The sequence below is a fragment of the Drosophila serrata genome, unplaced genomic scaffold, assembly GCF_035046125.1.
Source record: "Drosophila serrata isolate PLE 108 unplaced genomic scaffold, ASM3504612v1 contig_4, whole genome shotgun sequence".
Lineage (NCBI taxonomy): Eukaryota > Metazoa > Arthropoda > Insecta > Diptera > Drosophilidae > Drosophila > Drosophila serrata.
Window position 1 is genome coordinate 23353 of NW_028256902.1, and position 72089 is coordinate 95441.

The 72089-nt window shown below is 36.7% G+C and overlaps 4 protein-coding genes, 1 long non-coding RNA gene and 2 pseudogenes across 8 annotated transcripts; 4 read left to right on the forward strand and 3 right to left on the reverse strand.

Annotated features, from left to right (window-relative positions):
- Window positions 1–8056: 8056 nt before the first annotated feature.
- LOC147645162 (NADH-ubiquinone oxidoreductase chain 5-like) lies at window positions 8057–10665 on the forward strand (annotated as a pseudogene). Its single transcript, XR_015273524.1, has 2 exons — window positions 8057–10247; window positions 10637–10665. The product of XR_015273524.1 is annotated as an NADH-ubiquinone oxidoreductase chain 5-like (transcript).
- Window positions 10666–16509: 5844 nt separating this feature from the next.
- Window positions 16510–18271, forward strand: LOC147645163 (uncharacterized). Its single transcript, XM_086841024.1, has one exon. It carries the CDS (start codon window positions 16639–16641, stop codon window positions 17557–17559), a length of 921 nt encoding a protein of 306 aa, XP_086697150.1. The 5' UTR covers window positions 16510–16638; the 3' UTR covers window positions 17560–18271.
- A 5371-nt stretch (window positions 18272–23642) lies between these two features.
- On the reverse strand, window positions 23643–30824 carry LOC147645164 (NADH-ubiquinone oxidoreductase chain 1 pseudogene; annotated as a pseudogene). Its single transcript, XR_015273525.1, has 3 exons — window positions 30801–30824; window positions 24712–24939; window positions 23643–23991 (listed from the first exon to the last, which is right to left on the reverse strand). The product of XR_015273525.1 is annotated as an NADH-ubiquinone oxidoreductase chain 1 pseudogene (transcript).
- Window positions 30825–31680: 856 nt separating this feature from the next.
- Window positions 31681–35254, reverse strand: Cndp2 (Cytosolic non-specific dipeptidase 2). 2 transcript variants are annotated; one of them, XM_086841039.1, is made up of 7 exons: window positions 35218–35254; window positions 33852–34017; window positions 32688–33456; window positions 32556–32623; window positions 32227–32491; window positions 31912–32163; window positions 31681–31851 (listed from the first exon to the last, which is right to left on the reverse strand). In XM_086841039.1, exons 2-7 carry the CDS (start codon window positions 33887–33889, stop codon window positions 31807–31809), a joined length of 1437 nt encoding a protein of 478 aa, XP_086697165.1. In that variant the 5' UTR covers window positions 33890–34017; window positions 35218–35254; the 3' UTR covers window positions 31681–31806. The 2 variants fall into 2 exon arrangements, with proteins under 2 accessions (XP_086697165.1, XP_020815094.1); XM_020959435.2 differs by lacking the exon at window positions 35218–35254 and having other exon boundaries at window positions 33852–34106.
- A 2151-nt stretch (window positions 35255–37405) lies between these two features.
- Window positions 37406–53210, forward strand: d4 (double PHD fingers d4). The gene is made up of 3 exons (XM_020959434.2): window positions 37406–38115; window positions 38333–38599; window positions 52072–53210. The coding sequence occupies exons 1-3, from the start codon at window positions 37665–37667 to the stop codon at window positions 52881–52883; spliced, it is 1530 nt and encodes a 509-aa protein (XP_020815093.1). The 5' UTR covers window positions 37406–37664; the 3' UTR covers window positions 52884–53210.
- Window positions 53211–53881: 671 nt separating this feature from the next.
- Window positions 53882–55397, reverse strand: LOC147645165 (uncharacterized). Its single transcript, XR_015273515.1, has 2 exons — window positions 55081–55397; window positions 53882–54980 (listed from the first exon to the last, which is right to left on the reverse strand). It is a non-coding gene; the product is annotated as an uncharacterized LOC147645165 (long non-coding RNA).
- A 1289-nt stretch (window positions 55398–56686) lies between these two features.
- On the forward strand, window positions 56687–57661 carry RNASEK (Ribonuclease kappa). Its single transcript, XM_020959661.2, has 3 exons — window positions 56687–56843; window positions 56955–57074; window positions 57141–57661. The coding sequence occupies exons 1-3, from the start codon at window positions 56775–56777 to the stop codon at window positions 57237–57239; spliced, it is 288 nt and encodes a 95-aa protein (XP_020815320.1). The 5' UTR covers window positions 56687–56774; the 3' UTR covers window positions 57240–57661.
- The last annotated feature ends 14428 nt before the right edge of the window (window positions 57662–72089 follow it).

The window sequence follows — 72089 nt, forward strand, 5'->3', positions numbered from 1 at the left end:
GTATGAATATGTTTACCTTTTTTTGTTAAATTATATTCTTTTAATTTGGGAGGATTATTTTTTTTATGTTGTACTAGATTAGGAGTTTATACTGTTATAGTAGCTGGATGATCTTCTAATTCTAATTATGCATTATTAGGAGGATTACGAGCTGTTGCTCAAACTATTTCTTATGAAGTTAGTTTAGCTTTAATTATATTATCTTTTATTTTTATAATTGGAAGTTATAATATAATTTACTTTTATTATTATCAAGTTTATATTTGATTTTTTATTATTTTATTTCCTATAGCTTTGGTTTGATTAACAATTTCATTAGCTGAAACTAAACGGACTCCTTTTGATTTTGCTGAAGGAGAATCAGAATTAGTTTCTGGATTTAATGTTGAATATAGAGAAGGAGGTTTTGCTTTAATTTTTATAGCTGAATATGCAAGAATTTTATTTATAAGAATGTTATTTTGTGTAATTTTTTAAGGTTGTGATGTATTTAATTTATTATTTTATGTAAAACTAGCTGTACCCTGCCACGTTTCTCTGTGGCATATTATGGTTAAGAGGGCACTTCTGAATACATCAAGGTTCTGGCAAAATCATCTTTCTGGCATAAGGTGAAGAAGGCAGTCAGAGTTGTCGCTGGCGGATTCAGGACTCTTTCTTGCACATTTCTTTCTGTGAAATAGACACGTTGACCATTCTCCAAATGGACTGCCAAGCGAACTAAATCTGGATAGCGTTCATGAAAAAAAAGCAGCCTCGTTGCTGCTTATGTATCTTCTAGCCTGGTATTGAGATATTCCATCGACAACTCGTACTGCATTGTTGTCACCATTTTCTGCCTGAACACCAAAAACTGCCATATCGCTGCCTTTATTCACGTACTTGCAGATATATTTAATCGATTTCACGGAATTGCAATATTCTACGTTGATGTGCGCTTTGTATGATTTTGACAATAGTGGTGAGTATGGAACCACCCAACGATTGTCTACCTCAATATCACCAATTCTCATGTTTAAATTTGCCGAAGTCCCTCCATCTTCAGTTGACCGTCTCCCATACAGAGGATATCCATCGTCCCCTGTTACGGTGTTGGCTGTAAATGCTCGACGATATCGCTTGGAACACTTCCCGTCTACCATGCATGGTGAACATGGGTTGAGGGTACCACATGGGCCATGGATCATGTTCTTGATGACAACTTCATGTAAATCCGTATCAACCTCGGCCCGTGGAATCTCAGCGCATATAACATCGTCGATTTCATCTGGAGTAATTTTGATAAAAATCATACAGCCAAATCAGTATGTGCGCATGCGGCAATTCTCTCTTCTGCCATTCTACTGAATACATCCAGCACCGCACAGATCCAAAAACTCCATGTTTCACAATGAAATCCATCAGTGACTTGAGCTTTTGTCTGAAAACACGGGCTGTGATGTCATGCCTATCCCTATACGATTGTCCAGGAAATAACAGCTGTACTATCTCGTCCCAAGCTGGATTGCATGTGAAGGTGATAAATAAGTCTGGACGGCCGTGGCAACGAACATATGCCATGGCATCTTGAGCATATTCCTGCATGTGGCGTGAACTACCTATGTATGAGGATGGCAAAATCGTGAGCTTTCCAACGTTGGTTGTATTACGGTCATTCATCACAGCATCCCGTAAATGTATATATTCATCCGACCGAAGTTTCGTCTGATTCAATCGGAGGAACACCAAACGTTCTGTTTCAATTTTTGCATACATATCGACAATGTACTGATGAAACAACTGACGACATTTCAATATATGATTGCAATCGGTCCTCCGAACCATTAACCTGTATGAGTAAAAGTTCATCGCGCAGCCGCGTCTCTCGGATGGAGGCCCGTTCTTCGCCAGTCATATTCGTAATCTTACGTCTTTTTGCTTCTGTATTGCGAATACGACGACCCAATCTCGACTTCTTTGGTGGCATGACTTCGTTTCTTACTGAACCTGAACAAAAAAATAAAATTTGTATCTCCAATTTCTTCTTTCAATATGTTTTGAATGTTTGACAGGAAATGCTTTGATTCAGCTGGCTGCCTGTAGAGGGAGCAGCAGTAGGGGCACGGGGAAACGCGAAAAAAAAGTGATATATTCGCAAATGCAGATAAGCTATCAACATCAAAAGTAGACAATAACCGAGCTGGAACCTCAACGCATGTTCTCTAAAAATTTGGGCTTAAACGGTTCAGAACTTTTCAAGTTTCTTCTTTCAAAATGTGTTGAATGTTTGACAGGAAATGCTTTGATTCAGCTGGCTGCCTGTAGAGGGCGCAGCAGTAGGGGCACGGGGAAACGCTAAAAAAAATTGATATATTCGCGACCGCAGATAAGCTATCAACATCAAAAGTAGACAATAACCGAGCTGGAACCTCAACGCATGTTGTGTAAAAATTTGGGCTTAAACGGTTCAGAACTTTTCAAGTCTATGAAGGATGTAGACACGAACAGAGCATTTTTATATATATAGATTGTAATTTTATTATTATTATTAGTTTTAACTTTTAGAAGAATAAGTTTATTTATATTTTATTTATTTTTTTTGAAAGAAGATTAATTCCTACATTATTTTTAATTTTAGGATGGCGTTATCAACCTGAACGTTTACAAGCTTACAAGGAGTATATCTTTTATTTTATACTTTATTAGTTTCTTTACCAATATTAATTGGAATTTTTTATTTAATAAATAAAATTGGTTCTATAAATTTTTATTTAATAAATAATTGTATATTTAATTATGATTTACTATATTTTTGTTTATTATGTGCTTTTTTAGTTAAAATACCTATATTTTTAGTTCATTTATGATTGCCAAAAGCACATGCAGAAGCTCCTGTTTCTGGTTCTATAATTTTAGCTGGAATTATATTAAAATTAGGAGGATATGGATTATTAAGAGTAATTTCATTTTTGCAATTAATAAATTTAAAATATAGATTTGTTTGAATTAGAATTAGATTGGTAGGAGGTGTTTTAGTAAGTTTAGTTTGTTTACGTCAAACTGATTTGAAATCTTTAATTGCTTATTCTTCTGTTGCTCATATAGGAATTATTTTAGCTGGTTTAATAACTATAACTTATTGAGGATTATGTGGTTCTTATAGCTTAATAATTGCTCATGGATTATGTTCATCTGGTTTATTTTGTTTAGCAAATGTTTCTTATACCTGCGATGACTTTATGATGATTTTTATTAAGTTCTACTAATATAGCAGCTCCTCCTTCTTTAAATTTATTAGGAGAGATTTCTTTATTAAATAGAATTGTGTCTTGATCATGAATTTCTATAATTATATTATCTTTATTGTTCGGAGCAGACCGCTAGCGCCTAATTGTGCGCGCATGGGTGTATGGCTGCACCTGCTGCGCTCTTAGCTTTTCTCTTTCGTCATCTATTTATCTATCTCTTCTTCTTCTGTCGCCTTATCTTTATGCTAAGCTACATTGTAAGCGTTTTGATATATATGTTAAAAACTAAGCATTCGATCGGTAGTTGCAGCTCCGACCAGAGAAGTGAACAAAAATAAAATACAGCATATAATCGACCTATTCGTGCGTTCGTAGTTATTGCTCAAGGGTGGCAAATTTGTTGTCTTCCCCATAAACATTTTGGTGACCCCGACGTGATCTTTTGGTTCGGAGCCTGCAACCCGGTGTTCGTTGTTTAATATCGTTTAAACAAATCGCTTTGCTTCGCTGTCGCTTACTGGCATTCGGTCATAAGCACACAAGCAGACTCACATACACACATACCTTGTACATAACAAGCTGAGTGCATATAGCCGTCCGCTGATTTTCGGTTTAATCGCGCTGTTTAACAAAAGCTGTGTTGTGCCAAACATTGTACAGAAAGGTGGATCGCGCTTAAGCGTCGTTAATAGCGCCTATTGAACATATATATACTTATGCATATATAGCATAGACGTGCGTGTGCCAAAACTCCGCTGTTTCGAGGCAGACAATTGCAACAACAACATTGTCGAGGTTTCGGTGCATATCGGTGACGCTGATTAACCTAAATTTGCGCGGTGAAAACTAAACGGGTTCCTATATACCGAAGCGGTCAGACATTTTCCCTTAATTAAATCTTTTCGCGTGAGAAAATAAAGATGGCTAATACGGAAAATTCGGTTCAGCATCAAAATGAGCCGCCAAGTGACGTGGACTTTTACCGAGCCAAGGCCCAATCCCTTTTGCGGCAATTGAGCTCGATGAATTATTTCATAAATCCGGAGACGGTAGATCAGTTTGATGAAGCTGATTTACTGGCGCGACTGGAGTGGATTAATTCATTAAATTTGTCCTTTGATTCCGCACAGACTTCGCTGGAAAAATTGGACTTTTCGGAGATAGCAAGCGACCATCGGATTGAGTTCTCCACGGCGTTCATGGATGTGAAGGCGAAAATAAATCGAGGTTTAGCGGCGCTTCGCAAATCTCAATTGCCGGCTGCAACCGCTGCAAATTCAACTTCCATAGACAATTTTAATCATCCGGATCTTTCTTTCCGATCTAGGAAGCCTCGGTTGCCAATTTTGGAGATAGCTCGGTTCCATGGATCCTACTCTGATTGGCCGGATTTTATTGCAACGTTCAGCACGGTCATCGGAAATGACGAAGAGCTAAGTGATATTGAAAAATTGCAATATCTAAGGTCAAGTTTAGGCGGTGTGGCTCTAGAGACCATACGTTCGCTTGAGCCCTCGAATGCCAATTATACAAAGGCTTTGGACTTACTCAAAAATCGATTTGATAATAAAGTTCTACATTTTCAGGCACACGTACAGGCAATATTTGGGTTAAAAGGTGTCGAGAAGGGATCAGCCAAGGGTCTACGGGAGTTAAGCGATTGCATGAATTCGCATCTGCGAGCAATCCGTACCCTGGCCACTACGCAACAAATCTTGGACGGATTGCTGATTCACATCGTCGCACGGAAGCTCGATCAGAGGACGCGGGAAAAATGGGAAGAGGATTTGTCCATCAACAACCTAGCTACGTGGGATTCTATGGAGTCGTTCTTGCAAAGGAGGTGTAGGATTATGGAAAATTCGGATCAAGCCTTGGTAACGCAAACACCAAGCCGGCAGGTGGGAAAAGCCCTGCATGGGTATAGCTTCATTGCTTCAGTTGGTAGCTCAAATCTTCCCCTATGTACGTTTTGTGATGCGAGGGATCATTATTTGCCAAAATGCTCTCGATTTCTAAATTTGAGCCCGAATCTGCGATTTAGAGAAGCAAAGAAGTTGCACCTGTGCCTCAACTGTTTGCGCAAGGGGCATAGTTTGCAGCAATGCAAGTCAACGCACTGCAGATACTGTCGAATGAAGCACCACTCATTGTTGCATTTTAATCAGGACCCATCTGTACCATCCACCGCCTCATCTCTATCATCCGATCCATTTCCCAACTCTCAGCCAGCATCATCACATTCATCATCGCATTCATCATCGTATTCATCATCCCAACCTAATCACCGTTCATCGAACCCTCCACCAAGCCCCACAGATATTTTGCCTGTTGATTACGTGTTGCTTCCAATCGCGATCATATATTTGAGAAACAAGGCTGGAGAATTTGTGCCTTGCCGAGCATTCTTAGACTCGGCTTCTCAACTAAACTTCATAACGTCTCGTCTAGTGAATCAACTTAATTTGAATTGTAGAAAGTCGCATACCCTAGTCGCTGGGATTGGGGAATCCTCTCTGAATTCCGATACGGCAGTCGACATTGTAGCGCAATCCCAGGATGCAAGCTATCGTGCCTCATTCTCCGCGGTTGTGACTGACAGTATCGCTGATTATCAGCCTCATTTTAACATAAATGCCACATCGTGGAAAATTCCGCAAAATATTTCGCTTGCTGATCCTCATTTTAATCGGTCAGAGCGGATTGATCTTATAATTGGTGCTGGACTCTTCTTCAAAATAATGGCTACGGGACAAATTTATTTGGGTAGCGCGTTGCCAACCCTTCAGAACACCAAACTTGGTTGGATCGTGTCTGGAGGGCTGCCGAGTGCGTCAACTCCTCAGTCTGTCTCAGCTGCCGTCGTCAAGGATCCTAGGAATCATAAATGCTCGACGATATCGCTTGGAACACTTCCCGTCTACCATGCATGGTGAACATGGGTTGAGGGTACCACATGGGCCATGGATCATGTTCTTGATGACAACTTCATGTAAATCCGTATCAACCTCGGCCCGTGGAATCTCAGCGCATATAACATCGTCGATTTCATCTGGAGTAATTTTGATAAAAATCATACAGCCAAATCAGTATGTGCGCATGCGGCAATTCTCTCTTCTGCCATTCTACTGAATACATCCAGCACCGCACAGATCCAAAAACTCCATGTTTCACAATGAAATCCATCAGTGACTTGAGCTTTTGTCTGAAAACACGGGCTGTGATGTCATGCCTATCCCTATACGATTGTCCAGGAAATAACAGCTGTACTATCTCGTCCCAAGCTGGATTGCATGTGAAGGTGATAAATAAGTCTGGACGGCCGTGGCAACGAACATATGCCATGGCATCTTGAGCATATTCCTGCATGTGGCGTGAACTACCTATGTATGAGGATGGCAAAATCGTGAGCTTTCCAACGTTGGTTGTATTACGGTCATTCATCACAGCATTCCGTAAATGTATATATTCATCCGACCGAAGTTTCGTCTGATTCAATCGGAGGAACAGCAAACGTTCTGTTTCAATTTTTGCATACATATCGACAATGTACTGATGAAACAACTGACGACATTTCAATATATGATTGCAATCGGCCCTCCGAACCATTAACCTGTATGAGTAAAAGTTCATCGCGCAGCCGCGTCTCTCGGATGGAGGCCCGTTCTTCGCCAGTCATATTCGTAATCTTACGTCTTTTTGCTTCTGTATTGCGAATACGACGACCCAATCTCGACTTCTTTGGTGGCATGACTTCGTTTCTTACTGAACCTGAACAAAAAAATAAAATTTGTATCTCCAATTTCTTCTTTCAATATGTTTTGAATGTTTGACAGGAAATGCTTTGATTCAGCTGGCTGCCTGTAGAGGGAGCAGCAGTAGGGGCACGGGGAAACGCGAAAAAAAAGTGATATATTCGCAAATGCAGATAAGCTATCAACATCAAAAGTAGACAATAACCGAGCTGGAACCTCAACGCATGTTCTCTAAAAATTTGGGCTTAAACGGTTCAGAACTTTTCAAGTTTCTTCTTTCAAAATGTGTTGAATGTTTGAGAGGAAATGCTTTGATTCAGCTGGCTGCCTGTAGAGGGCGCAGCAGTAGGGGCACGGGGAAACGCTAAAAAAAATTGATATATTCGCGACCGCAGATAAGCTATCAACATCAAAAGTAGACAATAACCGAGCTGGAACCTCAACGCATGTTGTGTAAAAATTTGGGCTTAAACGGTTCAGAACTTTTCAAGTCTATGAAGGATGTAGACACGAACAGAGCATTTTTATTTAATATTGTAATTTTATTATTATTATTAGTTTTAACTTTTAGAAGAATAAGATTATTTATATTTTATTTATTTTTTGAAAGAAGATTAATTCCCACATTATTTTTAATTTTAGGGTGAGGTTATCAACCTGAACGTTTACAAGCTGGAGTATATCTTTTATTTTATACTTTATTAGTTTCTTTACCAATATTAATTGGAATTTTTTATTTAATAAATAAAATTGGTTCTATAAATTTTTATTTAATAAATAATTTTATATTTAATTATGATTTATTATATTTTTGTTTATTATGTGCTTTTTTAGTTAAAATACCTATATTTTTAGTTCATTTATGATTGCCAAAGGCTCATGTAGAAGCTCCTGTTTCTGGGTCTATAATTTTAGCTGGAATTATATTAAAATTAGGAGGTTATGGGTTATTACGAGTAATTTCATTTTTGCAATTAATAAATTTAAAATATAGATTTGTTTGAATTAGAATTAGATTAGTAGGTGGTGTTTTAGTAAGTTTAGTTTGTTTACGACAAACTGATTTGAAATCTTTAATTGCTTACTCTTCTGTTGCTCATATAGGAATTGTTTTAGCTGGTTTAATAACTATAACTTATTGAGGATTATGTGGTTCTTATAGATTAATAATTGCTCATGGATTATGTTCATCTGGTTTATTTTGTTTAGCAAATGTTTCTTATGAACGGTTAGGAAGACGAAGTTTATTAATTAATAAGGGTTTATTAAATTTTATACCTGCAATGACTTTATGATGATTTTTATTAAGTTCTACAAATATAGCAGCTCCTCCTTCTTTAAATTTGTTAGGAGAAATTTCTTTATTAAATAGAATTGTATCTTGATCATGAATTTCTATAATTATATTGTCTTTATTATCATTTTTTAGAGCTGCTTATACCTTATATTTATATTCATTTAGTCAACACGGAAAATTATTTTCTGGAATTTATTCTTTTAGAGGAGGTAAAATTCGTGAATATTTATTAATACTATTACATTGATTACCTTTAAATTTATTAATTTTAAAATCAGATGCTTGTATATTAATATTATATTTAAATAGTTTAATAAAAATACTAATTTGTGGTGTTAGTGATATGAAATAATTCATTTTAGATCGTGAAATATTTATCAATTTGTAGAATTAGATTTGTTAATTTAATTTCTATTAGATTAACATGTTTTTTTTTAAGATTATATTTTTTATTAAATAATATAATTTATTTTATTGAATGAGAAGTTGTTTCATTAAATTCTGTAAGAATTGTAATAACTTTTTTATTTGATTGAATAAGTTTATTATTTATGTCTTTTGTTTTAATAATTGCTTCTTTAGTTATTTTTTATAGAAAAGAATATATAGAAAGAGATGAAAATATTAATCGATTTATTATATTAGTATTAATATTTGTTTTATCAATAATATTATTAATTATTAGACCTAATTTAATTAGAATTTTATTAGGGTGGGATGGATTAGGATTAGTTTCTTATTGTTTAGTTATTTATTTTCAAAATGTTAAATCTTATAATGCTGGAATATTAACTGCTCTATCTAATCGAATTGGAGATGTGGCTTTTTTATTAGCTATTGCTTGAATATTAAATTATGGTAGATGAAATTATATTTTTTATTTAGAAGTTATACAAAATGAATTTGAAATATTAGTAATTGGTAGATTAATAATATTAGCTGCTATAACTAAAAGAGCTCAAATTCCATTTTCATCTTGATTACCTGCTGCTATAGCAGCCCCTACTCCTGTTTCAGCTTTAGTCCATTCTTCAACTTTGGTAACAGCTGGTGTTTATTTATTAATTCGATTTAATATTATTTTAAGAACTTCTTGATTAGGTCAATTATTATTATTATTATCAGGATTAACAATATTTATGGCTGGATTGGGAGCTAATTTTGAATTTGATTTAAAAAAAATTATTGCATTGTCTACTTTAAGTCAATTAGGATTAATAATAAGAATTTTATCTATAGGATTTTATAAATTAGCTATATTTCATCTTTTAACTCATGCTTTATTTAAGGCTTTGTTATTTATATGTGCTGGAGCTATTATTCATAATATAAATAATTCTCAAGATATTCGTTTAATAGGAGGATTAAGAATTCATATACCATTAACTTCAGCTTGTTTTAATGTTTCTAATTTAGCTTTATGTGGAATACCTTTTTTAGCTGGATTTTATTCTAAGGATATAATTTTAGAAGTTGTTATAATTAGAAATATTAATTTATTTTCTTTCTTTTTATATTTTTTTTCTACTGGATTAACTGTAATATATTCTTTTCGGTTAGTTTATTATTCAATAACAGGAGAATTAAATTGTGGAAGTTTAAATATATTAAATGATGAAAGTTGAGTTATATTACGAGGGATATTAGGTTTATTAGTTATAAGAATTATTGGAGGAAGAATATTAAATTGATTAATTTTTCCTATTCCTTATATAATTTGTTTACCTTTATATTTAAAAATGTTAACTTTATTTGTTTGTATTAGTGGTGGTTTATTAGGATATTTAATTTCTATAACAAAAATTTTTACATTAAATAAATCTTTATTAAATTATAATATTTCTATATTTTTAGGTTCAATATGATTTATACCTTATATTAGTACTTATGGAATAATTTTTTATCCATTAAATTATGGTCAATTAGTTGTAAAAAGATTTGACCAAGGATGATCAGAATATTTTGGTGGTCAACATTTATATAGAAAATTAGTTAATTATTCTCAAACTTTATTATTAATACATAATAATAGATTAAAAATTTATTTAATATTGTTTGTATTTTGAATTTTAATTTTATTTAATTTCTTATTATTTTCATATTCAAATAGCTTATATTTAGAGTATGACACTGAAGATGTTATGGAGATTATTTAATCTTTGAATATAGTGAATTATTTTTAGTAATTTATAAAAAAAAAATTTTTTTATTTTTACAATGAAAATGTAAAGTTTTATTTAAACTATATAAATAGAAGTATAAATGGAATTTAACCATTAAAAGAAAAAAGTTAGCAGCTTTTACTTGATCACCATACTTCCTTAATTGAGGTTATAACCTATTTATATCATTAACAGTGATACGCCTCTATTTTGGCTTCAATTAAAGAATAAGGGTAAAATTACCTAAGATTAGGTCGAAACTAATTGCAATTAATCGCTTCATATTCTTTTAATTATAAGGTAGATTGAATATTCAATACTTTTTAAATGCAAATCAAATGTTATAATTAACTACAACCCTATTAATTTGATCAGTTTAATATTCCTTGATTTCATTCATGATATAAACCGATTAATAAAATTAAAATAAAAATAATTGAAGTAATTGTTCAGATAAAAATATTAGAAAATTTTAAAATAATAATTATAGGTAAAATTAAAGCAATTTCTACATCAAAAATTAAAAAAATAATAGTAATTAAAAAAAATCGTAAAGAAAATGGTAATCGAGATGATGATTTTGGGTCAAATCCACATTCAAATGGTGATCTTTTTTCTCGATCAATTAAAGCTTTTTTAGAAAGAATTGAAGCTAAAAATATTACAATTGTTGTAATTATTAAAATTAAAGAACCAATTAAAATAATTGAAAAAATTATTTATACTATTATTAATAGACCTTATGATTGGAAGTCAAATATACTTTTATACTATATAAATAAAAATTAATTAATTATCCACCTCATCAGTAGATTGTAATATATAAAAATAATCAAACTACATCAACAAAATGTCAATATCAAGCTGCTGCTTCAAATCCAAAATGATGATTTTTTGAAAAATGATTATTTAAGTGTCGTAGTAAACAAACTAATAAAAATGTTGTTCCAATTAATACATGAATTCCATGGAATCCTGTTGCTATAAAAAATGTAGATCCATAAACAGAATCTGCAATAGTAAAAGGAGCTTCAATATATTCATAAGCTTGTAAAATAGTAAAATAAATTCCTAAAATTACAGTAAAAAATAAACCTTGTGTAGTTTGAGAATGATTATTTTCTATTAAACTGTGATGAGCTCATGTTACTGTAACTCCTGAAGCTAATAAAATAGCAGTATTTAATAAAGGAATTTGAAATGGATTAAAAGAAATAATTCCTATAGGAGGTCATGAAGCACCTAATTCAATAGCTGGAGAAAGACTTCTATGAAAAAATGCTCAAAAAAATCTTACGAAAAATAAAACTTCTGATAAAATAAATAAAATTATTCCTCAACGTAATCCAATTGTTACTGCATAAGTATGTAATCCTTGGTATGTTCCTTCTCGTGAAACATCTCGTCATCATTGATATACAGTTAAAATTGTAATAATATTACCTAAAAAAAATAATGAAATATCATATTGATGAAATCATTTTACTATACCTGATACAGTTGTTATAGCTCCAATAGCTCCTGTTAATGGTCATGGGCTATAATCGACTAAATGAAAAGGGTGATTTGAGTGTGTAGACATTAGTTTACTTCTCTAGAATATAAAGTTCTTAAAACAGCAAATACATAAGATTGAATTATAGCAACAGCAGACTCTAAAACTAATAAAGCAATTTGTCCTACTAATAAAAATGTTACTAATAAATAAGACATTGATGGCCCTGTATTTCCTAATAATGTTAATAGTAAATGTCCAGCAATTATATTAGCAGTTAATCGAACTGCTAAAGTTCCTGGTCGAATTACATTTCTAATTGTTTCAATACATACTATAAAAGGTATAAGAACAGCAGGTGTTCCTTGGGGAACTAAGTGAGCAAATATATGTTGTGTGTGATTAATTCATCCATATAATATAAAACATAATCAAAGAGGAAGTGCTAATGATAAAGTTAAAGTTAAATGACTTGTTCTTGTAAAAATATATGGAAATAATCCTATAAAATTATTAAATAAAATTAATGAAAATAATGAAATAAAAATAAAAGTAGATCCATTGTGTCCTGATGGACCTAATAAAGTTTTAAATTCTTTATGAAGAGTTAATAAAATTGAATTTCAAAAAATATTATAACGAGAAGGTATTAATCAATAAATTGATGGAATTATTAAAAGACCTAAAAATGTTCTTAATCAATTTAAAGATAATCCAAAAATTGCTGATGGGTCAAATACAGAAAATAAATTTGTTATCATTTTCAATTTATAGAATTTAAATTAATATTTTTTAATTCATTAGATTTAGGTGAAGAAGGTATATAAGAATAATAATTAATTGAACAAAATAAAATAAATGTAATAGAAAAAATAAAAAATAATAATAATCATCTAATAGGGGCTATTTGTGGAATTAAAAAATATTAATATTTTAATAATTTTAGTTTGACATACTAATGTTATTTATTTAACTAATTTTTTTTCATTAGAAGTAAGTGCTAATTTACTATAGTGTGGTTTAAGAGACCAGTACTTGCTTTCAGTCATCTAATGAAGAATTATTATTAGAAATTCATTTAATAAAATAATTTACAGGAACTCTTTCAATTACAATTGGTATAAAACTATGATTAGCTCCACAAATTTCTGAACATTGACCATAAAATAAGCCAGGACGATTAATAAAAAAATTTGTTTGATTTAAACGACCTGGAGTTCCATCAACTTTTACTCCTAAAGCAGGAATTGTTCATGAATGAATAACATCTGCAGCTGTAACTAAAATTCGAATTTGGGAATTTATAGGTAATACAATTCGATTATCTACATCTAAAAGTCGAAATCCATCAGTAGATAATTCATTTGTTGGAATTATATATGAATCAAATTCAATATTATTAAAATCTGAATATTCATAACTTCAATATCATTGATGACCAATTCTTTTTAAAGTTACTGATGGTTCATTAATTTCATCTAATAAATATAATAATCGTAAAGAAGGTAATGCAATAAATAATAAAATAATAGCTGGTAAAATAGTTCAAATTATTTCAATAAGTTGACCGTGTAAAAGAAATCGATTTACATAATTATTAAAAAATAGTATAAATATTAAATATCCTACTAAAACGGTAATTATTACTAAAATTAATAATGCGTGATCATGAAAAAAAATTAATTGTTCTATTAAAGGAGAAGCTCTATCTTGTAAACCTAAATTAGCTCATGTAGACATTTATTTTCTAATAAAAGTAAAATACTTTATATATGGAGCTTAAATCCATTGCACTAATCTGCCATATTAGAAATTAATTTGTTAAAAGTGGTAATTCAGAATAACTATGTTCAGCAGGAGGTGTATTTTGATATCATTCAATTGAAGAATTTAATTGAATTGGATAAATTACTTGTCGTTGTGATACTAAACTTTCTCAAATAATATAAAAAAAGAAAAGAATACCTAATAAAGAAATTGTAGATCCAATAGTTGATACAACATTTCATGTTGTATAAGCATCTGGATAATCTGAATAACGTCGTGGTATACCAGCTAATCCTAAAAAATGTTGAGGGAAAAATGTTAAATTTACTCCAATAAATATAATAATAAATTGACTTTTTAATCATTTTGAATTTATTGTTAATCCAGTAAATAATGGATATCAGTGAATAAATCCTGCTATAATAGCAAATACAGCTCCTATAGATAGAACATAATGAAAATGAGCTACTACATAATATGTATCATGAAGAATGATATCTACAGATGAGTTAGCTAAAACTACTCCTGTTAGTCCTCCTACAGTAAATAAAAATACAAATCCTAAAGCCCATAAAATAGCTGGAGAATAAGATAATTGAGTTCCATGAAGAGTTGCTAATCATCTGAAAATTTTAATTCCAGTTGGTACAGCAATAATTATTGTTGCTGATGTAAAATAAGCACGTGTATCTACGTCTATTCCAACAGTAAATATGTGATGAGCTCAAACAATAAATCCTAATAATCCAATAGCAAGTATTGCGTAAATTATTCCTAAAGATCCAAAAGTTTCCTTTTTACCTGATTCTTGACTAATAATGTGAGAAATTATTCCAAATCCTGGTAAAATTAAAATGTAAACTTCTGGGTGACCAAAAAATCAAAATAAATGTTGATATAAAATTGGATCTCCTCCTCCTGCTGGGTCAAAAAATGAAGTATTTAAATTTCGATCTGTTAATAATATAGTAATAGCTCCAGCTAATACAGGTAATGAAAGTAAAAGTAATAAAGCAGTAATTACAACTGATCATACAAATAAAGGTATTCGATCTAATGTAATTCCTGTAGATCGTATATTAATTACTGTAGTAATAAAATTTACTGCTCCTAAAATTGATGAAATTCCAGCTAAATGTAATGAAAAAATTGCTAAATCAACAGAAGCTCCTCCATGAGCAATTCCTGAAGATAACGGAGGGTAAACTGTTCACCCTGTACCAGCTCCGTTTTCAACCATTCTTCTTACTAATAAAAGTGAAAGGGCAGGTGGTAGTAATCAAAATCTTATATTATTTATTCGAGGAAATGCTATATCTGGGGCTCCTAATATTAAAGGAACTAATCAATTTCCAAATCCTCCAATTATAATAGGTATTACTATAAAAAAAATTATAATAAAAGCATGTGCTGTTACAATAACATTATAAATTTGATCATCTCCAATTAAAGCTCCAGGATGTCCTAATTCAGCTCGAATTAAAATTCTCAAAGATGTACCCACTATTCCTGCTCAAGCTCCAAAAATAAAATATAAAGTTCCAATATCTTTATGATTTGTTGAAAATAATCATTGTCGCGAATATATTATATTAGATTAAGTGGCTGAAGATTAGGCGATAGATTGTAAATCTATTTATAAGAGTTATTCTTCTTAATCAATTTATTGGTCTTATAGTCATAGAATATGATATCAAACTGCAATTTTGAAGGAGTAAAATTTACTAAGGCTTAAAGGAATATCCTATATTTACAGCTTTGAAGGCTATTAGTTTAATTAACTTAAAGCCTTATAATATAAAAAAAAATAAAGAAATTAAAAATAATCCAAAAATTGAAAAAAAAGTTATTACAAAATATAAATTAGTATTTGTACTATTTATATTTATCTTTATAAGTCAATTATTTTCAAAATAATTTAATATAAAAGCTGAATAACAAATTCGTAAATAAAAAAATAGTGTAATTAAAGTTGATATTATTATTACTGTTAATAAAAAATATTGATTACAAGAAGTTAATTGTTGAATTACTAGTCATTTAGGTAGAAATCCTAAAAATGGAGGCAGCCCACCTAAAGATAAAAAATTAATTAATATTGAAAATTTTAAAATTTTTCTATTTACAAATCAAGAAAATAATTGATTTAAATGAAATAATTTAAAAATATTAAATATAAAAATTAAAATAAATGAAATAAAAGAATAAAAAAGAAAATAAATTAGTCAAATTGATTCACTAATTATAATAGATCTTAATATTCATCCTAGATGATTAATAGAAGAAAAAGATATTAATTTTCGTAAAGAAGTTTGATTTAACCCACCAATAGCTCCAATAATAACTGATAAAATTGCTCTAATTAATAATAAATTTTTAATATCTAAATAAGAAATTAATATTAATGGGGCAATTTTTTGTCATGTTATTAAAATTAATGCATTAATTCAGGTTAATCCTTCTATTATATTAGGAAATCAAAAATGAAATGGAGCTGCACCTCTTTTTAATAAAAGAGCAGATATAATAATTATAGATGTTAAATTTTCATTGATTTCAGTATTTATATTATTTTTTAATATTAACAAAATTGATGAAAAAAATTAGTTTCAGCTAATGAAATTGTTAATCAAACCAAAGCTATAGGAAATAAAATAATACAAAATCAAATATAAACTTGATAATAATAAAAGTAAATTATTGTAAACATCGTATTTACGCGCCGTAGTGTAACCATATTATTATAAGATATCGTTAATATATCTAGATATCTAGATTTTAAGAGACGCCAGTGGACGGTCACTTTAGAAAAGGAGACGCCATGGACAATAAGTGCAAATATTAAGGATTGTTAATTTTAAACCATCCCGCGCAGTTTCAATTAAGTAAAAGTCTGAGGAGTTTACAAATCAGGTGTGAGATACTCAACCTGACGATGGAGGGGCTTTCTGAATGGCTTTCCGAGAAACGTGTGCCGCTAACCGGGAAGGAGAGCTTCCACCAGTTGCGAGGAATGGTGAGGAGTATGCTTGCGGACCGAGATCATGACGCCTTGAAAGATGCGGAGGAGCAAAGTGTGTGCGAAGGCGTGGTGGATGGCGTGTGCGAGAACGTGGCTGATGGCGTCTGCGAGAGCGTGGTGGATGGCGTGTGCGAAACCGTGGTGGATGGTGTGTGCGAAGGCATGGTGGATGGCGTGTGCGAGAACGCGGCGGATGGCGTCTGCGAGAGCGTGGTGGATGGTGTGTGCGAGCAGGAGGAAGACCAAGACGAGATGGTCGAAATCATGAACCAGATGAAGCTGTATACGGCACGAAAGGATCTTGCTGAGTTGAAGGTTAAGGTTGCCGCCTTGGAAGGCAACTTAACGGAAGGCAAATCTGCGTTGGATATCAGAGACCTTGAGGCTAATTTGCGAAGATTTTCTGGAGATGATATTCTGTCTGTTCATGCATGGATCCGTGAGTTTGAACTGGTGGCAGCTATGCACGGATTAAACGACTTGCAACGTTGGCGGTTGAGTAATCGAGTGCTGGAGGGCACGGCTCGCTCGTACATCATGCTGGAGAAACCCGCTCCTTGGAAGGAACTTAGTGAGCAGCTGAAGAAAACCTTTGGATTCCAAATGTCCAATCACCTGGTGGCAAAGCAGTTGCAGAACCGTATAATTCTCAAGGATGAGTCGCTTCTACAATATTTCATTGCGATGCGTAGTATTGCTGAGCAAGGGGCATTTGAGGACATAGACATCATAAAGTACATTGTTGATGGGCTACAGGATCATACCGGATGTGCGGCTCCACTCTATTATTGCACTTCCCTTGATGAATTACGCGAGAAGATGATGCGATTCTAGCTCGTGCACGTGGAAAACAGGCGAAAGACACCGGTAGCACCTTTGCGTCCGGTTATACCTTTGCGACAGTCACCTGCAACTAGACCCATGAGCTCTGGAGGAGAGACCGCAAACATAAGATGCTTCAATTGTCGATTAATGGGACACTTCAGCAGTCAGTGTCAGAAGTCGAAGCGCCCGGATGGAGCTTGTTTCCATTGTTTCGAGACTGGGCATCATTATCGGCAGTGTCCAAACCGTAGGACAACAGCTGCCCTCTCAACTAGTGACGGGAAGGACGAGAAGGATGGTGACGACGATTCCATTGGAGGAAATTCCTTTATTCAATTAGTAAGCATACGATTACCTAGTAAAGAGGGATGCACTGATATTGATAACATTTTTGCATTATTAGATACCGGAAGCCCAGTAAGTTTCGTAAGCAGGGGCGTTATTCCGCAAGTAGTGAAGAATGAGCACTTGATGAATAGCAGTTTTCGCGGCCTTAGCGGCCGAAGAATTTTGACGTTTGGAAAAATAGAGATCTTACTTTTGTTTAAGAAAAAGTATTATAGCATTGAAGCTTTTGTCATTCCTGATTTCATATTACCAACACTACTAGGCAGAGACGTAGTCAAACTTTTGTCACTTAAATTAGTTGTAAGAAAAACTGTTAAAAAAAATGTACTTCATGAATTACCAGTAAAAAGTAATACTACGTTATGATCAGATCCAATCTGTGCATCCCTATTTACTAATAAGCTGAATTTAAACAAGAACATAGTTAAAAACAAAGATAGGCAAATATCTGTAAACGCAATTGCAACCCCGGTGAAGCCTCAGGTATTTCAGGAATGGATGCACGAGTTCGCGAATTGTAGAATATCCTCAAATGAAAATGATTTGGTTAACGTAGGAGGAGAATCTACGCCATTTTACTGTGCCCCTAGAAGATTGTCATATCGAGAGAGAGAAATAGTTTCCGATACAGTTAATGAACTTTTGGCCAATAGAATCATCCGACCGAGTAATTCACCTTATGCCTCAGCTGTGGTTTTAGTTAAGAAGAAAGATGGAAATGTAAGAATGTGCGTTGATTACCGTGGACTGAATAAGAAGACAGCTAGAGATAATTTCCCGTTACCCCTTATCGAAGATTGTTTAGAATACCTTGAGGGTAAATCCGTGTTCTCAGTTATAGATCTCAAGAGTGGTTTTCACCATATTGGTGTTGAGGAAGAATCTGTGAAGTATACTGCTTTTGTAACTCCAGATGGTCAGTTCGAATACTTGAGAATGCCTTTTGGCCTTAAGAATGGTCCAGCTGTTTTTCAGAGATTTATTTCTGACGTTTTGGGAGACTTTGTCAAAAATCGGCAGATAGTCGTTTATATGGACGATATTATCTTAGCATCATACTCTGTGGAGGAACATAAAGTGATATTAGCAAGATTGCTAGGCCGACTAGTTGAGTTTAACCTTGAGATAAATTTCAAAAAAGTTGTTTTCTGCAGAAGAGAATAGATTACCTAGGTTACAATGTCAGCGTTCAAGGAATTCTACCTAATGATACACATTTAACGGCTATAAAGAATTATCTGGAACCAGTTGATAATAAGACGCTACATTCGGTTTATTTTCATACTTTAGGAAATTCGTTCGAAATTTTTCGCGTGTAGCAAAGCCCTTAACTGACCTTCTGAGACAAGGTGGGCCATTTCCAATGTCGTGTCCCGAAAGGAGTGCTTTCCTGGAGTTAAGAACGGCGCTATCAAGTCCTCCGGTTCTGTCAATTTTTAATCCCCAATATGAAACCGAGTTACATACCGATGCGAGTTCCCACGGGTTTGGGGCTGTTTTAATGCAGCGACAACCAGACAAGAAACTACATCCTGTCTTCTTCTACTCAAGAAAGGCCACTGCAGCCGAGTCTCGTTACCATAGTTTTGAACTTGAAAACCTAGGAATCATATATGCCTTGCGCCGGTTCAGAATATACCTAGAGCATAAGCCTTTTCTAATAGTAACCGATTGTAGTTCCTTGCTTCAAACCTTGAGTAAGAAATCTATAAATCCTCGTATTGCCCGTTGGTCCCTTGAGTTAGAAAGCTTTAATTATTCAATAGTCCATATGCCGGGTTCGAATATGGCCCATGTAGATGCGTTGAATAGACAAACAGAGTTACTAAGCGAGGTGGTTGAAGGAATTTCTGATCCTTGTCCTATTTTGTCCAGGCCTGTTGTGCCTTCTGAACCTTGTGATTCTGTTGAGCCTTGTGATCTTTCTGGACCTTGTAGAAAAACTGTACCTTGTGAACCTTGTGAACCTAAAAAACCCTGTGAGCCTTGTGAAATTACTGAACCTTGTGCAACTACGGATCCTTGTGAACCTAGAAGACCTGTTGTTGCTGGTAGTTCTAAACGTCGAACATCCGTAAGATTCGCTCCGTATGTTGAAGAGATTGTTGCAATTGTAGGTGCCTCCCCTTATGACATTGATTTACTTTTGCAAACCGAGCAGATTAGAGATCCTGAAATTCGTAAGTTGAGAGAGAAGCTAGAGAATGATGAAATTGAAGATTTCGTGTTGTTAGATGGGTTATACCTTTGCGACAGTCACCTGCAACTAGACCCATGAGCTCTGGAGGAGAGACCGCAAACATAAGATGCTTCAATTGTCGATTAATGGGACACTTCAGCAGTCAGTGTCAGAAGTCGAAGCGCCCGGATGGAGCTTGTTTCCATTGTTTCGAGACTGGGCATCATTATCGGCAGTGTCCAAACCGTAGGACAACAGCTGCCCTCTCAACTAGTGACGGGAAGGACGAGAAGGATGGTGACGACGATTCCATTGGAGGAAATTCCTTTATTCAATTAGTAAGCATACGATTACCTAGTAAAGAGGGATGCACTGATATTGATAACATTTTTGCATTATTAGATACCGGAAGCCCAGTAAGTTTCGTAAGCAGGGGCGTTATTCCGCAAGTAGTGAAGAATGAGCACTTGATGAATAGCAGTTTTCGCGGCCTTAGCGGCCGAAGAATTTTGACGTTTGGAAAAATAGAGATCTTACTTTTGTTTAAGAAAAAGTATTATAGCATTGAAGCTTTTGTCATTCCTGATTTCATATTACCAACACTACTAGGCAGAGACGTAGTCAAACTTTTGTCACTTAAATTAGTTGTAAGAAAAACTGTTAAAAAAAATGTACTTCATGAATTACCAGTAAAAAGTAATACTACGTTATGATCAGATCCAATCTGTGCATCCCTATTTACTAATAAGCTGAATTTAAACAAGAACATAGTTAAAAACAAAGATAGGCAAATATCTGTAAACGCAATTGCAACCCCGGTGAAGCCTCAGGTATTTCAGGAATGGATGCACGAGTTCGCGAATTGTAGAATATCCTCAAATGAAAATGATTTGGTTAACGTAGGAGGAGAATCTACGCCATTTTACTGTGCCCCTAGAAGATTGTCATATCGAGAGAGAGAAATAGTTTCCGATACAGTTAATGAACTTTTGGCCAATAGAATCATCCGACCGAGTAATTCACCTTATGCCTCAGCTGTGGTTTTAGTTAAGAAGAAAGATGGAAATGTAAGAATGTGCGTTGATTACCGTGGACTGAATAAGAAGACAGCTAGAGATAATTTCCCGTTACCCCTTATCGAAGATTGTTTAGAATACCTTGAGGGTAAATCCGTGTTCTCAGTTATAGATCTCAAGAGTGGTTTTCACCATATTGGTGTTGAGGAAGAATCTGTGAAGTATACTGCTTTTGTAACTCCAGATGGTCAGTTCGAATACTTGAGAATGCCTTTTAGCCTTAAGAATGGTCCAGCTGTTTTTCAGAGATTTATTTCTGACGTTTTGGGAGACTTTGTCAAAAATCGGCAGATAGTCGTTTATATGGACGATATTATCTTAGCATCATACTCTGTGGAGGAACATAAAGTGATATTAGCAAGATTGCTAGGCCGACTAGTTGAGTTTAACCTTGAGATAAATTTTAAAAAAGTTGTTTTCTGCAGAAGAGAATAGATTACCTAGGTTACAATGTCAGCGTTCAAGGAATTCTACCTAATGATACACATTTAACGGCTATAAAGAATTATCTGGAACCAGTTGATAATAAGACGGTACATTCGGTTTATTTTCATACTTTAGGAAATTCGTTCGAAATTTTTCGCGTGTAGCAAAGCCCTTAACTGACCTTCTGAGACAAGGTGGGCCATTTCCAATGTCGTGTCCCGAAAGGAGTGCTTTCCTGGAGTTAAGAACGGCGCTGTCAAGTCCTCCGGTTCTGTCAATTTTTAATCCCCAATATGAAACCGAGTTACATACCGATGCGAGTTCCCACGGGTTTGGGGCTGTTTTAATGCAGCGACAACCAGACAAGAAACTACATCCTGTCTTCTTCTACTCAAGAAAGGCCACTGCAGCCGAGTCTCGTTACCATAGTTTTGAACTTGAAAACCTAGCAATCATATATGCCTTGCGCCGGTTCTGAATATACCTAGAGCATAAGCCTTTTCTAATAGTAACCGATTGTAGTTCCTTGATTCAAACCTTGAGTAAGAAATCTATAAATCCTCGTATTGCCCGTTGGTCCCTTGAGTTGGAAAGCTTTAATTATTCAATAGTCCATATGCCGGGTTCGAATATGGCCCATGTAGATGCGTTGAATAGACAAACAGAGTTACTAAGCGAGGTGGTTGAAGGAATTTCTGATCCTTGTCCTATTTTGTCCAGGCCTGTTGTGCCTTCTGAACCTTGTGATTCTGTTGAGCCTTGTGATCTTTCTGGACCTTGTAGAAAAACTGTACCTTGTGAACCTTGTGAACCTAAAAAACCCTGTGAGCCTTGTGAAATTACTGAACCTTGTGCAACTACGGATCCTTGTGAACCTAGAAGACCTGTTGTTGCTGGTAGTTCTAAACGTCGAACATCCGTAAGATTCGCTCCGTATGTTGAAGAGATTGTTGCAATTGTAGGTGCCTCCCCTTATGACATTGATTTACTTTTGCAAACCGAGCAGATTAGAGATCCTGAAATTCGTAAGTTGAGAGAGAAGCTAGAGAATGATGAAATTGAAGATTTCGTGTTGTTAGATGGGATAGTATATAGATCAAAAGATAATAAGGAACTGTGCATGTGTGTCCCAAGCCGAATGCAGGAAGAAATAATTAGGAATTTCCATGAAAAATTAGGTCATTTTGCGACAGACAAATGTGTTGAAAAACTGAAGGAAAAGTATTGGTTTCCCGGTATGAGAAGAAAGGTTGATCTGTTTATCAAGAATTGTTTACAATGTATTCTACATTCAGTTCCTAAAGGTATTCATAACAAAACGCTTCATAGTATACCTAAAGCTCCAATCCCGTTCGATACAATTCATATTGATCACCTAGGTCCCCTTCCGTCCATTAATTCGAAGAGGAAACATTTGTTAGTTATTATTGATGCTTTACCGAAAAGACCCCTAGTGTGTTACTATTCGGATGCGAGCAGCGTGGCCCAATAGTGGATGAATTTGGAAGATAAGCTTAGTTTGACAAAACCGCGATATTTGGAGACTGTAAGGGACGAGGCAAATAATAGAATACGTCAGTCACAAATTCGAAATGAATCTGCACACAGATTAAGGCATAAGGCACCTCCGTTTTATGATGTAGGCGGTTTTGTTGCTATCCGTAATGTTGATATGACTTCAGGGCATTGTAAAAAGTTTGCACCTAAGTATCTCGGCCCATATAAAATAAATCGGGTATTTCCCAACGACCGTTATGAAATAACAGATATAGATAATTGTCAGCTGACGCAACGCCCATACAAAGGAATCCTTGAAGCTGTTAGGCTGAAACCGTGGTTGCAAGTGTGTAATAAGACTATAGGATTGTGCTTATGATCGAGGTCGATCAAATGTCAGGTTGCCCGAATGTAAACATCGAATTTACGCGCCCTAGTGTAACCATATTATTATAAGATATCGTTAAGTATATCGATAAGTCCTCGATGTAAAAAAGGTAGATTTTAAGAGACGCCAGTGGACGGTCACTTTAGAAAAGGAGACGCCATGGACAATAAGTGCAAATATTAAAGATTGTTAATTTTAAACCATCCCGCGCAGTTTCAATTAAGTAAAAGTCTGAGGAGTTTACATTATATTATAACTTCCAATTAAAAAAATAAAAGATAATATAATTAAAGCTAAACTAACTTCATAAGAAATAGTTTGAGCAACCGCTCGTAATCCTCCTAAGAATGCATAATTAGAATTAGAAGATCATCCAGCTACTATAACAGTATAAACTCCTAATCTAGTACAACATAAAAAAAATAATCCTCCTAAATTAAAAGAATATAATTTAACAAAAAAAGGTATACATATTTATACAAATAATGATAAAAATAAAGAAAAAATTTGAGAAATATAATATCTTAAATACAGTCGAATCCCGATAATTCGTACCCCGCTAAATCGAAAATCGCGATAATTCGTAAAAAATTCTGTCCCCTTGAAAAAACTCGTTAATTCGTAAAAATTCCATACATTTTGGTCCCCTCGTTAATTCGTAGTATTTGGCGCAAAGCAAAGAATATTGAACCTCTTATAAATAGTAATTTTGTTTCGAAACGTCTTATAAATCGTAATGCGATGCGAAATATTTTGTTAGATTTTGCAGAAATCAGAACGGAGAAGAAATTTTATAGAATTTACAAACCAGAGCATTAATTCCTCAACTTAAACATTATTTTTCGACTCATGATGTGCCAAATAGTGTGTGACAACCTAATAGGTTTAGAAAACGCAATGGAAAAAATATAAGAAAAAAACACGAAGCAATCAAAAATTACCAATTATTTTAAAGCTTGAAATTTCGTTTTTAATAATTTAATGTTTCTGCTTAATTTTGTTTGTTAATTTTTTGTTTAATTTTCCTTTAATTTGAAAAACGTACACATGAATGTACATATTTATTATGTTTGTTTAATTTTAATAAAGCTAAACACATATGTAAACATGATGTGAAATGTAAGTACCCCGTTTATTCGGCTCTTTCATTTTTGAGCCCCTTTAAATAGAAATCTCGATAAATCGAATTCCCGTCTAATTCGTAAAAAAAGTGATCCCCTTGCCATTTCGAATTATCGGGACTCGACTGTAATTAGACAATAAAGCATAAGTTTGTGTTTTGTAAATAATTTAATTGCATCGCAAAAAGGCTGAGGAATCCCTATTAACCCAACTTTATTTGGACCCTTACGAATTTGAATATACCCTAAAACATTTCGCTCTAATAATGTTAAAAAAGCAACACTCACTAATACACAAATAATTAATAATAAACTTCCAACTAAAGATAAAATAAATTCTATATAAAACAAGTACTATTTGTAATAAAAATTACATAAATAAATTCTAAATTTATTGCACTAATCTGCCAAAATAGTTTATATTAATATTAATAATATTCATTTTATTAAATATAATTATTTTAATATTTGGTCCTTTCGTACTAAAATATTATAATTTTTTAAAGATAGAAACCAACCTGGCTCACACCGGTTTGAACTCAGATCATGTAAGAATTTAAAAGTCGAACAGACTTAAAATTTGAACGGCTACACCCAAAATTATATCTTAATCCAACATCGAGGTCGCAATCTTTTTTATCGATATGAACTCTCCAAAAAAATTACGCTGTTATCCCTAAAGTAACTTAATTTTTAATCATTATTAATGGATCAATTATTCATAAATTAATGTTTTTAAAAATGAAAAGTTTTTTAGATTTTAATATCACACCAATAAAATATTTTAATTTATTAAAATTAAATAAATCTTTATAATTAAAATAAATAAAATATAAAGATTTGTAGGGTCTTCTCGTCTTTTAAATTTATTTTAGCTTTTTGACTAAAAAATAAAATTTTATTTTAATTTTAAATGAAACAGTTAATATCATTCCAGCCTTCAATTAAAAGACTAATGATTATGCTACCTGTGCACAGTCAAAATACTGCGGCCATTTAAAAATTATCAGTCGGCAGGTTAGACTTTATATTTACAGTCGAGTCCCGATAATTCGAAATGGCAAGGGGATCACTTTTTTTACGAATTAGACGGGAATTCGATTTATCGAGATTTCTATTTAAAGGGGCTCAAAAATGAAAGAGTCGAATAAACGGGGTTTTTACATTTCACATCATGTTCACATAATAAATATGTACATTCATGTGTACGTTTTTCAAATTAAAGGAAAATTAAACAAAAAATTAACAAACAAAATTAAGCAGAAAGATTAAATTATTAAAAATAAAAATTCAAGATTTAAAATAATTGGTAATTGTTTATTGCTTCGTGTTTTTTTCTTATATTTTTTCCATTGCGTTTTCTAAACCTATTAGGTTGTCAAACACACTATTTGGCACATCATGAGTCGAAAAATAATGTTTAAGTTGAGGAATTAATGCTCTGGTTTGTAAATTCTATAAAATTTCTTCTCCGATCTGATGCCTGCAAAATCTAACGTCGCTTTAACTACAAAATATTTCGCATCGCATTACGATTTATAAGAGGTTTCGAAACAAAATTACAATTTATAAGAGGTTCAATATTCTTTGCGTTGCGCCAAATACTTCGAATTAACGAGGGGACCAAAATGTATGGAATTTTTACGAATTAACGAGTTTTTTTCAAGGGGACAGAATTTTTTACGAATTATCGCGATTTTCGATTTAGCGGGGTACGAATTATCGGGATTCAACTGTATTTCAAAAAGACATGTTTTTGTTAAACAGGCGGATATTATTTTTGCCGAATTCTTTATTTAAACTTATCATTTATATTTATAATAACAATATAATATAATAATTTTATCATTATCAATTAATTTTATTAATTAAAATTAATATTTTAATAAATACTTAAAATTTAATATATAATATCAATCTATATATAAAAAAAAACTATGTTCGTGTCTACATCCTTCATAGACTTGAAAAGTTCTGAACCGTTTAAGCCCAAATTTTTACACAACATGCGTTGAGGTTCCAGCTCGGTTATTGTCTACTTTTGATGTTGATAGCTTATCTGCGGTTGCGAATATATCAATTTTTTTCGCGTTTCCCCGTGCCCCTACTGCTGCGCCCTCTACAGGTAGCCAGCTGAATCAAAGCAAAGTCAAACATTCAAAACATATTGAAAGAAGAAATTGGAGATACAAATTTTATTTTTTTGTTCAGGTTCAAAGAAACGAAGTCATGCCACCAAAGAAGTCGAGATTGGGTCGTCGTATTCGCAATACAGAAGCAAAAAGACGTAAGATTACGAATATGACTGACGAAGAATGGGCATCCATCCGAGAGACGCGGCTGCGCGATGAACTTTTACTCATACAGGTTAATGGTTCGGAGGACCGATTGCAATCATATATTGAAATGTCGTCAGTTGTTTCATCAGTACATTGTCGATATGTATGCAAAAATTGAAACAACGTTTGCTGTTCCTCCGATTGAATCAGAAGAAACTTCGGTCCGAGGAATATATCCTTTTGCGGGATGCTGTGATGAATGACCGTAATACAACCAACGTTGGAAAGCTCACGATTTTGCCATCCTCATACATAGGTAGTCCACGCCAAATGCATGAATATGCTCAAGATGCCCAGGCATATGTTCGTTGCTACGGCCGTCCAGACATATTTATCTCCTTCACATGCAATCCAGCTTGGGACGAGATAGTGCAGCTGTTATTTCCTGGACAATCGTATATTGATAGGCATGACATCACATCCCGTGTTTTCAGACAAAAGCTCAAGTCACTGATGGATTTCATTGTGAAACATGGAGTTTTTGGATCTGTGCAGGGCTGGATGTATTCAGTAGAATGGCAGAAGAGAGGATTGCCGCATGCGCACATACTGATTTGGCTGTATGATAAAATTACTCCAGACGAAATCGACGATGTTATATGCGCTGAGATTCCACGGGCCGAGGTTGATACGGATTTGCATGAAGTTGTCATCAAGAACATGATCCATGGCCCTTGTGGTACCCTCAACCCATGTTCACCATGAATGGTAGACGGGAAGTGTTCCAAGCGATATCCTCGAGCATTTACAGCCAACACCGTAACAGGGGACGATGGATATCCTCTGTATAGGAGACGGTCAACTGAAGATGGAGGAACTTCGCCTACTTTAAACATGAGAATTGGTGATATTGAGGTAGACAATCGTTGGGTGGTTCCATACTCACCACTATTGTCAAAATCATACAAAGCGCACATCAACGTAGAGTATTGCAATTCCGTGAAATCGATTAAATATATCTGCAAGTACGTGAATAAAGGCAGCGATATGGCAGTTTTTGGTGTTCAGGCAGAAAATGGTGACAGCAATGCAGTACGAGTTGTCGATGAAATATCTCAATACCAGGCTGGAAGATACATAAGCAGCAACGAGGCTGCATGGAGAATTTGTTCGTTCCCCATTCATAAACGCTATCCAGATTTAGTTCACTTGGCAGTCCATTTGGAGAATGGTCAACGTGTCTATTTCACAGAAAGAAATGTGCAAGAAAGAGTCCTGAATCCGCCAGCGACAACTCTGACTGTCTTCTTCACCTTATGCCAGGAAGATGATTTTGCCGGAACCTTGATGTATTCAGCAGTGCCCTCTTAACCACAATATGCCACAGAGAAACGTGGCAGGGTACAGCTAGTTATAAAATAAATTATAACACACTTTTTAACATTTGCTAATTCTAAGCATATATTTATTAAATTTATTTATTATTTTTAAAAATTTATTTTATAGCTTATTCCATGAAATATTAAAATTATAAATTATTTAATTTTAAAAATAATTAAATAAATTTATAACTTCTAAATTAAATTTATTTCTTAAAAAACTAGATACCTTTAAAAACGAATAACATTTAATTTCAAAAAATATAATATTTTAAATAATTTTACTACATTAACTTAAATGTTATATTAACTCTTTTAAAATCGAGAAAAATAATTATATATATTTTTTATTTAATAAACGCTGATATACAAGGTACAAACAATTTAATTTTCTTTTAAAATACAATTTTTTCAAATTATTTCAATTTTCTTTTGCAATACTAATAAACTATTATTAAAATTATTTTTTCTTTAAACAATACTAAAACTTTATAATTTATAGTTATTTCTAATAATTTAAAAAATAATATTAAAAATTAATAAATAAAATTTAATCAATTTATATTGATTTGCACAAAAATCTTTTCAATGTAAATGAAATGCTTTACTTGATAAGCTTTAAATTGTCATTCTAGATACACTTTCCATTACATCTACTATGTTACGACTTATCTTACCCTAATAATAAGAGCGACGGGCGATGTTACATATTTTAGAGCTAAAATCAAATTATTTATCTATATAATTTTACTACCAAATCCACCTTCAAAAATTTTTAAATAATTTTATTCGTTTAAATAAATTTATTGTAACCCATTATTACTTAAATATAAGCTACACCTTAATCTGATATAAATTTTTACTAAAATTATTGAATATTATTATTCTTATAAAATATTCTGATAACGACGGTATATAAACTGAATACAAATTTAAGTAAGGTCCATCGTGGATTATCGATTACAAAACAGGTTCCTCTGGATAGACTAAAATACCGCCAAATTTTTTAAGTTTCAAGAACATAACTATTACTACTTTAGTATAAAAATTTACATTTTAAATAATAGGATAGCTTCAATTAAAATCTTTAAAAAGAATTTAAATATAAAATTTCACTTAATATATTTAATTTTATTTTATATAATTTATTTAACTATTACTAAAAAAAGTATTATTGGTATAACCGCGACTGCTGGCAATTTAGTCAATTCTCTTTAATATTGCTATTTCTAAATTTCTTAATAAATAAAATTAATTACTGCGAATAATTACAAAATATATTTATTATTAAAATAAATATAAAATCACACAAAAATTTACATATAAATCAAACTAATAACAAATTTGTAAGCCAAAATAAAACTTTATTATTTTAAATTTATTTTATAACTAGCTGTACCCTGCCACGTTTCTCTGTGGCATATTGTGGTTAAGAGGGCACTGCTGAATACATCAAGGTTCCGGCAAAATCATCTTCCTGGCATAAGGTGAAGAAGACAGTCAGAGTTGTCGCTGGCGGATTCAGGACTCTTTCTTGCACATTTCTTTCTGTGAAATAGACACGTTGACCATTCTCCAAATGGACTGCCAAGTGAACTAAATCTGAATAGCGTTTATGAATGGGGAACGAACAAATTCTCCATGCAGCCTCGTTGCTGCTTATGTATCTTCCAGCCTGGTATTGAGATATTTCATCGACAACTCGTACTGCATTGCTGTCACCATTTTCTGCCTGAACACCAAAAACTGCCATATCGCTGCCTTTATTCACGTACTTGCAGATATATTTAATCGATTTCACGGAATTGCAATACTCTACGTTGATGTGCGCTTTGTATGATTTTGACAATAGTGGTGAGTATGGAACCACCCAACGATTGTCTACCTCAATATCACCAATTCTTATGTTTAAAGTTGGCGAAGTTCCTCCATCTTCAGTTGACCGTCTCCTTTCTAGAGGTGGAGAACTATCGATAGTCGTCGCCATCGATAGTGAGCGATTATTTTTCTCAAACCATCGATAGTGTCGATAGTACTATCGGTAGTGTTATGCTTTTTAATTTTTAGATGTAAAAAAAGCTATAAAATGAAATTCGAACAAAACTTTATTATATTTTTAGCTCTTTAAAAATAAAAAATTAATTTATTTATTTTTTTGATTAGGGATTGTATAAAAAGTACATCGTCGAACTGTGTATTCGAGCGGAAAAGAAGTACAAAACTAATTCTTTTTTAAAAAGAGCATTAGAAGATTTTTACTTTCAGCTATACTTTAGCTTTTCACTATATTTTGGCGTTCCACTTTCAACTTTATTTTTTCTTTGTGATGTGATAACGCGTGCAAAACTATCGATAGTGCAGGGCTGCCATCGATGGCGGTGCGATAGCGCCAAACCATCGATAGTGTCGATAGTGCCATCGATAGCTCTCCACCTCTACTCCTTTCCTATGAAGGATGTAGACACGAACAGAGCATTTTTATATATATAGATTAAAGAAGATATACATATTTTAGTAAAAAAACTATAAAGTATTCACCTTTAGATATTATACTTACAGTCTTACATTCAAAGTTTTGCATTTTCCTCTATATCTAACGATCGTTTGTATGGCAGTTATATGATATAGTCGTCCGATTTTCATAAAATCAAAATTCTAGAATTATGTAAAAGGGCTATATCTAAAATTTGATGAAAATCTGTTGAAAACTGAACAATTTATAATTGTTTGTGTTTCTATGGCAGCTAAATGATGTAGTAATCCGATTTTCATAAAATTTTACACGAAATTGGAAAATAATATAAAATAGCTATATCTAAAATTTTATGAAAATCTGTTAAAAACTGAAAAAGTTGTAATTTTTTATGGTATTAATTTATTGATCGTTTGTAATGCACCTATATGATAAAGTCGTCCGATTTTCATAAAATCTTACACAAAATTATAAATTTCATAATTCTGTTAAAAAAAGAATGTCCATTCCGTTCCGACATATTACGAGTGAGAGTATATAGAATACAAACTACAATTCATTCAGATAGTCTCAAAACTGAGACTTGTTTGCGTAGAAACGGACAGACGGACATGGCTAGATCGACTCGGCTGTTGATCCTGATCAAGAATATATGTATAAACTTTATATGATCGGAGGTGCCTCCTTCACCGCGTTGCAAACTCCTGACTGAAATTATAATACCCTGCAAGGGCCCAAAATCGATCTAAGAACCAATTATAGTGCTAATTCAGAGCCATAAGTTTAATATTTTGTAAAATTAAATTAAAGTCGTTTTTTTTTAGATTGAAGGCGTACGAATATCGCATTCGACATCATCGAATTACCCATATGTATATTTATACAACTTCGGGGAGTTGAAGTTAGCTTACATTCTTTTTTCAAAAATTCTACCCTTAAAATTTTTACAAGTAAACGACACTGATTAAGATATTATTAATTTCATAATATGCATATATGTATATTAATAATGTTTATAAACATAAGATATATGTAAATTAATGATTGTGATGTCTCATCAAGTAACGGCTTTATACGTCATTCCATTAGTTTACAACTTTCCCACTTCATGCAGGTAGGCTCCAAGTAGTTTTGTCTAAAGGAAAAAAGAGTTATTAAGACGCAAATCTACGCAGTTTTATTTTTTTCTCCTTACGCCTTCAATGTAATTGTAAATATCAATTTTTTCATTTTGGGAATGGGCACCATCATCACAAGCTCCCACTGGCACAAGAATAACATTTTTACCAGTGGCTTCCTGCAATGTTAGAGTTACTGGAATAGAGCCGCCCTCGCGGGTCATGTCCGGCTCTACATTAAAAACATGCTTAATAGCCCGCTTCGCTGCCTCATAATGTGGATGATTTGGGTCCTCAGTCCACGGCTTTCCAGCGGAAAGCATAACAACCTTTAGGTAAAAACATTTTAATCGAATGAAAGCTTAAATCAGAAACTGTAAACTTAAACAAACCTTCATTTTGTTGGGGGAGCCACGTTCTGCCCATTTATCATTTAGGTATTTAACGACGCATTCCTCAATGTGTTTTGGGTCCTGGTCCGGTACAAGGCGAATAGAGAACTTACCAATAACTTTTTTTGGTATAACGGTCTTTGCACCTGGCTCATAAAAAGCGCCTTCAATGCCATGGATAGATAGGCTGGGATATCGCCACCTGGCCTGAAGCAGCCTTATTTTTTCACTATTATGAGGCAACTCGTCAACACCAATGTCTTTTCTAAATCAAGTATACAGCGATTAGAGAGATTTATAACGTCTATTTGAAGATAAGATGAACTAACTTGTACTCATTGACTTCAAAATCTATGTTCTCGTAAATTGACTGCTCGTTTATTAGTAGAGGTGCCACCTTCAGAAATTTAATTTAATTTTTTAAGCAAAAAAATTTTGAATTACCTTAGTAAACTACTTACGTCGCGATCTAATCCAGGTACCAGAATTTTAGTGTCCTTGTCAACAAGAATGCTGAGCAAGTGACACAGATCTGGCATGGCCTCATGAACAGTGCCTCCAAAAACTCCACTGTGCAAGTCTTTGTTTGAGCATTCCACCTCCACTTGGAAGTATGCAAGTCCGCGGAGTCCATATGTTAAACAGGGACGCTTTTTTCCCAGCCAGTAGTTGTCAGAAATACATACGTAATCGACGTCGGATAGGAAACCGTTCTTGCGCTCCATCAACAGGTCGTCCAGACCTTCGCTTCCGCTTTCTTCCATTCCTTCGAAAACGAATTTCACATTGACAGGCAGTGGGATGTTAAGCTTTTGGTAAGCCTCAATTGCATGTATCCAGCATAGTACAGGCCCCTTATCGTCTGATGCACCGCGTCCAAACAACTTTCCTTCGATCTCTGTGAGTACGAAAGGGTCAGTATTCCAGCCATCTTCCTTTAGAGCAGGCTGCACATCCAAGTGACCATAGACTAGCACCGTCTTTTTTGAGGTATCCTTGCCAAGAGTTCCCAGCAGCACCTTAGGCAATGGGATTATCTCGCCGTTTTGCAGAGTCTGCTTGCCCACATCCGCCAGTTCTATCTCGGTGCCCAGAACCCTCAGCCTGTCTGCGGTCCAGTCGACCATGCGATCAATCTCACCGCGCTTATCGGGCCAAGCCGAAACTGACTGTATGCCGACAACAGTTTTCAGGGCGTCTATGTAATCGCCTTTTTTTCCATCGACGAAACTGAAAATGCGATTGCGGTTATTACCCTTACAGTCAGAGACCCTAATTGGAAGATATTTGTTGGATCATGTATGTATGCGGTTTGCCTTCTTTTCTGTGTTATACCGATAGACATGTACATGCATATGTAAAAACAACTACATTCGTTTACATTTGTATGTCATGTATATGAATAACGAAAATCCATGATAAAATGCAGATAATGTACTCAAGAATTAAGATGTACAGTCGGTGCACGTCGTATACTTTTGATAATGCAAGACAAACATAATAAACACTTATATCTTTATAAGCGTTATCAGCTTAAAAATGGCTGCTGGTAGAAAACACTTTTGCGAATTTGTGGGTGGATTTATATGAGAATATAGACAAACATATTAAGCTTAACCACTTACGAAAAGAACTGCCGGAGTTCAGCGGGAAGAGTGGCCATCGTGTTGGTCCGTTTCTTGATCAGTTTAACAGTTTAACTGTGATCCAGCACAGTTTTATTAGTATAATCGTTGTATCCAGGCGGACCGCACTTAAATATATCCGCTAGACGCTGTGTGACCGTGGCATCTCCAACAAAATAATCCACAGTTTAGTATTAAAAAAAGAAGAACCCATTTGAGATATTCACATTACATCTATAATATAAAGCTGTCAGTATTTTCGTCATTGATGTGTAAACGATAACACTGGACGGTATTATTGGTTGGGTTCCGCAGAACAACATGATCACTAATCAGTGATGGATTTCTATCGCCTGTTCTGCTAAAACACGTATGATCACTGATTATGATGCAAGACTTCCTCCATCATGATCAGCAAAAAGGAGCGTAAAAACGCGCTACCTTTTCGCTATACTGATGAACTATGTCGAAGATTAAAATATCGATACGGACATAAAATATGCATGCAAACTAGTGGAAATTAGCCGCATTCTTGGTAATTCTTTAATATTTAGAAATTATTTATTGTATATTATTCTATTTATTAAGTTTTCTGTAGGCATAATATAATGTAATTACGGAAATGAGCGAAATAGGGCAACCCGCCTTTTAAAGAATAGGAGCCAGATTAACTAACATATTTTATATATTTTATGAGCTGTCTGGTCCAAAACTATTCCTTGTAAAATTTAAAGAATATTTGAGGAAGTACCTAGCAAAATCAAATGAGTATTGGCGGGAAGTCGAACGATAGGTTTCAACCGGTTATTTTTACGACGGCGTAATGTATCATGAGCGTTCAGCAGAACACACTTTAAATACGTGATGCAAAGTTTTATATACTTTTGTTGTATACACATATTGGATGTTTGCGTTAATTTTAATATGGCATTGGAAGTTAAAAGCTTCTTACTACAGATATCCATGTACAATTCATAAATTTCTATTTGTTTTATTCACACTTTAACCTGGTAGTAACATTTTGGCTAGACCTAAGAAGCAGTTTCGTTGAGAGACGGAAAAATAACATTTTTGAGAAGCATTTTCTCTCGCAAAAGTTCTGTTTCTATACTTAACTCATTAACTGAAAGCGGAATCAGAACTCAATAGCACTGTTTTTATTTCATAAGAAAGCATTCAAGAATCTCCATTTTATCTGTCGTAACCTTAGATGTTTCTATTTTCCAATAGTCAAAATAGTAAATTATTCATTTTGACCAACCAACCGATATTTATACTCTAAAATAAAACTGTAAAAAAATACGCGATCGGATGGTAGATGATGCTATGCGGGAATATGAGATTCACATCTGGCATAAATACTAACTTTTTCAACTGGTGCACTCTTAGAGTCCTCGTCGAAATTCTCCTGTATTAATGTATTATGTGGAAACCATTAAATTAATTTGTTCTTAGTCCTTAAAGAATTTTTAAATTTTAGTTTTAAACAAGAAAGGAAGCTAACTTCGGCACGCCGAAGTTTATATACCCTTGCAGATAGAACTTCGATGACTTGGAATCCATACAATATAAATTATATATATTTATGTTTAAAAACAATGAAGTAATACCTGCTTTCATTTCATTCACGTATACATATTATATTTGCAGTTTTACATTCACAGATTTGCATTTTTCCTCTACATCTAACGATCGTTTGTATGGCACCTATATGATATAGTCGTCCGATTTTAATGAAATTTGACACAAAATTTAAGACTAATACAAAATGGCTATACCTCAAATTTGATGGAAATCAGTTGAAAACTGAAAATGTTATAAATTTAATTGAATTTATTTCTCGATCGTTCCATTAGGAACTATATGATATTGTAGTCCGATTTTCATTAAAATTATAAAATTGTAAATTGTAGTTTAATAAAATGGCTATATCTCAAATTTGATCAAATTCTGTTGAAAACTGAAAATGTTACAATTTTTTTTTGTAAAAATTATCCGATCATTCCTATAGCAGCTATATGATATAGTCGTCCGATCTGGCCCGTTCCGACATATATACGAGTGTGAGTATATAGAAGGCTAAATACAAAGTTTCATTCAGATAGCTTCAAAACTGAGAGACTAGTTTGCGTAGAAACGGACAGACGGACAGACGGACAGAAGGACAGACGGACAGACGGACAGACGGACAGACGGACATGGCTAGATCGACTCGACTGTTGATCCTGATCAAGAATATATATTCTTTATATGGTCGGAGGTGCTTCCATCACTGCGTTGCAAACTTCTGACTGAAATTGAATACAGAATTAAAAAGTTCATTTATTTTTTTGGCTCTATCATCTTGGTCATTATCTTCTGGAAAGCTCGTTGATTCCTAGTCCATTTAATAATATTCTTCTATTCTTTTTCTGAAGACTATCTTCAGGCAAAGCAGCTTCGGCGCATGCAAAAGATCTATTTGAAGATAAGTATCAGTCATAAGGTACTTGGGGTGATCTACAAGTTGTCTGGTTTGTCGACGGGTAGTGGTCAGCATACTTTACGGCCAACTCGATGAAAAACATAAATTCATTATATGTATAGCCTTACACATATATAATTTTGAATAATATAATTATTACATATTTATATCCACTGTAAGATATTTTCATATATATATTTTTTAATTTCGATATTATTTTTATTAAAATCGACATTGGAGAATGAGGAGAAGGCTGTACTGGCTTCTTAAGGAAAACAATCACCTGAGTCGGATTCTTGACATGAGACTTACATCTCGACGGGCTCGGCGAAGACTCAAGGGGATTCAAACCACAGACCTTCAAAGTCAAGGACGATTTATTCAAATCTATAGTAATGCGACCAAAACTAATCTGAGTCGCATACGGGTCTTCCAAAATAAGATCCTGCGGAGAGTTACTGGTGATGAGTGATTGATTCATAACTATGACTTAGGGACCTGAAAGTTCCTCTGGCTGCAGATATTATAAATGAACAACTCATAAACTATATAAATAAGATCACGACACAAGCAAATATCCTTGTCAGGAGACTTTCACCTCGACGGGCTCGGCGATGACTTAAGAGGATTCACTCCACAGACATTCCAAAGAGGAAGATTTATTTAACGACATTTCTTACACCTATTGAACGCATTTTTAAACATAACACTTTTGTAAATTAACATTGAACTCCTTCCCACGCTATTGTTCAAGTTTCAACAATACAGTAAAACATACAATAATAAGTGATAAAATGAATATCGAACGAGTCATAGTAATGATTTTCAGATAAAGAGGTCTAATGTATATATATATATCGGAATGGTCGAAGTTAACAACTTCGGAGTCAAGAAGTTAGAATCTTTTATTCTTCTTATTAGTTAAAATTACTTTGCTGATCAAACCAAAAGTTGAACTACAACAGTTTTTTACCTGCTTCCATCAAACTTATTCTGATTTGGTGCGACGTATGACAAAAAGTGGACAAACTACTTTACATATGTATGGAATACCCTTATTATTTTTTTCATGGTATTTTTACTGTGTATTTTTATATTTTAAATGCCTTTTTTTAGTTATAGTTCTGAGGGCTTTGCGGTATATTTTATCTTTGGGTTCATTATCATACTATTTTTTGCGTCCTTATATTTTGTAATGAAAATACAGATTAATCTTCCATGTTAAAAACAAACGAGTTTTTTAACTAGGAGGAAGACTCAAATGTTGAAAACATTACCACTAGTCACGTAGTATTCATTTATTTGATCTTGATTGGCTTTGTTACTTTTAACACAACGACGGCAACAACATGGCTTCCGCGTCTGATATTGAAAAAACATTGGTTGCAAACATTGGAAACTTTGAAAAGATTCAAAATTTTCTCAACGACAAAGAAAAGTACAAGGAAGTGTTAGAAAATAGCGAAAACTTCAATACTCGTTTATGCATTGAAAGACGTCTTCGTATGCCCTTTCTGGACCCCCAGACTGGTGTTGCACAGACCCATTGTGCTCTCTTCATGAAAAAAAAGCAACGTATGCCAGGATTTCGTCATGGACAGATATACACCTACCCATCATCACGTTGGCGCAAGCCTAAGCGTCAGTATTTACTTAACCCGAATCAAAGCTACCGTGCTTATCAGTACCGCGAACACCATCTTCAACACTCCCACCATCAACCACATCCGCATCATCACCACCATACACCAGCGGTTGGGGCTGCAGTGGCACGTGATATCCATCAGATTGAGAGTCCAGGTAACAAACTGTGTGCGTTTTAAAAATCAATACTCCCTTTTCGGCAATACAAAAACCGGAAATTCTTTTTTAACGTTAAATACAATATTATGATGAATTAATGGTTTGATGGATTGCTTCTAAAGGTGCATTTCGAAACACTCGTCAAAAAATATAAAAAAAAAGGAAATTGAGTAAAGTTATACATAATAATAAACATTGATTTATATTTTTACAGCTATTGTTGCTGCTGATGGTAATTCCATGGGAGCATCAGGAGATAACGACAGCAAAGACTCTCATGCAAACGCCGAGAAGGAGTGGTTTCATGAAGACTTGGAGTCATCGCATTATCATCATGGTGATGACTTTGAGGACGATTTTGATTCAGATAACGACTTTGACGAGTCATACACTAGTCGGGGCAAACGGAAACGAGGATCTCGCCCTCGACGGTCCAATGCCATTGCAGAGGGCACACCAAAACGTGGTCGCAAAGGTGGTGGTAAGTAAAACCAAAGACAATAGAATTACCTAGTTGAGCAACGGGCATACATTCGTTTTGCAATATGGGGCTATTTTTTGATTGCAACGACAATCACGCTTGAGTATGAGTAAACACAAAACAAGCATGTGCGTATGTAAAATACACTCCTGTTTATAATTATACGACACCTATAAAGTTTTTGTTTCAGCGGTCGTAGGAGAATGGAAACACACAGTAGATCAAAATAAAGTATGCCGAATAATAGCACAAAGAGTTGTGCACAAAATGCGCTATTCTTATCCTTGTTTGCATCACTCGTTTTCAAGTAACGGTAAAAAAGGAAACGCGCCTTGATTTAGGCTACGCTGCAATTGTTTCAAAATGATACGACACATTTCATTTATTGCGACTAAGAGGAAGGTTTTGTGCTGATTAGTGTTTTTATAATTTTTTTAAAATATTTTATACATTTTTTAACAAAATTCCGCATGGTAGCTTATTAAGCGAAGGAGAGAAGGGAAAAATTAAGGCGTATAACGAGTCTGGCTTTAATGTTAGCCAAATATCCCGGCTGATGGGTCGAACACCCTGTGTTATTACCAAATGTTTGAAAAATGTGGATGGGTATGGTGTCAGGCGTAGCTCTGGAAGAAAGCCGAAGCTATCTGATCGCGACAAACGTCGAGTACTTAACAATCCAAGCAATTCTTTTTCATCCTGTGCCTCACTTGCTGCGTGTTGCAGTCGTCCTGTGTCCCGTAGGACTATCTGACTAACATTACTAAGCTCCGAAAATATTGTAAGAGTAGTTTTGAAAAAAAACTCCGATATTAAAACCGCAGCACAAAAGAGCACGACTTCAGTTTTCCGAAAACAATTTAGAAACAAACTGGGTCTCGGTATGGAATTTTAACTTAATGTTGGTTATAAAGGTTGTTATCAATATTTCACATTTAGATCATTTTTTCTGATGAGAAATAATTTTATCTTGATGGCTCAGATGGGTTTCGTCCCTATTGGCTTGATTTGGGTAAGAATCCCCTTATGTTCCTAACATGCAACATGCGGATCAGTTATGGCTTGGGGAGCCTTTCATTCGTCTGGTACGCTTGAATTGTGCTTTACAAGCTCAAAAATTAAAAGTGCAGACTATAAAAAAGATCGTCTTCTGCCATTTTCGGATCAAAATAAGGACAAAAATTTTGTTTTTATGCAGGATAATGAGTCCAAACATAAAAGCAAAGAGACGCAACGGTTCCTCAATGACAATAAAATAAATAGGTTTGGATTGGCCGGCTTGCTCTCCTAACCTTAACCCGATTGAAAACATCTTGGGTATCTTAGCCAGGCGAGTTTACGCCAACAACAACAAATTTCAGACTGTTAAAAGTCTCAAAAATGAAATTTTAAGACAATGGTCTCTCTTGGACCAAAATATCTTAAAAAACCTTATAAATTCAATGCCTAAAAGAATTTTTGAAGTGGGAAAAGCACAAGGCGCCGTTATTAACTTTTAATATTAATTTATTAACAATTAAACAAATAAAATATTAGCTGTAAACAAAAATAATGAAATGTGTCGTATCATTTTGAAACAATTGCAGCGTAGCCTAAATCAAGGCGCGTTTCCTTTTTTTTTTACCGTTACTTGAAAACGAGTGATGCAAACAAGGATAAGAATAGCGCATTTTGTGCACAACTCTTTGTACTATTATTCGGCATACTTTATTTTGATCTACTGTGTGTTTCCATTCTCCTACAACCGCTGAAACAAAAACTTTATAGGTATCGTATAATTATGAACAGGAGTGTAGTTGTCTTTGCACATTTTTCACAAGTTCAGCATCAATAGCCGATTCGATCTAGCCATGTTCGTCTGTCCGTTAGAGGTGCAGAAACATCGAGTGAAACATCGATGTTATCGATGTTTGCAAATCATCGGAACCATCGATGGCTGGGTCACCACCATCGATGTTTTTTCACACAACTCCGAAAAAGAAAACCTTGGAGAAAATGAAGACCCTTTAAAATATTGGAAGGAAAGACTTTAAAATTGTTATGCGGAAAATGCTAAATTTTTTTTATAGATGAGTACTGATTACTGCTCTTTAAAATTGGTAGCAGCCAAATACTTGTCTAAACAAGCCTCGTCATGCGAAGCGGAAAGAGTGTTCAGCAAAGCTGGACAAACCATTAGTGACCGCAGGACAAGGCTCTGTGAACAAGCTTTTATTTAACAATAAGAATTCACATTTCAATAATACTATTGATAGTCCTGATATCACAGATCTCGAATAAAATCTAGTTATATTGTTAAATTCCATTTTTTTAGAAACATCGATGTTTCACTCGATGTTTTTTTTTTAAACATCGAAAACATTTATTGACGCACACATCGATGTTTCTCCATCCCTACTGTCCGTTTCTACGCAAACTAGTCTCTCAGTTTTGAAGTATCTTAATGGAACTGCAGTTTGTCTTCTATATACTCGTATATATATATATGTATGTCGGAACGCGCCGCCTATATAATATAGCTGCCATTCAAACTATCGGAAAATTTGTACAAAAAAATAATAACTTTTTCAGTTTTCAACAGAATTTGATCAAATTTGAAATATAGCCATTTTACATTATTCTACAATTTTGTGTAAAATTTTCGATCGAGAAATTAATCAATTTAAAAATTAAAATTTTTTCAGTTTTCAACAGACTTTCTTCAAATATATAGCCCTTCTCAATTATTTTAGAATATCGATTTGAATTTTATGAAAACCTGATGACTTAATTATATAACTGCCATACAAACGCTCGTTAAAAATAGAGGAAAATGAAACTGTGAATGTCAAACTGTAAATATAAAATGTAAGGGGTATATAAACTTCGACGTACCGAAGTTAGCTTTCTTTAACCTATACATGTAATATTTACAGTTTGACATTCAAAGTATTGCATTTTCTTCTATTTTTAACGATCGTTTGTATGGCAGCTATATAATAAAGTAGTCCGATTTTTATAACATTTAACACAAATTGTAGAAAAACGTAAAATGGCTATATTTCAAATTTGATAAAAAGATATTCTTAAAATTGTAGCAGTCCAGTTAGCTTTAGTATACTCTGGTCACTTTTATTGAGAGGTTAGGCTCTTATGATTGATCAGGAGAGAGGGACTCACTTGCAAACCGGGGGTTGTTTTAGTGGTAACGGAGAGCAGCGGATCATTTGGTGATAGAAACTGAACAAGACAAAAAGTCTAAAGACAAGAGCGAAGAAAAGACAAAACCAAGTATAAAAAGTTCTAAATTAAATAATACAGAAAATATTAATAAGAGAAGAAAAGAATAAGAAGTGTTTAAAACTAAAAGGCGGCCACAAACATCAGAAGTGGGAATCAGAAACAAATTTGTTTCCCTTCAAATGGGAAACTAAAGCAAAGTAATGGATTTGAACATAGCCGATATAACGGTGGTGCAGTTGAAAAGGTGGTTGGAGCTGTTGAACTTGCCTACGAAGGGCACAAGAGTGGAGCTATTCGCTAGCGTAGCTAAGGTGCCTATAGAAATTCGAGATATTGTTCCGGAAGATTGTGTTGAAATGGAACAGCTAGGTTTGCCTTCGGGTGTAGCGGAGGGAGGTGACACGGACGAGGAAAGCGATGATGAGCTGGAGATCGGAAAGGAAACTCTTGGAGAATTGCGCTAGAACATTGTCAAGACGAGAAAAATTCAGGCAATTTTGAATCGCCAAATCGGTGCGCACGTCGACAGCAACCAGAGCAAAGACGACGGCGAGAATGGAAAAAACGAAAATGCTCGACTTCGGTATGGTTCTGAGAATGCAGGACGGCAAGGCAACAACAGTTTCGAGAATATCGAACAGCAATTCAACAGAAGCTTCCAGAACACACAACATGGAGACGACGGCAGAGACAACGGTTTTGAAAATGTATGGCAGCGAGAGTTTCGCATCACCTGGTTTTAACATGGCACTATGGTCCAGAAGTCAATTTTTTTTGGCATGAATTCAAAAAATAGAGTTACAGACCTAAAACTTTGCACATTATGATTTTTCAGAAAGACAATAATAAAAAAAAAAAACTTTTGAGTCTGTGAGACCACGCCCTCTATTGCCTCCCATACAAACCGATTCGTAGTATTATAATTAGAAATTGAGTATGAAGCTGAATTCAGACAATATACTTACATTTATATATATACATATGTATATGTTATCTATGGGTTTTGTCTTAAACATTATATTCTTCTTCTAGTATTATTGAGCTGCCTTCGTTTAAGTCGTCATCCGAATCACAATCAGATTGCAATTCCTTTTCAAATGGGATGTTGTTCTCGCTTGACGGCAGCTCCAGAAGGCTTAATACTTTGGGAATTGCATTTTTTGTGTTTTTTCGTTCTCTTTCCCTTAAACAGACACTAGATAGTAACGGACCCGAGGAATCGATCGCCCTGTGGAAAGTGTCAGTCATAGTATTGTTTCGGCTATTTTTCCTTGCGTGTGAGAGTCGGTCTTTTTTTTAGATTTTATTGCGGGCTTCTGAAGCATTTTCGCCTAAGCATCCTAGTGGAACTAACTTTGAATTATTTATTTAAAAACCGTGGACTAATATTTTGTGAATCGTTGGTGACATGGGGTACCACGGGTATTTATGCATATATAGGAAAAAAGTTATCTCACAAAAAGTTCGAAATTTGTCAGAGTTTATATAAAAGTTACATGAAACTGCTATTAATATAACGTGAAAATTATTTAAAAGGGTTTTGTCAAAGCCGGTTATGGATGATAGTTGTTCAATATTTGCAAAAGCTCTTCTTGCTGTATTACCGTCATTGCTGTTCCCGCTACCATTTTGCTTTGGCACGCTTACTCGTAGACCCATATCATTCCACATTTTTTCCTGAAAACGTTCGACCATATAGTTGCATTTTGGTAGACCTTATTTTAATAATTGATTCAAAATAACTTGTTTTTCTTTATTGATTTCTAATTTTTTATCATCTTCGACGTGGTAATGGCTCATTTTCTCATAAATGCAATCTAACACAGATGATATTTTGCGATTATTGCTGACCCAAATATCGAAGAGATCGCTGTCGCGAAATTCGAACGTCGCTAAATATTGCGGAATTGCGTGAAAAGGGGGACGAACGGGGAAAAGTTGTTAATTACCGATAAAGAGCGACATATTTTAGTATAAACTGACGTAATTAGTTTTTGTCAGCAGCCGTCAGGTCGTTCGTTTTTTCCACGAAACACAAGGGACGCATGTTAATTTTCTATAGAAAATAAACATAAATTGAACATTAAACAAAACACAAACACTAAGACTACACATTAACAGACTATATTCAGTAAAAAATACATACCTTGATTTACAATTTCCATTACGATCAACAGTTTGTTCGGACAAAGAATTTTTATTTTCACGTAAAATAGTAAACAGAGCAATTTGCCGCCAATTTCTTATTACCAAACAGCTGTTCGATTGTGTGGTTTCGAAAGCTCATAAAAAACTTCAGAGAAGCTTGTAAAGCATGTGTTCTTAGTTTTGTTTATGTTTGATATTTTAACTTTAATAATTTTAAATCAAAAATACAAAATATAAACATGAAAATTTCGAATTTATGCCAAAAAAATCAACTTCTGGACCATAGTGCATGGTCAGGGAAATGCTGATGGACTTCGGTCGCAAGGTGTGTGTGCGGTCATGGATTGACAAATGGAACAACATTTCGACCCTTCATAGGTTGACAGACATGCAACAAATTTTTTTGATCAGCCAACTCAAAGAGGTTCCCTACAATGGCTGCATGCTGATGCCGGGCGGTTGGCGAAGCCCATGAACGAGCTTATCGAAGAATTAAAGCTAACTTTTGGGGGCACCGCTCCTTCGCCGTGAACAGCTACTTTCATGTATTTGTTACCGAAACATCAGCGTTTACTACACCTTTAGGAAAATTTGAGTTTTCCGATGCCTATGGGTCTTAAAACCGCTCCACAGGTATTCCAAAGATTTGTTAATGACATATTTTTGGACATGATAAGACAAAATAAAGTGATTATCTATATGGATATTTTAATTGCTAGCAAAAATTTTGAAGAGCATTTAGAAGTATTAGTGTAAGTATTTAGAAGGTTAGTTGAAAATAAATTAGAGCTGAGAATGGACAAGTGCAAATTTATACAAGACAAGGTTAAATATAGAGACTTTCTAATTTCAAAAGATGGAATCAAGGCGAACAGTAAGGGCTTGGAAGCTATACAAAATTTTCCGAATCCAGCGAAGGTGCAAGCAGTTCAAAGATTTTTGGGTCTGTGCTCATAGTTTCCACGATTCAGTAAGGATTTATTAGTATTAGCGAAGCCTTTGTATTATTTGTTAAGAAAGAATAGGCTGTTCAAGTTTGAGGAAGAAGAATTAGGTTGTTTTTTGCTTTAAAAATCTAAATTAATGAAAGCTCCAGTTCTGGCGATATACGATTTTAGAGATGAGATAGAGCTTCATTGTTCTGCAAGCGCTTTAGGTTTTGGGGCTGTACTCCTTTAGACAAAAAAGGCAACAAGTTTCATCCAATTTTTAATTTTTCAAAAACCGACAACAAAAGAAGCAGAATATCACTGTTTTGAATTTGAAACTTTAGATATAATTTATGCGTTGAGAAGATTCAGAATATATTTACTTGGCAAAAGGTTCAAAATTTTAACAGACTTGCAGTCCCTCTAACGTTAACGCTCAATAAAATCGAGTTGAATCCAAAAATAGCAAGATGGAGTTGCAGGAGGTTGACTATAAATTGAAACATAAAGCAGGCAGGCAAATGCAGCTTGTAGATGCGTTAAGCAGATGCAACAACATAATGATAGTGGAGACAAACAAATTTGAGACAAATTTAGATGTACAAGTTCAGGAAATTAGGAAAATATTAAGGAGTGAGCATAAGCTATATGAAATGAGAAATGGCGTGATTTATAGGAAAAGTAACAACAGCTTATTATTTTATGCACCGAATAGAATGGAGCAACATGTGTGTACAAATCATGTCGAAATGGGTCATATAGGAGAGATTAAATGTTAGACATTATTGGGAAGATCTACTGGTTCCCAAAATTGTTTGAAGTGCATAGCGTATTCTCCGAAGGTGGGTAATCGGGATGGTCTTCTACATAGTATACTAAAAGGCAATAAGCTTTTTGAGGTCATTCATATAGATCATTATGGACCGGTAGATAGTAGCAGATTGAAAAAACACATATTTGTTGTAGTAGATGCGTTCACAAAGTTTGTTAGGTTGTACACAACAAAAACGACAAATACAAAAGAGGTGATTAGTGTACTAATAGATTATTTTCGACCTAAATGTGTAATATCAGATCGAGGCAGTTGTTTTACATCTTCCGAATTTGCAGAGTTTATGGTGAACAGTAGTATTAAACACATAAAAATAGCAACGGGCTCGCCACAGGCGAACGTCCAAGTTGAACGGATCAAAAGGAGTCTAGGACCCATGATAGCAAAATTGACAGAACCGGAAAGGGGATTACATTGGGATAAAGTTATCGAAAAAGTAGAGTATTCAATTAATAATACAATGCATATTAGCACAAAGCAGTGTCCTAGTGAAATATTATTTGGGATAACACAATGAGGAAACTATCAACTGTGGGTGTGTCGAGAAAACTCACTCCGAAAAGTAAAGGTCCTTATGTAATAGACAAAATCATTAAAAATTACAGATATTTATTGAAAGACATTGACGGGTTTCAATTGTTTCGATATCCATATCAAAGCGTTTGGAGTGCAAATAATATTAGATATTGGATACGAATATGATTATGTATAAAATGAATAACTTAATTGTAAATTAAAGAAATCAAATTGAAATATTGTAAACTAATTCTAGTAAGGAAACAAATTGTAAATAACTAAAAAATTGTAAATAGGTCATAATGAAATTGAGAAGTTACGCTCTCATGAAAGATCAGGAGAGAGGGACTCGCTTGAAAAATGGGGGTTGTTTTAGTGGTAACGGAGAGCAGCGGATCACTTGGTAATAGAAACTGAAAAAGGCAACAAGTGTAAAGACAAGAGCGAAGAAAAGAAAAAACCAACTATAAAACGCTGTAAATTAAATAATAAAGGAAAGATTAATAAGAGAAGAAAGGAACAATAAACAATAAAAAGTGAAGTGTTTAAAACTAAAAGGCTGCCACAAACATGAACAAAAAATTGAGAATCTCTTGAAAACTGAAAAAGGTTTATTTTTAATAGTATTAATTTCTCGATCGTTCGTATGTCAGCTAAAATTGTACACAAAATTGTAGAAAAATATGGCTTTATCCTCAATTTGATAAAAATAGGTTAAAAACTGAAAAAGTTAAATATTTAATTGTATTAATGTCGCGATCGTTCTTATTGCAGCTATATGATATAGTAGACCGATATTTATAAAATTGAACACAAAATTGTAGAATAATATAAAATAGTAAAATGGTAAAATGATAAAAATCTTGTGAAAACTAAAAAAAGGTATAATTTAATACAGTCTTCCGATTCGGCTCGTTCCGACACATATACATACATATACATATACGAATGAGAGGATACAGAATACTAACAGCAATATCTCGTTTAGATAGCTTCAAAACTGAGAGACTAGTTTGCGTAGAAACGGACAGACGTACATACATGGCTATATCGACTCGGCTGTTGATGTTGATCAAGAATATATATACTTTATATGGTCGGAGGTGCCTCCTTCACTGCGTTGCAAATATCTAACTGAAATTAAATAGTTTTTTATGCAGTATAACTTGGAAAGCTGTCTGTTAATTTTATTTGGCTGCATAATTATTTTCTTTTGTATGCCGTTTTCCGTACATTGGCAGCATTTGTATGAAATTGAATGACTACGAAATTTTAGTTATTTTTTTTTATAAATGACTCGAAAGAAAATAGAACAATTACTATTTCAAACAAGAAACAATAGGAACTTAATACAATATGAATTATAAATGTACATATGTATTTATTCTAAAATATTTGTTCGAAGTAATGAATACTGACTAAATTTACAGTTTTCTGCTTATGTTTTTTGTTTATAGGTTTTTTAAAGTTTTTAAAGGTAACAATATGTATTTTTTTGCAACGTTGCGATGTTTTTTGATACCCATTAATTAAAAATATAAGCGTTAAACCTAAAAACAAAAAAGAAATAGCAGAAAAACTACTTATATGTATTTAAATCACCCACATTTTGTAATTGTTTTTTTTTTTTATGGTAGAATTAGTCTTTAATTTTTATTTTTGATGCAACCGTATTTACTATGAAAATTGGGAAGGTAACAAAAAACTTTTCCTTTGTATTTTTTATATATCCTAGATAATGTGAAAGCAGCAGACATCCCAAATAAAATGCCGTTTTCCTGTTTGATTTCGTATCACATAATCGCCTGAAACCCAATCCATTTCAAGGTTATACTAATTTTACTAATTTCATCGATGATTCATCAACAAAATGCCTTTTGGGAAATATAGTCCGAAAAAAAAACTTAAATTAAAATAAGTAGTAATTATAGTGAAATAACTTAAATAATTTGTCCCCCAATGCAAGCACTAGCCGCTAAGTATTGCTGTGACGTCATAAGCAAGTGAGCCGCCGCCGCGGCGCACTGGCTGTGGTCGTCCAAAATCTTTGAAAAAGACTCTGCATGCTGAAATTTGAACACGCATACAAACGTGCGAGCGCTTCCACACATATACACATATACACAGAAACGAGAGCACAGCGAAAGGAAAGCACCCCTGCTCATCGTTTCACGGTCGATCTGCCACTGAAAAGTGAATTCTTGTTGTGCTCGGTTTCGAACAAATGCTTCGAACTCGAAAAAGCCGAACGCACTCTGGGGTTCTAGACATATCGTTCGGGTGCTCTGGGGTCAGTGCTGCCAACTTTTGACCAACAAAAAAAGCTGTTTTTGACGGGAGAAGTGAAAAAAAAAAGCTTAAAAAAATTATAAAAAAATCAAAAAAAAAAAAAGCTGAAACAAATGTATAAATAATAGAAAAAATGTCAAAAAATATAACAATTTAATAAGTTCACTTTTGTTTAAAAGATTTCCATAATTTGATCAATTTCTTCATGGTCTTTCTTTATTTTCGTAAGACCTAATAGTTCCTATCATCATCTGCAGATATTTGATTGGCACTTCATAGTCGACGCAGCATTTCCCGACCCTTCGCAATCCGTTTCTGTATATTAAAATAAATATAATGAATATAAATAGAAATGAATATCTTTTGCTTGCACTAGTATGCTTCTTTATTGCAGCGTGAGCTCGCAGATCACTGAGTTTAGCTGTAATAACATAGTAGTCTTGCAATAGTTGCAATAAACCCTTTGCAGGTCTGTGTCATCCCTGCGAATCCATGCCTTAAATTCATCACTTTTAAGCCAGACATCGCGGCATTTTTGTTTATACTCCTTCGGCATTTTAGAACTTGCTAACAATTTACGCGCACTTTTTATATACAGATGGAAAAACTAAGCGACTTATGAAATTAGCGTATATCTATTAAAACAATCGATACGTCGCTACATTATCTGGTTTGTTCGTAAAGCTATCTTATTAGCTGCCACTTTTTCATATTTTGTACTTAAGTTTTAACAACACAAAAAAAAATCGGGAAAAAGCCAATTCAATTTCCAAAAAAGCCAGAATTCCCGCTTTTCACAATTCCCGCAATTCACAAATTTTTCCCGCAGTTAGCCTTAAAAAAAAGCCAGTTTTGACGGGAAAAAATCCAAATTGGCAGCACTGTCTGGGGTTCCAGGCTCAGCCGTTTTTGTGATAGTACTTTTTGGTACTGTTTGACTCCTCGATGTGTTTCTTGCTTAGTGGTACAACTCTGAATTCTTCTTATTGTCGGTAAAAATTCGACCATTCACTACGAAAATGTAAACAAAGATGGACGAGTGAAATATGATAGGCACCAATCGAATTGTAGTAGTATTTTACAAAATCGTATATTGCCACTATATTTTGAAAGTATTTTATAAGCTTATACCACTAAGGTTGAAGAGTTTTGAGGAAAATGCATTTGCTTTTTGTTAAAGAAAAATAACTTCAGATTTTCCAATTCCTCGTTATCTAATTAATTTTAATATATGGAAAGATAGTATAAACGACTGTTTTCCACACATAAGGGCGGCCTTATTTTTCACTGTTTTAACTCCGATGGTCTCAACTACTTTTTTACTGCATGTTTATTAATTAAGTAATTAAATTAAATAGCATTATTTATAAACGACATTTTTACTTTTTTTTAACGTTATTAATGAATTGTATTTTATTAGTATTTTCACCTGGCTTTTTCATTTCACCAACAATACGACAGCCTTTGCGATATACTTATCGACCCCTCGCCAAATGGAGAGTTCTTGTTTCCGATTGTTTTTTTTTTGCAAATCTAATCGACAAATCATAAAGCAATAGCAAATCTTCTTAATTAGCATTATCAATTGGGGTTATATAAAATATCAATTAGTGTCAAGACAAGTTCGCTGGGCCCGGTTGTATTTTATAAAATAACTACATACCGGAATGATAGACGACTGAGTAAACTATATTTTTCTCAAGCAAACAAGATCTAAAGTAGAAAAAGCCATTTACTTTTAATTTCCGACACACAAAAGGTGCCTGTTGTGCGAATCGCATAAATTTTGCGATTAAGATACTAATTACGTATTAAAATAATTAAAATTAAATTAAATAATAGATGTGGCAATACAAAAAAAAAAATTTGTCTCGGCTGCCAAGGTTGCCAGACTGTTGGCGAAATGAGTGTCGGCTTAAAATAATTATTTAATGCAAAGGATAGCATTGGTATTATAAATTGACGGTATATACTGTTTTATAAATAAATCTATTTAATTCAAAAAATTAAATAGGACACAAAACTTAATTAATACAACTGGAATTAATACTACATGGAAGTTTATAGTCTCTTTTTAGAAATAAATTAACTAAATTAGAAGATGCTGCCTGTTTATTACTTCTACAACAACTAAAACACCGTGTTAAGTATTTAAAGTAACCAAGCCAACTCGTTAAGCAGTAAAAAATATTGAACTTTCTGATAAGAAAACGATTCCAAAAAAAGAAGAAAGGAAGCTAACTGTGGCACTCCGAAGTTTATATACCCTTCCAGATAGAACTTTGAAAACTAGAAAATAATACAATATAAATTATATATATTAATGTCAAAAAACAATTAAGTCTGCTTTCATTTCATTCACCTATTATATTCCCATATTCACATTTACATACACAGTTTTGCATTTCTTCTCCAGATCTAAGGATCGTTTGTATAACACCTATATGATATAGTACACAAAATTGTAGAATAATATAAAATGGCTACATCTAAAATTTGATGGAAATATGTTGAAAGCTGAAAATGTTCTCATTTTTAATTCTATTATCTTCTCGATCGTTCCTATGGGAGCTATATGATACAGTAGTCCGATTTTCACAAAATTGAAGAATTATATAAAAAGCCTATAACATTAATTTGATGAAAATCTGTTAAAAACCTGAAAATGTTATATTTTTTTTTGTGTGAATATTTTCCGATCGTTCCTATGTCAGCTGTATGATATGGTCGTCCGATCCGGCCCGTTCCGACATATATACGAGTGAGAGTTTATTGAAGACTAACTACAATGTTTCATTCAGATAGCTTCAAAACTGAGTTACTAGTTTGCGCAGAAAGAGACAGACGGATATGGCTAGATCGACTCGGCTGTTGATGCTGATCAAGAATATATACACTTTATATGGTCGGATGCCTCCTTCACTGCGTTGCAAACTTCTGACTGAAATTATAATTCCCTGCAAGGGTATATGAAATGAAAACAGGAAAAGGTAAACACGAAATCGAACGACATCGTCAGAAACAGAAACAAACAAGGAAGCTGAAGTTTGTATACCCTTGATTTCAATTCGATCATTAATAAATAATATAATATAAATTATATATGTATATTTTTGTTCAAAACCACGAAATAATTGCTAATTTCTCTGCGGTCACCTATAGTTAATATAGTTACAGTCTTACAGTTTCATAGTTAGACATTTTACTCTACATTTTCGATAACTGCAATGCTACCATATGATATAGTCTCCCGATTTTCATAAAATTAAAACAAAATTGTAAAATAATATAAAATGGCTTTATCTCAAATTTGAAAATCTGTAGAAAACTTGAAAAGTTATAATTTTTTTTAAACATTTTTGTCCCAAATTAACTTGCAAGGTTAGTTTCGCTTCCCGAAGCTAACTGTCTCTCATAATAACGAAAATTTATGGAAAAAAGCAAATTTTACTATATTGACTTTCTATATCTAAAATCAGATTTTAAGTGTTTCTCTATAAGTCTTATTGTATAATATAATTTTTAAATATTTTTAGGTAATCGTCGTAGGAACATTGTTGAAGGAGAAACTGATCGTAGGCGTCGTGGTGCTGGTGGAAATAATGCAAATACATCTGCAGCCGCAGCCGCAGCTGCCGCAGCGGTGGCACATGCAGCTAGCACGGCGGCAGCTGCTGCGACAGGTAATATCTATGCATCCCACTCCAACTCCGCGTCACCCATTCCCACAAACGATGAATCTTCGCAGTCAGCACTGCTCATGCCAACGAACAATATATCTTTGTCATATGAAAAAAATTTAAGTGATGCTGGAGCTTCCAATGACTCAATTCCTTTAGCGACTATGACTGGTGTGGCAGGAGGCATGAGCATGGGATTGGTTTCAGCAACATCCAACGCCTCTAGTGCTCCGGCAGTGTATGCTGCAGCGAATCATTCGTCTTCAACTGTTGGAGCTAGTCCCAAAAAAGTGAAGCAACGCGTTGAACGCGACATCGCTCAACCATCTCCATACTGCGATTTTTGCCTCGGCGATCAACGGGAAAATAAGAAAACCAATATGCCCGAAGAACTTGTGTCGTGTTCAGATTGCGGTCGTTCAGGCCATCCATCGTGTCTTCAGTTCACAGCGAATATGATTATATCAGTAAAACGTTATCGCTGGCAATGCATTGAATGCAAGTACTGCTCTATTTGTGGGACCTCCGATAATGACGACCAGCTACTATTCTGCGACGATTGCGACCGTGGCTACCACATGTACTGCCTTTCACCACCGCTCATCACTCCACCAGAGGGTTCTTGGAGCTGCAAACTGTGCATGGAGGAGTTCCACAAGGATGCATAATTTAATGTTAAGATAATTGTACCACTGGATGAATACATAACGTACGCCGCATCCATACATACAAGTCCTTTACTGAATTAATTTATATTGGCTAGCAATTTTACCTAAATCCTATTAACATTGCATTTCATTTCTAATACTATTTGTAAGTGGAGCCATGAAGTATTTCTTTTTAGTATTCTATGCGGTTTTTTGAAGTAATATATTTATGTATGTCTAAAATAAGGTTCATATTGTCAATGTAATCGTAATATTATTTATATTCAGGAATGTAATCTAAAAGAAAAATAGTATTTAAAAAAAAAATAAATCATATAGTCAAAGGAATCTTTAATTGGAACGTTGTCGTACGTTCCTAATGCGTTGTTGTCATTTAGGACAGCGGGGGGTACAAGATCTAACGGAAAGAGCCGTCCGCAAAAAAAAGCAACCAGCACCGTCATCATGGCCGAGAATACGAGCAAACGATCTTCGTGTGCGGCACAAAAAGTATTACTTTGTTGGTGGTAACTCGAGATCGGGGGTATGTGACAAAATTTAAGCCTTGACCGTCTGGGAAAATTGCTGACGTCTCCCAAAAGGAATAACAGAAAGAGCAGAAAAAGTAACTACGTGCCCATCGATTATCTAGAGAATGCCAGAATTTACAACTTCCTTAAATGCAACGGTGAAAAGGTGCTTACATATGTATGTACATACATATGTATGTATTTAGCGTCCTCTATAGCGATTGAGAAAAATCTGAAACACCGGTAAGCTCTAACGTTCTTAGACATGCTTTAAGGATTCAGCCTTAAATATGGCTCTTACATTGGACGGCTCAAATTTGTTTGAAAGAATTTAAGAATCATCGTTTTGTTTTTAGTAAGTTAAGCTACACATATACTCAGTATATAGTATTTTGGTAAGATAACATTTTGTATTCATTTGAAGTCCCTGTCGAAAATTCATCCGGCTAACGATTTGTTAAATGTTGTATAAATCTTATCAATTGTGCGTTTGTTTTAGTTTCCTTAATATTATTACAAATAAAAATTACAACTTTTTCTTTTAGTTTACTTACAAATTTCTAAAAATGAAAAAATTCGTAACTTTTTATTCCACAAAAGTCATGATACACCGCGATTAAGGTTAGCTTATTAGTTAATTTAGCAGTTTAAATTAAATTTAATATTTTGTGGGGTATCCCTTCATTTTAATCACTTCCTTAAGTCGTCTTGGCATGGATGAAACTAAATTTTCTAAATATGATTTGTCCATTTTGTTCCACTCCTCTTGTAACGCTGCTTTTAAGTCAGATTTATTACGAATTTCGCGACCTCGAAGTTTTTTTTCTAACTGATTCCATACGTGCTCTATAGGGTTGAGGTCGGGACTCTGTGGAGGAGGATTAATCTGTCGCCGAGCATTGTACAGCAACCAGAGGCGAGTGTTTAAGGCCGTGTGTTTCGGGTCATTATCGTGGTAGAAATAAAAATACTCCTTGATTCCAAGCTTTTCTGCGGTTTTCTTTAAATTTCTTTCAATAATCTTAATATACATTTTATGGTCCATTATTCCCTCAAGAAATTCCATGTAGCTGCATCTCTAAAACACTGATGGGGCTTGCTAAATATTAATGCTGCTCCATACATACAGTGGCTTACAGCTTAAAGTACCCTGCAGTACCAGTCATCAGTAGTTCATCAACGTTTCATCAACAGTCAAGGCGGTGTTGTTGATGATTCAGCGATGAATGGATGAATGAATTGTTGATGAATTTAACTTGGGCATGTCCTAGGCTGTCAACTATTCATAAACAATTCATCGATTATTCATCAACAATTCATCGATGAATCATCAATAATTCATCAACAATTCATCGATGAATCATCAACAAATCGTCAACAACAGACTACTGTCGTAACTGTATAGTGGGCAGAGAGTCGACTCGGTAGAAGTCGCAGTCGGCAGAGCGTCGCATCGGTAGAAGTCGCAGTCGGCGCGTTGATGCCAGTGGCCTATTGATGACATGCGGTACTGCAGGGTATGCACATCATACTTTAAACTTCAACACAGTTAAAACTATAGGCGTACTGCGACATATGAGGTGTCAAACTAAAAATTACAATGTTTAGATTGACATTTGTTAATAATATTCATTTAATTTTTAATGTAAATTATTCTAAAAGCATTATATAAGTACATACATACATACATTGAAATACTTCAATTTTTCACATCACAGCTGCTTAATACAGTTACTTTGAATTAGAGTTACTAATGAAATTGTTAGATTTCAAACGGTACTTTTTTGTACGTATGCATTGGGCATCATTTTTATACCTTTGCAGGGTATTATAATTTCAGTCAGAAGTTTGCAACGCAGTGAAGGAGGCACCTCCGACCATTTAATGTTTATACAACTAGTCTCTCAGTTTTGAAGCTATCTGAATGAAATTGTGTTTTTGAAAAGTGGCATTAAAGAAACATACATACATATAGCTTTAAAGCTTAATCCATGACCATTGGTCTCATTGTTTTAGCTTTTAACATACATATGTACATAGTTTAAAAATTTGCTTTTACAAATAGCATTGTAGCGGATCAATCACCAGCGCTAACGTTTATACGACAAAGTTTTAATTCATGAAGTCCCCTATTGGGATAGATTAAAAGAAGGACGAAATTAGAAGCAGCAAGTGGAGAATGCAGAGGCTACCGACCAACCCATCAACTCGGAATTCAATCTGATGGACATCAGGGATCGGATCAGTAGGCTGCACAGGACCTAACTATTGAACCTGCCCTGACTTTAGAATCTAATAAATAAGTTATTGTTAAGCTATTTAACAAATTTAAAATTTTCTTCACGAGGGAAAGTTTTAGATAAACTCACCCATATAGAAAAAAGTCCGTTATAGCGACCTCGAAGGAGCTGTTTCCAGCAGCCGATATACAAAAGTCTCATAAGTATTTACCCAAATGCTTTATTTGCACATACCAACTTATTTTAGTTTTTGTTCTTGTTTTTGTTGACATGTTATGAATTTTTTTTATCGCGTAGCTTGATCTATGCAGAAGCAAGCCGAAAAGGAATGCGAAAAATAACGGTGCAGCTGACAATGCTAAGAGCCAAAGAATATCTTTTTTTATTTTATATATAGCTAAATAAGCTCAATTTCAGCCAATTGAAAGCGCTTACCGATGCCAATATAGTTCTTGTATTTATTAATAATTAGTGGTAGAGGCTCAAATTAAAATAGAAAACTCCATCCATATTTCACCCGTTCCTTGCCATCTATGTTTACTTTTGAATGTGAATTCAGAATTTCGCTGAAATAATATATCGCCTAATTATCGTCAAAATAAGTTAAAATGCAGAAGCACAACGGATGAGAAATTTGGCAACGTCAAATTATTTTTGGACCATGCGTTCAATCGATGAAGACAGGCAGATGGATCCATGAGGGAAGGCCCCATGAAGCATCTCGGACATGCGTTAGTTCTTAATAGAAAAAAAACCGTTTTGCTGTTTTTTTGACCATTGAACTTTTGAATTAAGCTGCTCAAGAATTCAGTCGCTGACATTTTTGGGTTGTTTCCTATCCGGAACAATACATTAGCGCAGTATCGCAATACTATTTTTATATTTGTATATATTATTTCCATTGATTTACCAAAATTGAAATGTGTGCCATTTTCCATTATTCCATTTCATAACTCATCGACGCAACTTTGATGATGATAAATTATATTTTTTTTATAATGCTGCATGGTCACATTGAAATTTGGTCACATGATATTCACCTGACGACTTTGGCTTGAGAAAAGTTTTCAACCACAAAAGAGTCTGCTAGCGAGACTAAAAAGTAATTGGAGGTTTTTGCCGTGTTTTAAATTGTCGTCAAGATGAAAATTTGTGGTCCCAAATTGTCCCTGTGCGGTCTGATAATATCAGTTTGGGGCATTGTTCAATTGGTAAGTATTTATATACTTATACTTTCCTGATTGATTTTGCGTACACCTTGGAGTCACAAGGTTTCTGTTTTTATAGTCTGATAATAAGAAGAATATGTTTTGATTTTGTAGGTGCTTATGGGCCTATTTTTTTACATAAATAGTGTGGCCCTTATCGAGGACTTGCCACTAGAGGAGGAATACCATTCGTTGGAAGCCTTCTATACAGCCGCAAATCGAGCGTATAAACAGGTTAGTTATAATTAGGGATTGCTGATACTGTTCATAATTTAATTTGGATACGTTATATATTTTCAGAACGCCTACAACTGCTGGATCGCTGCATGCATATACGTTTTGACATTACTGCTATCCGCACAACAATTCTATATGAACAGCAGAGTGACTGCCAACTAATAGGAAAAATAACACCTCAGTGTCACTGTTATGGCTTATGTGGTAGAGCATTTTCGTTATCATATACAGCGCTGACCAATAATAGTATTGATATGTTTGGTTCAATATATTTGTTAAACCTACTTTTATTTTTTGTGTCTTGACACACGTTTCGTCATTAAATAACTAATTAAAATGTGTAATACTTCGCCAAACTTAGTTATTCGTTTTTGCACTTAATTCGTTTCGTTGTACTGTCCCATAAAATGCATTCCCAATTAAATAAGTGAATTTCCACAGTACCAATACGCAGATTTATTTTTGTGATTGTCATTACTATTGAGTAAAAATAATTAATAATTTCAATCAATCCTAATAAAATTTATTTACAGTTTTGTTTCATAATTAAGGCTTAAAAATTACACTTAATTTGTTAACTAAAATGAAGACGTTTTTAATATAACTTTAAAGGGAGTACTTTTCATTAGTTGTTCCATAAGATATTACGAAGGCAATTTTATGAAATCAAAAAATACTAGTTACCTTTACCGGGTATAATTGGAATAGAATTCGTACAAAATACTTGAACTTGACAGATGTGTTTAACCTATTCTATGCCGTTCGCTCGCAAACGAACCAAGTGCAAGCATAAAATGTGTTGTGATACACCTGTAGGGCATTATAATGTTCACCACTCCGCTCCTAATTTTTTTCTAATCGGCCCTAAGACAGCTATATGATAAAGTCGTCCGAACTGGCACCTTCCGACTTATATACCAATGAGAGTATATTAAATTAAAGTTACAAATATTCGAATATCTCAAAACCTGTTCCACAATTAAGTAAATTCTTTAAAATTTTATTAATTGGAAGATTTCTTAATGGAACTATGTACATATATTGAAAAGAAATTATTTTTCGACCACGGTGGACCTTACAGAAATGCATGTATGCGCAACGGACGACTATATCATATCGGAACAGGAAATGAGTATACGAAAAACAAGAACTCATTTTTTTCAACTTACAAATCAATTATATTTTGTCTTATGCAGGGCTTTATCAAATAGCTGTCATACCAAATCTGAAAATGCATAGAAAATGTTAAAGTTAGGTTAGGTAAGTGTAAACTGGATGGAACTCGTGGGGCTACGCATAGTTACCCGGATGATTTATATAGTAGGTTGCAGTGGTGAGGCCCATTGCTGGGGCCTCCAATTAGAGCTAAGCTTCTTTTTGTTCCACTCCCTCTGTTTGTTGTTGTTATACACTATCAGTACCATCCAGAGTCAGCCAGGAAACCTAGGATTGCCGAAACTTTCAGCTTTCCTATGTTTCTCAGTGACTCCATCTGGTAGGCACCGAAGTGGCGAAATCTGATGTGGTTTAGCGCTGGGCAGAAGCAGAGCAGATGTTCCGGTGTCTCTTGCTCTGTAGGTTGCTTACAGCTTCTACAGATTGCGTTGTATGGCAGTCCCAACTTCATTGCGTGCGAACCGATCGCCCAATGTCCCGTGGTGAGTGCCATGAACCTGCTGATATCCCGCTTGCTGTTGGATAGCAGTTCCCTGGTTCGTTTTTCGTCGTACCTCGGCCAGCATTCCCTTGACCTTCTGTGATCACTCTGGCCTTGCCATTCTTTATTAGCTATCTGCCTAAAGTGGTCATGGATCCTTGTCTGGATCGCGTTTAGGGAGATCGGTAATTCGAAGTCAGAACTTAGCCCTGCCGAGCCTGCACGGGCTAGTTCGTCTGCCTTCTCATTTCCTGGGATCTCGTTGTGTCCCGGTACCCAAGTTACTTGTACCTTATTTTTGTCGGCAAGTCTATTAAGGGCCTTCTTGCATTCTGCCACAAGTCGTGAGTTCGTTTTCACGGCAGATAGGGATTTTATAGCCGCTTGGCTATCCGAGTAGATTCGAACTCCTTTGGCCCTGAGGTCCTGCCTTAAGGAAAGTTCGACTGCTTCCCTTATGGCTAGTAACTCAGCCTGAAAGACCGTCGCTGAGTTAGAGAGATTGAAAGCCTGTTCAATTCTCCAATTTTCAGCGAAGATCCCAGCCCCTACGCCGCAGCTCATTTTTGAGCCATCGGTGTAGAGGGACACCTCGTTCTCCACTACTACTCTGCCCCTACTCCAGTCTTCCCTTGATGGGTATGATGTCGAGAATGCATTCCCGAATTTCAGTTCCGCGATCATGTAGTCGGTCTTAACGTCTGTGTTAATGCCACTGTTTCCAAGGATCTTGCCGTACCCGGCGCCGTAGTCCCTCCAGCAATTGCTCGCCTTCAGTCTTACTGCGCTCTGTGCCGCATTGTCCTTCACGAACAGCTCTATCGGCATTATATCCTGGATGGCGTTGAGAGCAGCCGCGGGGCATGAGCGCATTGCACTCGCTGCCCGTTGCATCCGTGTCAGCTTCGTTCTGTTGCAAGCCCTAGTTAGTGCCGGCCACCATACTAGGGCTCCGTATGTAAGAATTGGTCGTACCACTGCAGTGTAGAGCCATAAAATTATCTTTGGGTGCAGTCCCCATTTGTTCCCAAACATTTTCCTGCAGGAGTAGAATGCGATGCTTGCTTTCCTTACTCTTTCTGCAATGTTATCTTTCCATAAGAGCTTTTTATCCAGGATAACTCCTATATACTTCGCTCGCTCCGATAGTTTTAGCTCCATGCCGTTTATACTGGGCATGTTGAAGGGTGGTATCTTAGTTCTTCAAGTGAAGAGCATAAGTTCCGTTTTAGTGGGGTTGATACCTAGTCCGCAGGTTTTTGCCCATTTGTTTAATCGACCTAGCGCACCCATCATTATTTCGCTAATAACGTCAGGGTATGGTCCTGATACTAGCAGTACTACGTCGTCCGCGTATGCAACTGCTTTGACTCCACCCGTATTGAGATCTGTCAATATGGCGTTCATATTTGTGAGCCAGAGTAGGGGCGATAATACCCCGCCCTGAGGTGTGCCTCTCTTCACAGTCCGCGTGAGGTGAGTGCCACTCAGTTCGGCTGTGATCGTCATGCTCTTTAGCATGACCCCGATCCACTCTCTGATGTCTCTCCCAATACCTAACAAGTTGAGGGAGTCCAGGATAGTTCACGTTATTGAACGCGCCTTCGATGTCTAGGAAGGCTGCCATCGTGTATTGTTTGTGTTGTAATGTCTTCTCGACATGATGTACAACTACGTGTAGCGCGGTTTCCTTCTAGAGATTCTCGGATGTGGACGTCCAGGAGTCTCTCTAGAGTCTTCAGGGCGAAGGAGGTGAGACTTATCGGTATATAATCCTTTGATAGGATATGCCCCCTTCTGCCCGGTTTCGGTATGAAAATGACTTTAGCCTCTCTCAACAACAGTGGGATGTGCGTCAGTCTTAAACACGCTTCGTAAATGGCTACTACCCATTTCCAAATGCTATCCTTGGCTGATTGTAGCATTGCCGGTATTAAGCCGTCTCTGCCCGGGTTTCTATACTTATCGAAAGAATCTATTGCCCACTGAATTTGCTCCGTGGTAATGATGTCTTTCGTAGGTGTATCCATTTGAGAGTTCGTTTCCTCCTCGAGTTCCGAGTTCAGTCTTAGGCTTCCTGGGAAGTGGGTGTCAACTAGTAGCTCTAGTGACTCCTCGATTGTCGTCGTAGCAGAGCCGTCTGCTCTGTTGATCAGGGTAGGGCTTATGTGCCCCTTGGCGAGGATTTTGCTTACTCTCGCCGTGTCCCTTATGCCTTCCAGTGACTCGCAGTAGTTTTGCCATTTATATAGACCTTAAGATTGTTTACGCGGTATCGAAAAGTAAGTAGTTTGCTTGACATCCTATTGGAGGAATCTACTAGTTATGTGCTTATCATATCTAGTGCCTCCCTGCTTGCCATTACATTTTTTTTACTGACCGCTGGCGATTGCACGGATCAAATCGCGCCTTTAATATGCAGCGCAGTGCCTGCCGCTGAGTCTTCTCTGTTAGCTTGTTGTACGTCTTCTTTTCCCTCGTTCTCCACCACAATAAGACTTCATACAACACGGTCGGACGCACCACCGATTTGTAGACCCTGTGCATAAGAGCGAGCGAGGGACCCACCGCGTTTTCCACGCCGCTTGCACTTTTAGAACCGAGGGGAAACGGCTACGGTTGACGAGGTCGCTTTCTCCAACCGTTCCTATCGTGTTTACCTACATCCTTCTGAGACTGGATGGAACTCTTCCTGTTTCGGGACTGGCTTTTTCTCTTCGGTCCCTTCTGAGACTTGGAAACTGATTCACGGGTGTCAAGATCGGCTTTTCCCGTCCCGGGAAATTCTCTTCCCTGGACTAGAGACCGACTCACGGCTGACAGGGCCGGTTTCCCTTTGCAGATCCGATCGAGGCGCCGGCCCACGGCTGACGGGATCGGTGCTTTGGCGGTTCGTAGCCCGACCGCAGCCCTATACCGACAGTTCCCCCCCTTCTCTGAGTTTAGGGTACTTATAATTTATTTTATTTAATTCAAGAAATGATAACAGACCACTGGAATTAACTCTTTCAGTTTGCATCTCCCAAACTGTTTCTCTTTGACTGCACAATGTAAACAAAAGCTCACCAACATGCATTTACCAAATCTCTGTTCTCAAGTTCTGCCGCTGAGCAGTTGCTGATGTTAGTTTGTTTAAAACGGTTGTCTTTTTGCCCTTGTTTAGTGAATTGAAATTAGTTGATGCACCTTTCAACCTGATATCTCATGCATCTCATATCTCATTTTGGCCCCAACGTGTGGCATGTATAAACAAATTAGTAACGATTTATTGCAAATAAACAATTGTCGACATATCGCCCGCAAATCATTGGCTTGACCAAACACAACTCAACATCGTCATAATCGTATTCACAGTGAACATTCATACCCTGCCAGTGCACCCATCGCAAGTTTATAATAAATAAACATATAAAATTAACTATTAGAAAATTTCTAACGCCAACGACACGTTCGCATAACGGAACTATTCGCTATTCGTCTGGTGCTGTGCATGGTACAATTATAATTGTACCATGGTGCTGTGCTTTAGCTCAAGCTTTGTCGCACTTGGATTCTTTTTTCATGGACGTTGAAGCGCTACGGTCAGTACACTCAAGTGGCCCGTATGACACCAGGCACGTGCCTGTTTGGGTTTGGTGTTAGTAGGCGCGATGGAAAATATAGGACCAGAATATGAGGAAATTGACTAGCGGCGTGCTGCCAGGTTGTTTGCTTGCTTGTTTACTAAGTGTGTTAATATTAAAGATTTTAATTTGGGAAGGCTATCTACGTTGGAGATTAGTGTGTACAAATCATTATAATTTGCACATAAGACTCAACAAGTCAGCACTTTCCACATCACCATGGATAAGGTTAAAAATAAAGGTTATTCCTATCATCGTTCTATGATTGGCTAAGGTCGGCAAGTTTTTTAAGGGGGTAGACCACCATGACATTTTTTAAAAATCAGTTTTCTTGATGCCGATATTCTTACGGTCATTTTAAGACATCGGGCTTAAAAATATCCTATTACTTGTGGATTCTACAGCCATTAGAAGTGAGCACTGCCGGTCTACCATAGAGTACTTTCTTTATCTTCTTTTGCGTTTTCTCAAAACTACGTTTCTTAAAACGGTGTACATGATTTTTTTAAAAACTGCTAGACCGAATCTGTTAAAATTTTTTACACACCTCTATTACGTCCTCTATGGTATGACGTAGGATATTTTCGAAATGATTTTTTTTAAGTTATGAATTTTTAAAACAAATTTCGTAAAAAAAAAATTGTGGTGTGCAGCATGTTCACCATACGACCATTCCATTCCCTAAAAAAATCCTTTTTTGACTGGCTATATCTCTGCCACTCGTTAATTTTTTTTATCTTTCAATAAGTATTTTTTTAGTTTAACAAATGTATGTTACTTTGATGTACTAATAAATTAAAAGTTGTGTTCTTAATAAGTTAATAACAGGGGGTCTACCCCCTTAAAAGAAGTCTATTTGAATAGGAAGGCAATCTTTGGGTTGCATCCCAATTTAAGACGCGTAGAGGTAAAATTAAAAAGTTCTTTTGAACCGACTCGTTGCGTTTACTATGGACGCCGTGCTGAGGGCTCCAAACGCAACATTCATATTTTAGGATAGGGCGAACTAAAGAGGTATATAAGGATTTAGTGACATTCCTTTGACCACCGTTTAATAAATCCAAGCACACACACAAGCTCTATTCCCCATAGACGAAGTATGACCAATAAAGTCAACTTTTGGGTCCAAGCAGACTCCGAAATCAGCAACTAAGTTAATTCTTTCCAAAGAGCAGCAGTTCAGCGTGTTAGTAGCAAGCTTAGGAACGACACGAGAGAATGTCATTAGCTTGCATTTCGAGCCGTTAAAGTTTAACATAAATACACGGCACCAAGTTTGAAAATTATTGAAATTTGTTTGTAAGTCCGACTGGCAGGAGACATCAAGAACAGCAAGACATCTGGAACAGCATAAAAAAATTACAACCGGGAAACAACGAATGTTTGTACTCAGCCCTTAAAGACACTATCAAGGAAATGACAGAATCTGGAAAAAACCATAATATCTTGTGATGAAGTTGCAATAAAAAAAATTTAACATACAATTCTCAGTTGACGTAATTGACATAATACTACTCGAGCGACTCGGACTTTGGAAAATTAAAAGCACCATCTGATATATTTTTTAATGTCTGTAAAATCCACATAAAGGTCTTTGAAAATATTTTCAAAAATAATAAACAACAAATTAATATTAGAAAATGAAAGTATTGATTACTCATTATGGTTTGATATAAATAATTAATGTTATGTACGTATGATAGATCTCTTAAATAAACTTGGAAAAGTTTTACTTTTTAAGCATTGTAAGTGGACTGTGATTGCTGATAATAAACGGAAACGGTTTTGATGATTTGATAAATGAATGTGGCCTAGGCCTATTGGGGATACCATAATAAATAAAACGGGTCAGAAAGTCTACCTCTATGGTGGTGTAGAAACGATTTAAACCAATATATATTTATTATGAACTTAATATTTTCTTATTATTTTTATATCCTTGCAGAGTATTATAATTTCAGTCATAAGTTTGCAACGCAGTGCAGGAGGCACCTCCGACCATATAAAGTATATATATTCTTGATCAGAATCAACAGCCGAGTCGATCTAGCCCTGTCCGTCTGTCCTTCTGTCCGTTTCTACGCAAACTAGTCTCTCAGTTTTGAAGCTATCTGAATGAAACTATATACTCTCACTCGTAGATATGTCGGAACGGGCCGGATCGGACGACTATATCATACAGCTGCCATAGGAATGATCGGAAATTTTTTACAAAAAAAATTATAACATTTTCAGTTTTCAAGAGAATTTCATAAAATTGGAGTATATAGCCATTTTATGTTACTTTACAATTTTATGTTTATATTATAGCTTTTCAGTTTTCAAAAGATTTTCATCAAATTTGAGGTATAGTCATTTTATATCCGTCTTCACTTTTGTGTCAAATTTTATGAAAATCGAACGACTATATCATTTAGGTGCCATACAAACAATTGTTAGATGTGGAGCAAACATGTAAATCTGTGAATGTAAAACTCCAAATTTAATATGTATGGTTTCATTGTTTTTTAACATAAATATGTATAATTTATATTGCATGGATTCCTATTCATCAATATTCTATCTGCAAGGGAATATAAACATCGGCGTGCCGAAGTTAGCTTCCATTCTTGTTAATATTATTATTGTGACATTAATACGTATAGATTTTAAATTAAATATTGGAATTAAACAGTTAGTATTTATATTTTTTGCATTACTTATAAAAATAAATAAATTTAAATAATTATAAAAAAGAACAATATAAAAGGACTCAAGCACTAAAAAAATGTAAACAAACTAAAATCAAAACAAACAAACACATCGATATGCACATGTATACATAAGCTGTTTTTGCTGCCTTCTCTACCTAACAAGCGGTCATATAAAATTTAAATTTTTTGTCGTTGTTCTGTGTTTACTCATACATGCAAACTAATTCTATTTTTAAATCTTCGCGAGTACGGTTACACTGCGATGGTGCTCCCGAAAATTGTGCGCGGTGAGTGGGTGGCGGCGGTGTCCCCTGCGCAACAGGGCGCCGACTGGGTGCGTAAAGTTGGCGGTGTTACTCACTTGCAGCGTCAGGGCTCTGGCGTCCACGGAGGATCTGGTGAACCTAATCTTAGATTCCAGAGATCTAAGTTGGCGGAGAGACTGGTGAGAGCATTTCCCCCGACGTTCGTCATACCCTGTTGTTGCCTCTGTTTTTCTAGTTACTTCTCCGACGGTAAACGTGGCAGCCCCCGCAGTATATTCCAGTCCCGTCAGCTGTTGGCGAGATAAGCTGCGACTAGTGTTGAGGAGCGTCTGGAACCACACCGGTTTGGCAACCCCCCGCCGCCACAGGTGGGGTCTCGACTGGCAGGTGGCGCTGTCAAGCCCTTGGTCAAGCCCTGCTCGCGCTGTAGAAAGCTTCATGCTGCGACACCCACGTCTGCTCTGCATATGCTATAGTATATATTTTTGGGCTGCAGCTCTTGATCCTTGGCAATAGGTGTTGGGAATTGGGTGAAACCCGAGCCCTAGGCTGCGCTGGGAGGCCGGATGGTGGTAAAGGTCAAGGAGCTGAACAATTGCAAACCCCACCGTTATGCGGCACAACTTCCAAACGGGGCTCTGGCGACCGAGGAGGAGCGGTATAACTCCCACCTGCTCAGTCACGGGAAAACTCCTGGCCTACGAGGGACCCCTAAAGTGAACTGTCCGTTTCTTCTCAGGTAGCGTCTGACACCCAGTGAGCGGCTACCTGGTCTGCGCCTGTGCCATAGTGGCCGGCAGCCAAAGAACCTGGCAGAAGATATAAAATTCAGCCTTGCATTGGGCGAGCTTTTACCTGGAATGTCGGAAAATAACATAACTACTCCAGGTGGCAGCCACAAAAGTGGAAATCCACCCGTGGGGAACCCCACGGTTAGGGCGAGGATTCTGGAGGCCCTACCCAACACTCCAACACACCCCGTCGTGGTGGTGGCTGACTTCGCTGCCTCGGTAGGTACTGCACAAAGCTAGGAGATGGTAATGGGAATTACTGCATTCAGAAAGAGCAGCTTGATGGCCCGATCCCCACCCCGTCGTCCCCGATGTACCCGGCGCCGGCGAGGAGTAAAACCGGCGATCCCGCGGACTCGGCCAAAACTGGCAGGGACCCGGCCAGCCCGGCGAGCAGTCCTAGGGGCACGCTTCCTAAAAGAAGCAAAGCTGCCCCGGAGGAGCCCCCATCTGACACAGAGGACGACAAGGAGCTGGCGCTCACGCGTACAGAGAGCGTCCGTAGGCTCGGAAAGCTGCTGGACGAGCTCCACAGCCTTGTTCATGAGAAGCAGGTGGGTCACATCAATATCTCTATGAAGTCGATGATTGACGAGATGCGGAAGCTCAAATCCTGCATTGAGCTGTCGGCTGAAGGGCCCGAGGAGTTCAGGAAGCCGGACGCTCGGGAGAGAGTCTGCGCTAAATGCTTTCAGACCGCGCCAGGTGGCAAGCCTGGAGTAAGTAAGGCCCAACAAACGGCTGTTGTAGGGAGTAAGGACCGGGCAGTCCAGACGGAGCCGTGGCGAACGGTCAGCCAACCAACAGACCCCGGAGCGGGTAGCGACGCCTCCGGGCGGACGCGAGCCCCACAAACCCAGGCTACAGCCCCTGCAGCACCGGGGAGGGGTATCCGAAAGGTCCAACGAGCTCCCCAAGCAAAGCCACGGGCACCAGTGCACGGGAAAGGAAGCTCGGTAGGACCAATAAGACCACCTGATACCGAGCCAGTGAATGGTGGGGACTCGTGGAGCACCGTGGTCAAAAAGAAGAAGAGACCCGCAAAGCCCGCCCCGATGCGGTGATCGTAGAGGCACCAGGGAAAAGCTAAAGCGAGGTCCTGGCATTGGTCACGAGAATGGAGGACAGCAAGCTGACAGACCTTTGAGAGGCAGTCAGCAAGGTGCGTCGGACGGCCAGGGGTAACTTGCTCCTGGAGGTAGCCAGAGGGAGTCACGAGAGCGCCGAGTCTATGAGGGACAGCATCTCTGAGGTCCTTGGGGTCGCGGCCGAAGGGCGAGCTCTAACGGAAGAGTTGAAGGTCTGCGTCTTCGAGACTTGCAACCTCGACGCGATCACGACAGAGAGCGAGATCCGCACAGCCCTCTCAGATCAGTACCAGCTGAGCGAAAGTGCAGTGAGGATCCGAAGCCTCCGACCCGGGTACGGGGAAACAAAAATGGTCAGGCGGCGAGACGAGGTCCGCATAGGATGGACCCGATGTAGAGTGCGGGAGCGCACCCTGAAACTTGGGCACATCGCCATCAGGTGTAAGAGCCTGGTGGACAAAAGCGGTTGCTGTATCAAGTGTGGCGAATCAGGTCACAAGGCTGCTGTCTGCAGCAAGGGATCAGTGGGCAACTCTGGCAGAGGAGCCGGCCCTGGAGAGGCAAACCACCAGCCGGGCAAGAAAAGGATCCCAGTCACATATGGCGGGCTCGTCCTCCCAATATCCGAATGCAGCTGATCCAGCTCTACCTATATCACTGTAGGGTTGCGCAGTACCTGCTGAAGCAGACGGTGCGCGAGGTAGGGGCGAATGTGCCCATAACCCTACAGGGTTAGAAAGGGAGGAGAGTGGACCAAGTACCGCTCTGGCAAGGCGACCCTTTGGTCCTGTGGCGACGGCCAGCGGCGAATGTCCAACATTCTGGCAGCAGATGGATTCGTGAGGGCAGAATTTGGCGCCTTTCAAATCTACAGGTGCTATCTGGCGCCTAGGCTCCCGGTGGAGACGTTCAGCAGGATCCTTGGCATTTACGCGATGGACGTCGTCCTCCTAAATGATGGGGGGCGGCACACGTTTGACAGACCAGGAGCCGCCTCTATCATCGACCTCACGTTCACGAGTAAAGCAATCTCCCACTCTGCTAAATGGGTGGTTAGCGAGGCCTACACCGGAAGCGACCACGGGGCGATCCTGTGTTCTGTCGGAGTACCCGAGGAAGTTACCCGCTCGATACTGCGGCCCGCCAAAGCATACCGGCCCGACACGCTGTGCATCGGACTTTCACAAATGCGTTGGAAGGCATGGCAACAGGAGAGCCGGGTGGAGCCGACGAGATGGCGAATCATGCAGCAGCCCTGGAGCATGCCTGCGACCAGAGCATACGGCTGAGAGGGTCATTTGGGGGAAGTCGCAGGCCAGTATTCTGGTGGAGCGACGAGATCGCCGATCTGAGATCCACCTGAGATCCACCACGAGCTCTGGAGTGTAGAGAGGCCTGCAAAATTGCGAGGAAGCTCCTCAAGACGGCCATAAGAGGCGCAAAGAGGAACCGCTTCCTGCAGCTCTGTGAAGAGGCGTAGGACGACCCCTGGGGCGGAGCGTTCCGGATGGTGGTCAAGGGCCTGAGAGCTGGGAGCACAGCTCCATCGGACCCGAGGAGCTGGATGGCATCGTGCGAGTGTCGTTCCCGAGTGGAGCTCCGGTGACCGTGGAGCCGAGTGCGGACCGCCACCTCAATGTCGCCCTCAAAGTCTCGGAAGAGGAGGTGATCCGGTTGGGAAGGAGCGTGCGCCATAAGAAGGCTCCGGGGCCGGATGCTATACCCAACAGGGCATTAAAGATATCCATCGCACTTCACCCGTAGGGGTGTACTCCAAGTGTCTGGAGAAGGGAAATCTTTCCGGAGAGGGGGAAAAGGCAGAAGCTACTTCTGCTCTCCAAGCCCGGCAAGCCGCCGGGGGAGTCATCCTCCTATAGGCCGATCTGCCTAACCGACACCACTGGCAAGGTGTTCGAGAAGATCGTGGCAGCCAGACTGGCTGTTGCCATCGAGGAGTCCGGAGGTCTTTTCCCGATCCAGTTCGGTTTCCGGAGAGGGAGGTCCACGCTCGATGCCATCGAGATGGTCAAGGACATAGCCCGTTCGGCCATCCCGGGCAAGAGGTGGAAAGGCGGCTCCAAGAGTTACTGTCTTGTGGTAACGCTGGACATAAGGAACGCCTTCAACACCGCGGACTGGAACCGAACACTGGAGTCTCTCGTCGCCCTAAATATCCCAGGGTACTTACTAAAAGTAGTAAGAAGCTACTTTAGTGACAGATTGTTCTCAGTGGCGTCAGCTATGGGTTCCAGAGCACACGAAGTCTCAGCCGGAGTCCCTCAGGGCTCCGTTTTGGGACCCCTGCTCTAGAACACCATGTACGACGGGGTTCTGCGACTCCCAATGCGACGCTGATGACATGGCAGTGGTCGTAACCGCCAGGGAGCGCACCGCATCGGGGGACTTGGCGAACGAATCGATCGAGGCATGGCTTACGAGCGCTGGCCTGGAACTAGCGGGGCACAAGACAGAATCAGTCCTGATCTCGAGCAGGAAAGCGGTGGAAACGGGCGAGATCCGAGTCGGTGGAGCCGTGATTAGCGTGATTGGCGTTCTAATCGACATACGGCTGTCATTCCGGGAGCATCTGGAGTGTGCCCAGAAGAAGGCCAGTGGGACGGCAGGAAGTCTCGCCCGCATACTGCTCAACACAAGAAGTCCCAAGCAGATCATCAGGAAGCTGCTGACGAGCGTCGTAACTTCCCAGATTCTGTATGCGGCGCCGGTGTGGGCGGAAGCAGCCGAGACAGACTGTGCGCTGTTAGGGTGGCAAGCGCATTTAGGACGGTCTCGGACGACGCCGTTCTGGTGATAGCCGGCATGGTCCCCCTGAGAGAGCTAATCCGCGAGAAGGTAGAGATTCGGTGCGCGCTGCGAGGACACGAAGGACCAGGAGGCGGAGCTAAGGCCGAGGCGAAAAGCGCGGCTAGAAGAAGGAGCTATGAAGGGCGATGGACGCACAGGCTGGTCCCCAACATAGAGGCCTGGATGGAGAGGAAACATGGGCAAATGGATTTCTACTTGACCCAGGTATTGAGCGGACATGGCTGGTTCCGTAGCTAACTCAAGAGGCTCGGCCATGATGATGAGGATGGTTGCCCGGAGTGCGGATCTGGAGTTGCTGAGGATGTGCACCTCGTAGTGTTCGAGTGCCGCCGATTCGACGATGAGAGGGCCGCCCTAGAGGAGGTAGCACGAGCAGAGATCAGGGCGGATACCCTAGTGCCGCTGATGATCGAGACTCCCAGGATGTGGGAAGCGACAGCGGCTTTCTCTGCAAATGTGCTGAAGGCTTTAAGAGTACTGGAGAGGGGTAGAACGGAACGGATGGGCTAAGAGGCCTACAACTGCGCGAAGCATTGCCTTGCGGCCGTACCACACAATATGGGTCCTTGCCCCGTTCCTAGTTATAAGCATTTATGTTAATTTAGGTGTTTTTCCAATCTAACATAACATAAATAAAGTCAAATATAAAAAAAAGAACACATACACACTTCGTTGTTCTGTGTTTACTCATACATGCAAACGGAATCCTTTTTTAGATATTTACGCTCTCAACTTTGTGAGAGCTGGGAGAGCGCCATTGTCGTTTGAATCAAAAAATTAGACTCATATTACAAAACGAATGTATGGTCGTGAGGCATCTTGTAAATTGTATAGTCTTTGCTGGCACCCTCGCAAAAATTGCTTAGCTGTGACAAATTTAAGGACCTCAGTCCAATCGCGCGTTTTATTTCGTTTAATTACATCGTCTCTGCCTGAATTGCCTGTGTAGTGGTCACCAACTCTCGAGCTGCCCTTCAAAAAATAGCTGTCGCACTTGCCACAAGGCACATCATACCTTATTGTACAACATCCATTCACTGAACTTGTCTCACTCGCATTAACTCGTCCCAACCGCACCACCGTTGGAAGCAGCAGCCCACTCACATTCTGGCCCGAAATCACTGGTTTTACTTGCCACTTCTCGTAACGGATGCATTTGGAACCTATAGACCTGGGAAAGCTCTTCTTGATTCTCGTTAAGGAGGATTTCGCACAGCGGCTTCGTCTACGAAGAGAAAGACATGCAGTGCAAATCCGAAGCTTCCACTCGCAAACAGATATTAAATGTCTATCAAATCTCGCATATCATCTGTCGTACTCTCCGCAGATCTTTTTATTACGCCACAAATCTCATATCAGCCTGATCTCGCCATTGACGTTTCGTCTTGAAAGTTGCCAGAAAACACGGCGCTCGCTGATGAAAAATTCTACCAGGCTCGTCACGTCGACATGCTACTTGAAACCGAAGCCTTCTTCGACGTCTTGTCATTAGGGCAAATAAGGCTGGGTCGTAACTAGACGACTTCAATAAATCGGGTCAATAGAAGCTTCCACGGGCATGGCTTTAAACGCAAGTTCAATTGATGCCAGTCTCAAACGTCTATGGGAGCTGGAAGCGGTCGACACGCCCCCTCTGCAGAAGATGGAACATTCCAGTTAAGAGAAACAGTCCGAAAAGACCATTCGCCTAGACAGCACTGGTAGGATTGTCGTCCAACTCCCATTCAAGGTTGATTCAAGCAGATTGGGAAATTCTTTTGATATCGCCCATCGTCGGTTTCTGAGCATGGAACGTCGTCTTCGTCAGCAATATTGCGACTTTATGGAGAAGTATACAAAATGGGTCACATGTCTCCAGTTAGTCATCCTAAACTACACGAGCCGCACTACTACATTCCACGTCACTGCGTCCTTAAACCCAGCATTGAGTCTACCAAGCTCAGAGTAGTATTTGACGCCTCATGCCGGACTTCAAATCAAACATCGCTTAACGATTTGCTATGCGTCGCCCAACACTCCAGGAGGAGTTGTACCAGCAGCTTCTTAAGTTCAGACTTTATCGTTACGT

Excerpts from the sequence above, each read along its gene's own strand:
- d4 (XM_020959434.2), top strand. The coding sequence starts at position 37,665 with ATGGCTTCCGCGTCTGATATTGAAAAAACATTGGTTGCAAACATTGGA. Across the intron at positions 38,116-38,332 it reads CCATCAGATTGAGAGTCCAG|CTATTGTTGCTGCTGATGGT; the intron begins GTAACAAACTGT and ends ATATTTTTACAG. Across the intron at positions 38,600-52,071 it reads ACGTGGTCGCAAAGGTGGTG|GTAATCGTCGTAGGAACATT; the intron begins GTAAGTAAAACC and ends AAATATTTTTAG.
- Cndp2 (XM_086841039.1), bottom strand. The coding sequence starts at position 33,889 with ATGGCCACTCTTCCCGCTGAACTCCGGCAGTTCTTTTC. Across the intron at positions 32,624-32,687 it reads TACCTGGATTAGATCGCGAC|GTGGCACCTCTACTAATAAA; the intron begins GTAAGTAGTTTA and ends AAATTTCTGAAG. Across the intron at positions 31,852-31,911 it reads TTTACAATTACATTGAAGGC|ACAAAACTACTTGGAGCCTA; the intron begins GTAAGGAGAAAA and ends TTTTTCCTTTAG.
- LOC147645163 (XM_086841024.1), top strand. The coding sequence starts at position 16,639 with ATGGAGGGGCTTTCTGAATGGCTTTCCGAGAAACGTGTGCCGCTAACC.
- RNASEK (XM_020959661.2), top strand. The coding sequence starts at position 56,775 with ATGAAAATTTGTGGTCCCAAATTGTCCCTGTGCGGTCTGATAATATCA. Across the intron at positions 56,844-56,954 it reads TTTGGGGCATTGTTCAATTG|GTGCTTATGGGCCTATTTTT; the intron begins GTAAGTATTTAT and ends TTGATTTTGTAG. Across the intron at positions 57,075-57,140 it reads CAAATCGAGCGTATAAACAG|AACGCCTACAACTGCTGGAT; the intron begins GTTAGTTATAAT and ends ATATATTTTCAG.